Source organism: Acanthopagrus latus, chromosome 7 (genome assembly GCF_904848185.1).
Source record: "Acanthopagrus latus isolate v.2019 chromosome 7, fAcaLat1.1, whole genome shotgun sequence".
NCBI classification, from domain to species: domain Eukaryota; kingdom Metazoa; phylum Chordata; class Actinopteri; order Spariformes; family Sparidae; genus Acanthopagrus; species Acanthopagrus latus.
The window spans coordinates 28,005,912-28,075,277 of record NC_051045.1 but is presented as its reverse complement, the minus strand read 5'-3'; the positions used below and the strand labels follow the sequence as shown (position 1 = coordinate 28,075,277).

The window sequence follows — 69,366 nt, the reverse complement described above, 5'->3', positions numbered from 1 at the left end:
ACTGGTGTTTCCCTGGACCCCACCCATCATTAATCTACACATTCCACTTAATCCAGAAGGCTAATCAGACTGAGCTGCTCTGCTGCCGTATGGAGCAGGGCTTTGTTTCTTAGCAGGACTGTGACATGGCAGCTCTGATCTCCTGTGGAGCTCTTTACAATTCAATCATTTTGGGATCTTTTTTTAGGCAGGGGGTATTCCACTTTCCCTGAGCCAATAGGATCACTGCCCTCTGTTATTCTTTCTCTATTATCCCTTTTAGCTGCTATTGCTGCAGCTGCTGCTCTTCCTGAAGTCTACAGAAAATATTCTCCAGACAGCAGACACTCACATGCACACAGTCCAAACAAACTCCTAACACATAGTGGAAGCAGAAATGATCTTATTATCATTATTGCTACTATTACTCTTACTATAATTGTGATGCATTTTCATAAGATTTAAGTGTTAAAAGTGTGATTTGTAAGAAATGGTCAGGATTCAAACGTAGCTCCCGAACTGTAGAGAGAAGTATGACCAACTGCAGCTCACTCTACTTTTTGTTGTAGCTTTTGTTGTGGCTGTAGTGACTAGCTGCCATTAGCAAGTGGCTCACTTAGCCTTGGAGCTAAGTGATTAGCTCACACTGCACCGTGGGCAACAGGTCTCACCTCAACCCAGCTCAGTCTCCTCCCAGTGGACAAGGCTGGACACCAGACTGGGACTGAACACAGCCTCTGAGACTGGTAACAGCTTGAAGACAGAGGATACAGTATGGAGGTGATTTACTGCAGCTGACTAGGACGTCACGTGTGGGCCAGGGCAAGCTGGCTAACCTGCTTACTGAAGAAGATATTTCTGCTAGACAGTACACTGCTGTTTCTTCACATCCTGTTGATAGTGTTTTTTTTAACGTTTTAAACTAAAATACTGCCATATCTTATAAACTGCACCATTAAACAACCCCCAGATCATCCAATACCATAACACCACTTGACAACATTATATATATTCTATATATTCGGGGTGGAAAGGTTCATCAAAAAAATCTGTCCCGCTCGGGGTGCGTGTGTACTGTTCGGTTCATAGGCACGCGCTACTTCTTTTTCTCATTTACTAACAAGGCGAGGCGTGTACACTCCACTCACCAGTAAACAAGAAGAAGACGCGAAGCGGTGTAGCAGATGGTAATAGAGTACCTTTGGTTCATCGTTGGAGACGTTGGTGGGCATGGCTAGTGGAAAAGAGTCGGAGCTAGAAGATGCGCCAGCAGCACTATATAGGTCTGCTGTATGGGACCACTTTGCATTCAGAGTGACCTACGATGACGGCGGTATGAAAGTTGTTGACAAAAGTGTGACAGTGTGCAAGCATTTTGTCACGTGTTGTTTATGCCAACAGTAACGCAACTAACATGTCAGCTCATCTGTGAAGACATCATCCCAGTGAGACAACTGGCAGTGCAAGGAGGAAAGAGAGAGAGTAGACAGGACAACTTCTGCTCCCCGCAGCTTTTAAACAGCCCTACAGTGACAAGTCAGACGGGCCAGCATACATAACAAAAGGAATGGGGTAAGTGGGGTAAGATATGCAGTCTTTTACTGTGGTGGAGGGTGCGGGATTTTTTTGTATGATTAAAACACTTGAGCCACGATATAAAATAAAACCCCCTCCCGCAAACACTTCAGCAACACAGTAATTCCTGCCCTTTATGAAGAGACCCGACGAGGAGTTGTTCAAGAGTTGTCTGACATAGCATATACAGTGCTTACTAGTGATGGATGGACCTCCAGGGCTACTGAAAGTTTCCTGACTGTTCCTGACTATATACTGTATATACACACACACACACACACACACACACACACATATATATATACACTACCGTTCAAAAGTTTGGGGTCACCCAAACAATTTTGTGTTTTCCATGAAAAGTCACACTTATTCACCACCATACGTTGTGAAATGAATAGAAAATAGAGTCAAGACATTGACAAGGTTAGAAATAATGATTTGTATTTGAAATAAGATTTTACATCAAACTTTGCTTTCGTCAAAGAATCCTCCATTTGCAGCAATTACAGCATTGCAGGCCTTTGGCATTCTAGCTGTTAATTTGTTGAGGTAATCTGGAGAAATTGCACCCCACGCTTCCAGAAGCAGCTCCCACAAGTTGGATTGGTTGGATGGGCACTTCTTGCGTACCATACGGTCAAGCTGCTCCCACAACAGCTCAATGGGGTTCAGATCTGGTGACTGCGCTGGCCACTCCATCACCGATAGAATACGAGCTTCCTGCTTCTGCTCTAAATAGTTCTTGCACAATTTGGAGGTGTGTTTAGGGTCATTGTCCTGTTGTAGGATGAAATTGGCTCCAATCAAGCGCTGTCCACTGGGTATGGCATGGCGTTGCAAAATGGAGTGATAGCCTTCCTTATTCAGAATCCCTTTTACCCTGTACAAATCTCCCACCTTACCAGCACCAAAGCAACCCCAGACCATCACATTACCTCCACCATGCTTAACAGATGGCGTCAGGCATTCTTCCAGCATCTTTTCATTTGTTCTGCGTCTCACAAACATTCTTCTTTGTGATCCAAACACCTCAAACTTAGATTCGTCCGTCCACAACACTTTTTTCCAGTCTTCCTCTGTCCAATGTCTGTGTTCTTTTGCCCATCTTAATCTTTTTCTTTTATTGGCCAGTCTCAGATATGGCTTTTTCTTTGCCACTCTGCCCTGAAGCCCAGAATCCCGCAGCCGCCTCTTCACTGTAGATGTTGACACTGGTGTTTTGCGGGTACTATTTAATGAAGATGCCAGTTGGGGACCTGTGAGGCGTCTGTTTCTCAAACTAGAGACTCTTATGAACTTATCTTCTTGCACAGTTGTGCAACGCGGCCTCCCACTTCTTTTTCTACTCTGGTTAGAGCCTGTTTGTGCTGTCCTCTGAAGGGAGTAGTACACACCGTTGTAGGAAATCTTCAATTTCTTAGCAATTTCTCGCATGGAATAGCCTTCTTTTCGAAGAACAAGAATAGACTGTCGAGTTTCAGATGAAAGTTCTCTTTTTCTGGCCATTTTGAGCGTTTAATTGACCCCACAAATGTAATGCTCCAGAAACTCAATCTGCTCAAAGGAAGATCAGTTTTGTAGCTTCTGTAACGAGCTAAACTGTTTTCAGATGTGTGAACATGATTGCACAAGGGTTTTCTAATCATCAATTAGCCTTCTGAGCCAATGAGCAAACACATTTCACCATTAGAACACTGGAGTGATAGTGGCTGGAACTAGGCCTCTGTAGATACTGCACCAAAAACCAGACATTTGCAGCTAGAATAGTCATTTACCACATTAGCAATGTATAGAGTGTATTTCTTTAAAGTTAAGACTAGTTTAAAGTTATCTTCATTGAAAAGTACAGTGCTTTTCCTTCAAAAATAAGGACATTTCAATGTGACCCCAAACTTTTGAACGGTAGTGTATATATATATATATATATATATATATATATATATATATATATATATATATATATATATATATATAAAGGGCTTCAAAGGTCGGTCAGGTCACGTGCAATAATACTGTATAATATATACAAGTCTCTGAGTGAGCACGGGTTGCTTTTTGTTGTTGTGTCATCGATGTGACAAGAATCCTGCTTGCAACTTGATATGACGATTTCAGTGCATTTATTTTTGTTGTTCTTACCTCTGAATTTTAAGAAATGTCTCTTCAAAATTCCTATGTTTCGTCTCATAATGCCGTTTCAAATTGGAAATCTTCATCACCGCAATAGTCTCCTGGCATATTAAGCACATGTGTCTTGTGCTGGTTGGAAGGAGAATGCAGATTTTTCAGTCCATTCTTCTTTGAATTGCCGATTTTCACTGTCCACTTTTCTTTTAGCAGTGAACTTGAAACACGCCATTTCCATGCTCCTACAGCAGGCAAAACGTCACTATGTTAACTGCTCCAAAAACGAAAGTGAAAGTTAAAAATTGCGCTCTCAGCAGTGAGTGACACAGCTGTCTGTGTACCGTTGGCATGGAGACAAGTCCCGGTATAGACGTGTCAACCCAACTAAAACACATGGTGAAGGAATAATAGTTTGGGGGCCACAAATAGGAGGCTAGGGGCCGCCTATTGAGGACCTTTGGTGTAGGGCTATGAAGAAATCTCTTCAGTGAGATGTGGAACATCTTCAAGAAACTGAAACAAGTCCAGCTGCCTACAATAGAGCACTTCAGAATCCCAAAGGTAGGCTAATATCACCCCATCACCCCACCACTAAAGCTCACTGATTAAAATATTTTTTTTTTAACAATGTCAACCATACAGCAAGCATGAGGCAGGTTTTTGGGTGGTGATTGGATTAAAGAAACAGTTCACCCAAAATTGAAAATTCAGCCATGAGCTACCCCATGCTTATGTGATGTTGGGTGACGTTTGTAGTCTACAAGACATTTCTGGAGGCTTAAAAGCGAACCAGTGTAGCAGTGTTCTCATAAATAACTAAGTAGATAGGGACTTGTTCTAAAATGTAAAAAACTGAAAAGGGCATACAATGGCTGTGTCCCAATTCAGGGTCTGCATCCTTCGGAGGCCGCATTTGAAGGCCAATTACGCCTTGTGAAGGCTGTCCCAATTCAAAGGCTCCTCCAAATGCAGTCCACAAATGCAGCCTTCTTTTTGCTCTTCCTGGAGAACGCACTGCCACTATCCTTTGCGGTTATAAATTGCCCAAGATTCTCCACAAGCCTGAAGAGAAGAAATAAATGAATAAATACTGGCCACCTCATGTGGCACAGATCTCTAATTTAAATGTAAGTATTGGGTTTATACTTGTTTTTTATTCATTTGAACATTCAACGCCAGATATGTTAAATTTCAAGGGACCTTCAAACCTCAAAATGTTAGTTAAAATACATTGGTAATGCTCAGCTTGATGCCTTTGGAAATAAAGCCTTAAAAGCCTTCACTTTCAAACGTTAGACATTCAGAGGTTGACTTATATCTTATATCTTATTGTGACTGTGGAAATGTTAAAGACTATTTTTACTTCATATACATAAATGGACCAAGATGAACAGATTAAATCAGGCTGTGATCCCTGTTTCATGTCCAGACTGTAAAACTGCAATGTCTAGTTAAACATTTGAATTGAATAAAGAGCTAAGTGGGCGGTATACCACTTCACACCACATACTGGTGTATATTTTTCATTATGATATGAATTTTTAATATACCATCATACCGCTGTATTTGATTACGCAATGTACGGAAGGCTGCGCCGCACGACACTGTTTCAGACCGGACCGGACTATTTACCTTGCCTTTTTTGGTGTCATTATTTTCAGCACAACCTCACATGGGTGACTGTACAGTTATTTTTTTTACTGTGAAAACCACAAATATGTTTAATGAACCAATTGCATTAGTTACAATGCAAATATAAATTGTTGTTTGCTAAATTTGTGCATAAGTTTTTGAAATTTACAAAGTTATATGTAACTATTTACATTTAAATTCAGGCAATGCCTCAGGCTCAGACCTCCTCAGCTCATTCCTGCCTGTTCCTCATTCAGCAGTCTCCTCCTTGTTTTGACTCACAATACAAAAAAAACGACTACACTACACACTAAACACACCTCACCATAACATACTAACTATACTCTCCAAACACGCTATATGTCACAAATCTCTCAACTCTCAAAACTCGCCATTTCTGTCACTGTCTGTATCACCGCGGGCATCCCTCACACAACTCCCCCAGTTCCTCAGCAACCAAACTTGCTGCTTGCTGACAAAAAGCCCATTTTTACCATGTCTTCCTGCACCAGACACAAAGGAAACGTGACGGTAATGTTCGCGAAAGAGCGTGGCAGACATTATTTACCCTAAGTCTGGTTTTGGACCTGCAGGTGTTCCGTCGACTCGGGAGGTGGGGACGCACCCACATCGACAGATTCCGATTCCACTTTGTTGTCCTCTTGTATCCAGATCTCCTCAGACCAGAACAGACTTGGTCCAGACTCATTTAGTCTCATTAATCCACAACAGTCAGTTTAGATGCACAGAAAGGGACCGAACCGCCGGCAAAATACTGGTCCAGCTCGCGCCGCTGCAGGTGTAAATCCGCTTGTTTCTTAAGGTCTGTTGTGGAAGTCGTGGAAGTGAGCTCTGCAGTGATTGGCTCTGGTGGGCACGTGACTATGGTGGCTACGGTTAGCTATGCTAGTGGAACTGGTAAAGTATTCATTAAATAATTTATTAACGGTGTCATTGTAGTCCAAACAAATGCGACGTTGCACACCCTTGAACCACGCAGCAGCCATGTTGAAACTCTCAGGTCAGTCTGATCCTGATGTGCAGAGATATTTGACCCACACATACACACACAGACAGACAGAGATTCCTTGCTTTTATAGAGATATTAGAGCATAAATAGCTATTTACAGATTATTATTAACCAAAACAATTGTTATTACAAACAATATTAAGACAGTTACAAGTGATGTACAGTAACAAGCTGAGCAGGTGTCCCTGGCAGTGCTGCTGGGCTGGATGAGATGCCACAATAAAGACCCTGGTGTCAGTGGGACATCATCTGGGTCGGTACTCAGGGTGTTTGGGGGTCCAGTTTCCACTGTCCATCACATCGTCCATCCGTTGGTTTTGCAGTTCTGACTCAATCGACAACTGCTATGTCACTAAGATTGTTTTAAGAAAGAGGCAAGAATTATAATTTCACAATATGAATATAATCATAATAAACTATTACAACAAACAAAACTATTTTACCAAACACTTCGAATAGGAATAATGCCTTTAAAATTAAAATAAAACAATATGTAGTGATCAACAGTTTATATGTCAGCATTAACGTAATGTATTGGCATGTTAATTACCCCAAACAGTTAGCTAGCTAATAATGATAATAATGCTAACATTACTGTGGGTTCAATAACAGGATTACCTCCACGATCCTCTATCAACCCAAGATAAACCAGAGCCAAGGAGGATTAAAAAGGAAATCAGGAATTCCTGTAGCTCAAACATATTTGACAGTCAAACTTTACTCTTATTGTCACTTTCACAGACCTGAGCTGCGTAAATAGTGACGTACAGGTTAGGGTGGGAACATCTGGTGACGCAACCAGGAAATGCTCTGAAGGCTAGACCATCCCATTTAACAGCGGTTGACAATGGTAGACAATGGCCAAGCAAGTCTCTACGAAGGACCCGGCCTTTGCCTTCGCAAGCGCCATATAGTTTGTCTGGTGTAATCCAAATGTCTCAATATTCCATGACCCCACTGAGCAGCTACAGTGAGGACCTTGGTTCAAGAAAGGGAGTACATAATGTTTTTAATCTCAGGGCTACATCTGCTTCAGAATGCTGCATTGCTGTTTTGCTCAAAACTTGAAGACAACAAAACTTCACCCCACTTTCCATCAGCATCTGCAGTAGATTATGACAGAATTGTCATTTTTAGGTGAACTGGCTAACTCTAACCCTTTAACTTCATTATATATCAGTGTTAAATTATAAAAACAGTGTTCAATGATTTCCCATAGCAGTAAGCATAAAGAACCACTTTGGTCAAAGTAAAACCATCCTTGCTGTTTTAAACAACTTGACTGAGATGGTTACAGGTCTATAACTGTGGTCATTACAACAAAACACAATGCAGATTCATCTGATTCTATCCTTTGTCCTAGTATACCCTGTACTACAGTCTGCATTGTGCTCTCTGTAGATGTAAAGACATCTAGAATGGGTGTTAGTAGAATCCTGAAATGATTTTTGACATGAAACTGTCCCCCTCTAATTACTGTATAGGTTGTTGTTTGAGTGATGATCAAAGATAGACGGCAGTCTGGTGTTTCTGGACTGAAAAAACAAAATCTATGGGATCATCCAATGAGGATCGTGGGGATTAGTGACAACCGTGGGAAACAGCTTCTTCCATTTGGTGCCTGCGCCTGAAACAACAGTGATGGGACATGGGCGCTGTTAAACAAACCATTCTGCTATTATTAAATGAGCAGTACAGCTGCTTTGCAAATCAACAGTTAACAGACCATTACCTTCACTGGAAAATGTCCTCACTGCTTGTTTAACCAAATGTCAGTCACAAGAAGAGTCCAACTATATATCCACATAATGAAGCTAGGTATACAGCTACATGGACTCTGAGTTCCAGGCTAATAACTGATCACAACCTCATAATCTAATCTACTCTGAATAGAAATCTCCCTGTAGAGTCTAAGTGCCAAAGACTCTCTTATGAAACATCTTCTTTACATTCACTTTTCTCTCCCGAGTGAACTGTAGTTGTAAAATTTTGCATGTTTACTGCAAAGAAACATTTTCTATTTTGATAAATCCACTGTAAATGATGAAATCAGATGAAACAGAGTTTTCAGACAGCTGGTAAGTGTTTGCAGGTAAGATGCACTTGATGAACTGGCTGTACATCTCTCCCTCTTCATCTGTTTGCTGTTGGTTACTGTGTATTAGCTGTGGCTGCTTTGACCTAAAGTGTGTGACCAATTTTAATCAAGTTAATCTGGCTGCTCAAATTAAAATGAAAAACATGAATATTGCATTTGATTTTCTATGATGTCATATAAACTGACCTCTCAGCTGACTGACTTAGAGTGACCTCACCACCTCACAGTGGGGGTTAGCTAGGGAGCTAACCCCCACTGTGAGGACAACACTTTAGACATGTTATGTGATACAGTAGCTGCTACCCAAAGCCAACAGGATGGGAACACCAGGTCAGTTGTACCGGGCCGTGGGTCATGAGAGGGCCCTCTAACCCTTAAAATAATCTGAGACTATCAGCAGTCCTGCTTCTGCCTTTAGTCTTTGTGCTAACCTAAGATAAACATGTTTCAGGCGTCGCTCTTTGATTCTCAAACACAAAGAACAGACTGATCGGTCTCTTTTTACGGGTGCAACAAACAGGGGTTTCTGTGGACAAAGTTTTGAATGTTTACATACTGTTGTAGTCAATGTAGTCAGTCATAGGGGTGACTGACATTTCAAAATTTGTGGTCATATTGATATTATGAATAAATATTTGTTTACCATCTACCAAAACATGATGACAGAACATGAGGGGATTTTTTGTCAACAGGATTTATATACCTGGCAGTACAGAGAAACAACATGTAGGTCATTATGTAGGGAGATAAACTGTACATAGGTAATCAATAAAGGTCTGATATGATCGAATTTAGGCTAAAATTACCAATAAAATGTGAAGAATACAGTTTTAACAGCAGCTACACAGCTGCTAGCTGTAACTGCCATTAGCTAGTTATTTCACTTAATGAGTGTTGGTGTTAATCCTGACAAGCACTACAGAACAGGATGGAATCTGGCTAGCTGGTTAGCATGCTAGCTTCAGTACAGTATACTAACACATCATAACATTAGAAAAGTTATTCAAATTCTGTCAATAAATTTTAGTTAAAGGAATTCTATGCAACTTTTGCATGAGCCAATATACAGAGACAAAGCTAATATGAATTTTAGATGTATTTCAAAGCCATATGTTAGCATTCATGTTTGTAAACATTTGAGCAGAACAGGCTTGTATTGTTACTTATGGTGAGGTGAGAACAAAAACCCATCTGGAAGTCCAGTGGATTAGGGTTAGGGGTTAGGGTTAATATCAATAATATTGGACTAAATAACCAGTGTTGTCATAAAGAAAGTTGTATGGTGCACCTTTATAAAGGAAATTAACTAACAAATATACAACATATACTTTAAACACCTTTAAAAGGCTAGGTAAATATTTCCTTGATGTGTGAGGTACAGTTGGGAAAAATCTGGCCTCTGCACTCTCTCTCTCACACACACACACACACATACACACATGTACATATAGATATATATCTATATATACACATATTTAATCCAAACAGTCATAGTTTTATCATTTATTCCAAGAAATGTTGTCAAATATATTTACAGCCAAAACAAAAAACAAAAAAAACGATGCTTTCTCAAACATCTGATGGCTCCCGTCAGCATCATAATTTTACATAACATCTGAAACAAACATTTCTGTACACACAGGAAATATGCATTAAAAAATGAAAATTCAAGATAACACACACAATTGTTTGAGAACAGTGTGACTCTGTACGGTGTTTACAGTGAGGCAGTGAGACATTTTGCATAGTGTAAAGTGTTCTCAAGTGGAATCATTACTAGTCTGAAGAGAGCTAAATGAAATCGCATGTACAAAAATACAGTGACAGCAGGGCAGGTGGACCACAAGTTCTTGTATCTATGATTTAGTTGTAAGGATCCTCAGTTTTAGCAAAAGCATCAACCACAGCAATGGCATAGTCTTTTAACCATGTTAGGTCTAAAGCTAAAAGCAACATGTATGTTGAATCCGGCTGAGCAGGTCAGACATTTAACATCCCACAGGTTTATCTATGTGCTAAACTGGTCCTTTAGCGAGAAGTGAAAAATGAAAGATAATGCAGCCATTAAGAGAGAAGGTGACAGGTGTTTCCAGATGTAGTCACTCTAAAGGGAAAAGCTATGTGTCACTTGTAACAAGCAAAACAATACACAGGGGAGTCAGTCAGAGGTTGGTTCAAGATCAGAGAGACTAAGTCAGAGGTAAAAATCTATCCCACTGTCCCAAACTAACATAAGGTTGTTAATGAGAGGGTCAAGGTAGATAATACAGTTCAGAGTGCTGAGAATGAGGTAGAATCACACTACAAATCACCTCAACAGCTACTACTACTGCTGAGACACTGAACTGTACCCAAAGCTAAGCAGTGCTATGAAGCCAAAAGGAGGTTTTTGTCATTCCTCTGGTCTGTGCTGGGGGGTGACGGCGAGCAGAGCTGTCTAGGTCTGGAACAAACATACGTTTATAATGTACATTTTGTCAGGCTCACCATGTTATGCTTTAAGTTCTCTCTGTTTCCCTGTTTTTTTCTTCCATCATCCTGGAAATACTAGCTTCTTCAAAGTGCTAAGGATCAGTCATGTGGCCCAATATTTTTTGGTTAACCCCAGGATGCACATGTAGCTGTTTTCTTGAATCAGAGCACAAGCTAGACATTATTCTCTCACAACTCAGATGGTATTCTACAACCAAACAACCAACCACTGTCTGCAAGAGTTTGAAGCACTTCAATAAAGAGGGGAAGGAAAGAAGGGACAATTAGGGTACATAGCTCATGGCTGCTTTTGGGGATTATTTCCAGATGGAAAACCTCCAAAAGTCCTGTGAGAGTCTCTAAATCAGATACTCAAGGACATTCAGACACAGATGGCTCAGTACTGCTTAGGTGTCAGGCTGTTCCCATAGAATGACCCATGAAACACTTTTCAAATCACACCAATCAGAAACCTTAAAACTCAAAAGGTATAGAGCACAAACAATGGTCAGTAATATTTTATAGTAACCTCCATTAACTATCACTAAATCAACTGTAGTTTACAGTTTTTGACTGTTACCAAACAATGAAATGCTTTTAGAGTAGTATTCTCGCACCAGATGTTTAAATAAACCTTTACAACTACTTAATAAATGGCTGATAAAGCATTTCATTGTTTATTAACAGTGAAATAACTATTACATAAAGTTTAGTTAACCATTCCTTCACCACATGAGTTACCCATTGACTTGATATCCTGAACTGTATTTAAAGAGTTATTTCAACTTCTGTGGAATCCTTAAAATTCAGTACAAAGTCACCAAAACCCACCAAATAAACATGATTATTTCTTGCTCACACAATCATTTCACAAACATGTTAATACTAAGCTTTGCAGTGATGATAAACAGACATATGCAATTTTTCCAACAGGCATTATTTGGAGTGAACAGGAAAGCAATGCCCAATAAGACCAGTGATTGCCCTGCTGGATATAGTTTGGTTACAAATGTACAGTATTTTATGGAGTCGATGCAGGCCTGCTACTTCTCAGGTGAGCTTTCTGTAGTACACCTTCAAAACAACATAAAAAAACTGATAGTATTCACATTTATTCTGCCTCTGAATATGTCACAGATTTGTGAAATACTCTTTCAACCTTCTAAACACATGGGCGTTCATGTGAACAAAATCTTAGGATAATTACCATATCATGCGATTAATTTATGTGATTAATTTTAGTTAATGATTTGGGGCATTGCAGCTCCAGCGTTACAATTGCACTTTAGCTTTAAGTAGACGGGGGCCACAAAATGATCTCATTCTCACTTGACATTATTGCCTGCCATATTGTTTAAAAAGTGTGACAATAATGAAAGCAAAAGATTCCATTGGTCAATTGTGAATTTTGCCAAACAGAAAGCTGCATTAGAAAAAAAGTGGTTTCTGTCTTGGTGTCTGAGCTTTCACTTTAACCCGAGTAATCATTTCATTTAAAGATCCAATCGCACTTTTGTGTTTCATCTTTAAGGCACAAGGTTGGATGGTGCAGTGTGGGAGACAGAAACTGCTATTGTAACCTGTTGTTCATAGTTTTTCACATACTATAATCGGTTTAATGATGGGTAGCCCATGCTTTGACCTTCAAACACTGGTACAATCTGGTGCAGTAACCTGTGACACAGCCGAGTACATTACAAATGTTAAAGAAGAGCAGGCCTTTTCTAGAGCTGTTGGAAACAAAATCAAAACATATAAAACAACAAGTATTATAAACCATCCAGACACTGGTGTTATCCACCATATAAATGTCCTCAGCTCCAAGGTGACAGTGATTGTAACAGGATGGTGCTGGAGTGCTCTGTAGTCTGATCTGCATACTGTCACTGTCCCAGATTTTTTTAATCATCTGCTGATCCTTTACTTCCTGCTCAAATTATGATTGTGGATTCTTCACAGTTCAGTTTGTCGGAGTCCCTTTTTCCATTGGAGTCCACGTCCATATAGTAAACAAAGCTGCAGAGACACAAAGATTAAACAGGTCAGCAAGGAACAACAAGGAGACAAAGGCTCAATCCCAATACACCTTGTGCCCCTGCCACTTAGTCCTACCTCTCCATTTTGCACAATCATGCCTAGGGTTAGGGTGCTCCAATTCTTGTTGGGATAGAGACTGAGGGTTATAAGTACTCTCCTCAATGTATTATGGTCCTTTCTTTAGGTAAAAAAGACGCTTTAGTTTGCTAATATCTTGGTCGATAACTTTCTAGCTAGCCAATGTAATTGATGATTTGTTCGTTTGTAATTTGTTAGCATTTTGATATATTTCCGTCAACTGATGATGTATAATGGTCTTGAAGGGTCATCCCTTTTCATAAGGGGAGATTTCAACCACTACATCTCTAACTTGAGGGGAAAGGGGGCACTAGAAAATAAGGGGTATGGGGTAAAACGTGTAAAACACTGGAAATGTCTGGGAATATTATTTAAAAAATAATGTTTTATTTGTGTGGCCGTATGGAGTCACTGACTCTGTCACAGTGTTAAATATGCACCTCCTCCACATCTACCTGCAGCAGAAACACCACCTGTACTTCCTGCCAGTAGATGTGTCCAGCTTTACTTCAGTGCTGTGTGCTAATAATAGCCCAGTGGTTGCATGCAACAGCTTGGCCTAGCAGTGGTTTGTTCCTCTTCTCATAGGTTGCATAACCTCATAGCACATGGTATGAACACAAGTGGGTCAGCTTAGCAGGATGCATGCATGATGGACATGGTGAATAGGGTATGACATGCTGAATGGAGACATGGAACTTGCTTATGTCACAGCTGATGATGAGCACTTTTAACATATATTTACAATGAATTACAGAATACTGTTTATGTCCTATTGGAAAAAAATGTGCCCTAAATCCAAATACAAAATTAATTGAGACTGTCTAAGTAAACACGGAATCATTCAGAGTTCAGTCGTGAGTATTTCCATCAGTGGTTAATTATTGTTGTTGTTCATCTTCAAGCTTTGAACAAGCCAAAGGAATCCAGTCAATTCTGACTAAAACTCTGTTTTCCTATATATACATATTGTACATATTCTGACCCAAATCTGACCTTAAAAAACTGCTGTTGCTGATGAATTCACTGTGCGTTGCGGTGTCTTTCTGAACTCAATGGCATTTTTACAGGAGCTGTGCTGAGTGTCCTCTCTGAGGAAGCGCTGTACCTATGTGTGAACTCTCTGAACTTTAATGAGCATGGCTGACATACCTGAGTTTACACCCGAGCCTGGATACATTATGGAACTCCCTGACAGCTGACTACAACCACTGCGACACTGCTCTGTTGAAGGGTTCCTTTGAGACAGTCATTGGTTTAAGACGGTGCTAAGTATTCTTAAGGACCATTTGCATGATACATTTCAATTTTCTGATTACAGCAGTTTATAGCAGACATTTCAGACAAAATGAAATCTCAGAATGAACCCATTTTTTTCTTGATTATGGATAGAATGGCTCCAAATGTACTCAGGAAGTCTGGGAAATGCACCAATCCAAGCTGTACAACTGGAATGTGGTCACACTTGAGTCATCCAGTTCTGCCTGTGTCAGCAGTAATTTATCTACAGACATGCTGGTGGCTGTGACACAATTGAAAGACAATATGGTTGCTTTCTAGGGAAATTGTAGGGAACAATAGGGATACATAACAAAATTGTAATTAACACATGAGGGGGACGGTTGTAGAAGTTGTTGAAGCGCCAGTGGAACACAGACCATTAACTGGAGGGTGTGACTGGCTGTATTAATTTTTAACTGAAGTGTAACAAAGATTAATCTATTATAAGATTAGCTCTAATTGTTTGTTTGTTTGTTTTTTAAATTAGGTCTAATAAATACAGTAAATCCAGATTTTAAATAAAGCAGAGCTTTGTTGACCCACTAAAAATTAATCTCTGTGTAGAAAATATGTTTGTTTATGTAAACCAAATTTAAACATTGTTTAATCAATGTGGTGATGCTTCCCAAATTAAAAATAACAATTTTATAATAATAATTAATAATGAATATATATATATGAAATCGATGTGTGGACTGTTGTGAGGGCGGAAAACACTTTGCCACTCTGTATTTAAAATGTCACGTTCTTTGCTAGCTAGCTAAACAAATAGCTTAACTGCTGGTTACATCATACCGGTTTTCAGCTGCCTCATTCAAAAAAAGCCATGCCATGTTATAAGTTAAGTGTTAAGTGTGAGTTTTAAGATAATACTTGAATTGGAGTTTAAAGCTTTGGTGCAACAGAATTAAAGCAATTAAAGTGAATCCTTGTTGGTGTTTTGTCAGATGTGTCCAGTCTCAACTGCCGGTACCTGTCTTTGATTGATTGTTCTGTTGGGGACATTGCTGCTCAGGCAGCTCTTTGACTGACCTCAACATGTATCGCCCCCTTGAGAATTCACATTTCATCTCCACAGTCAGAGTATGGACAGATGTTCATTACATTTTCAATACATACTGGACCCAGTGTGCTTAAGTCCTACTGGTCCACATAATGCGTGCTCCACAGGCGTCAAAATATAAACATGTTTCAAGCTGTTCCAACAGCCATAGTCAAAGGCAGAGATTCATAAAAAGGGGCAAGATTAATTATTTAAGAGTAGGGAGTCCTTCCTTAGTCAGTCAGTAAAGAAGGTTAAAGGTACTATCAGTCTGATAATCAGACAAGCAAACTCAGTCCTTAAAGGATCCATTCACCCAAAAATGAAAAGTCTGTCATTATCTACTCACTCCTTTGCTGATGGATATTCAGGTGAAGTTTGTTAGTCACAAAACATTTCTGGAGCTTCACAGTCTCAGTCTCTAAGCGAGCGACATTAAGGAAACGAGCCAAGGTCAAGGTCCAGATGATCCTGGACTAACATTAGGCCTGCTGCCTATTCAGCCATCCTACCAGCCTTTTGCTGTTACACAACTCAAAAGCAGAATACCTCATAAAAAACCGGCAGGGACCGGTATCTTTGAGGAAGTGGTGGGGGCTGATTTCTTGTACGCCTTGGACACTGTGGCAGCTCTGTATGATAACCAGTTGGAGAAGCAGCGCTAGCGTTTTACAAGTTTTGGGTGGGAGGCATGCAACGCATTCCACTTGGCTGGCTTTCACAAAAACTGTTCATTATGTAAGTTTAGGTGTGTGCCTGTGAGTTCCTCGTCATGGAAAACTGACAGAGCATTTCCACTGACAACAAACAAACAAACAGTCCAGAACCTAAATAAGTTCTTGCTGATAGATAATGTAAATAGTTTAAATGTAAATAATTAATTAATTAATTAATTAATGATCTTAGCATGTACATATGTCATTTGTGCCAATATAGGTATTTGGTCTGGACTGGGATAATGGAAGTGCACAACTTAAGAAAATATATGACTAAGGTGTAATATAAAATAAGTACTCTGTCCAAATTCAGAATGCTTAAGAATTACTTAAGTACTTAAATACCACTAAGTCCTGAGAATAAAGACATTTGACCAATGAGGGTGCAATCTTGCCCTGAAATAAAGACGCACATGCATATTTCTTCTCTAGCATTTCAAAAACAATAGCTGGAAATGTGAGTAGGATAAATATTTTCCAAGACCAAGCTCCACACTGATTTAAGGTTTGTTCCACTGCTTGTTTGTTGTGACCATCTTCAGTCCTTCAGGTAATCCTGCCATCTTGAAGTTCTTATTTTTGTATTTTGTCACAAACAGCAATGACATAGCAAATCCAAAACTCATACAGTTATTTCTGGGAGAGCAGACCAATCTCTGCTTTTTGCAACAGATGCTGACCATGCCTCTTTTCATCTATTATTTACAAGTCAGAATGAAGCCTGTCAGCTTTAATAGAACTGGTCGAACAAGACTGAACTGTCAAGACAACAGTGGACACACAGAACTACCCAAGAGAATCTACTAATTGGCCAAAATATTACCAGGTACAGCTACTGAAGTGAGGCTGTGATGGATGGATGCTGTGATGGAGGCTATGAGGAGATTAACATGGTGCTAAGAGCTTACAGCCTTTCAGGTCCAACACAGCCACCATGAATGGGGACAGTGGAGTGGAAAAGACCTGGATCTGTGTTATTCCAGCATACTGTGGTATGGCAGGGTTCCCCGGGCTATACATGGAGCTGTGAGGTCCATGATAAATTGTTGATTTTTATGAGCAAATGGCATAACAAAAAGGAAGGGGGTCTGATTACTGAACTGGCTTGAGATTTTCTCTCCAGCTTTTCCTCCTCTCTCTAATTCTGAATAAACACAAGAACACAAAGAGTTGCTTCACCAGAATCATTTGTGTAGGAACTCGTTTTCTCGCTCTGGGCCTCGAGGGCCCTGAGGAAATATTTACAACCTTCTCAGCCACTGAATGCTTGTTTTTATGACCATGTTACATAAGAACGCCAATGTGCTCATCTCACCCACTCCCAAAACTTGTAAAGGTGGCCTCTCTCTGGCATTTTTTCAGCCCCTCCGTAATACCCCCCACTGACCAAGCCAATAAGGAACACACTGTACCCTGCCTTCAAACTGCTGTCCAAATGACTTAATTTCCTTAGAAGATCAGCATTCACGCAGACCCTGATGAGTATTCTGGTAAAATGGAAGAGAAAAACATCAGACCTGCTTGAAGGTTTAAGTATGTTTACTACAGTGGTTGGAGGCATACATGTGTGCAGTGCAAGGCCAACACCCTGAAAATGTCTCAACATGTAAAGAGCCTGTTCATGCTGTCATTGCAATCAATAAGGATTCCCAAAGCAAAAAGTGTTCACGTGGGCAGGGCTGGGGCTTATAGTGCTCTGGCCTGGTTTAGACAGAGGCGGCACATGGCTGGCAGGCAGTGAGAGGACAAAATGTTCCAGACGCAAGCCTTCATAAGCCCTCAACCTAGAGCAGCAGTCTCATTGTCCAGCAGAGGGGAGAAGGATGGAGGGGAATGACAGGGAGGATGGGTGAGATAGGTGGGGAAAACACACGGTTAAGATATGATGCTGACGATCCACATCTTATATAGATGCTCCGCTCCAGATCCATGTCATTACTTTATTTATAATGTATTATTCCCTAATGACGGCATGTTCCCCAACTCCATAACTGACTGCAGCTCACAGAATGAAATGTAGTGATGGTATGCAACCAAGGACATTTTCAAATGCTGTATGTAAGTGTCAGAGGTACTTCACTTGAGTTTGCATTTACTGCCTCTTTATACCGCCAATCCACAACATTTTGGAGAAAGAAATTGTACCTTTTTACTCCACTATATTTTTTTTATAACTTTGTTTGATATAATACTTTAACAATATAAAGAATTATTCAAATTAATTTTCAAATATTTCAATGCTGCGTCAGAACCACAGCAGTATTTAAATTTGTTTATTCCATTCTAATATATTGGTAGTTTATGGTTATCTTGATATGACACTATGTATGGTCTGGACATCGTTAAATCATGATATTGCATAAGTCTTTTCCTGGATTGAAAGGCTGTATTACAGTAAAACGATGTCATTTTCTGAATATACCAGACTGTTCTACTTCTGCTGTTCTATTACTTATCTTTACCCGCTCAGTCATTATATCAAAATTACAGATGAAATGTTGAATCAAAAATATAGTGATATTTGATTTTGTCAGCCAGTCCCAGCATTGATGCAGTGCTTTTGAGAAATCAAACATCTGTGTTAGAGTTCTCAACGGGCCTGAAAATTATGACCCGACCCAGCCCGCAGGTTTTTAAGCCCGAACCTGATGCAACCCGACATACTAGCATGAATTGTCTGCCTGAAACCAGCCTGAACCCGACCCTCCACGCTCCTGCATTGTTTTCCTCATACACTTGTTATATTAACTTTACCCAGCGGCGTCAGGCCTGTGTCTGCCCCTCCCCATGAAGCAGCAGCCAGATTTACTCTTCACCACACATGACCAGCGATGATTCACAACAATATATAATTTACAACCTGCACCTTTGTTTTATGAAACGTGTTTTATAAAAAAGGAAGCCCGAGGCCCGACCCGGCTCATTTGTGTATATTTTCAGCCGAACCCCGGCCCAAACCTGCTGGTCCGGTCGGGTTTGTCGGGCCGGGCTGACCTGTTGAGAACTCTAATCTGTATGTTGTTTGTTGTGATACAGCCAAAAAGTATTTCAATATTATTTTAAGGACAATTTGCGGAGGTCACATTTAGAGCTAAAACAATTGGTCATCGATTGATTCATCACACAGATTCCTGCGAAACAGTAGTCCATCAGAATAAACAGTTCCTCACTGATTATGTGTGAAATCTCATCAGTGATCAGAGCATCTTCACTGTGCTATCATCAGCTGTCCCCTAACTTAACCAACTCCTCATATAAATACACATCCCCCTCGCTGTTTACAGCCACTAATCCCTCTCTCCAACAGATGACAGGTTTTCCCATTGAACCAGTGCAGGGCCATGGGTCTGTTGCGTAACATACTATCCTATCATGCAATAGAACGAGGCCAATCTGCAGCAGCAGACTAGCACGCAATGGCGCCTTCACAGTACACTGCAGTCAGCTTGGCTGACAGCTGGGAGCCAAGAGGTGTTACTTCGCAGGGTGATGGGGCAGGGTCTCTGGGAGGGGCTTTACAGTATGGGTTAAACACGGAATGGTTGCAGGATTGGAGAGCTAATTGTCAAACAAATGATGGGCTTAGTCCTGGTCAATAGAGGGTTCAACTTCAAACAAATAGACGCACGGTTCGGGTCAGTGAACATCCATTCAGCGGCTGACTGATGTGCCACAAGAAATTTCCGCTCTAAATAGCAAAAAAAGACAATTAACATCTTACAGGGACACACACTTTTCTACACTGTCCCTGCAGCAAACGCGTATTGAGTATGCATGAATGTTTGGGGAGAGGGATTTTTTCTCTCCGATATCGAAAATACGTTTAGGGTGAGGTCAGGTCATGAATCTTTACTGAAAATTAAGTGATTCTCAAATTCAATGTGTCAACCTCTTGTTTGAGCATTTCCAAAAACTCAGTGAAGTGGGAGGTATATGTTCTGTTCTATGGGTTGACAATATTGACTCAAATCCTCTATTTCCAATCTGTATCTGCATCTGTATGTGATATCATTAATTTTTTAAGTGATTTATTCTCTTTTAAAAAATCAGAAAAGTAAGCAGATAATTGTAATCTGTAGTTCATAGGTCCTCACACAAAGGGTGATTAAAATATGAATTACATTAAAAAGAACCTAACTTCAGAAATACTTCCTCAGCTCTTTGTTGCTCTGGCCAGTTAATACTGGCCGATAACTGGCTATGGTTAAATACACAACAATTTAATCACAATGAGATTAAGACGGATAATATAAATACCAGACTGTGAATGTGTTTATGATCACTGTAAGTGTTACAGGTGTCACAACTCTTTAAATCAGGGGTGTCAAACTGATCCAGTAAAGGGCCATGTGGCTGCAGGTTTTCATTCCAACCAAGCAAGAACACGCCTGATTTGGATCAGCCAACCAATCAGCCAACCAAGCAAGAACACACCTGATTTGGATCAGGTGTGTTCTTGCTTGGTTGGAATGAAAACCTGCAGCCACATGGCCCTTTACTGGATCAGTTTGACACCCCTGCTTTAAATCAACAACATGATTTCAATTTCAGAAATTTCGTTTTTCCTACAAAGTTTTTCTTCAATTCTTGCAATTGAATAAGCATATGTTGCTTCCTTGTAGTGCTGGGCAGTATACTGGTTCACACTGAATACCAGTGTATATTTTCATTGATTATATGAATTTTTAATATACCACCATACCGGTGAATTTAATCACAAAATGTACGGAACGCTACGACACTGTTTCAGCCCGGACCCTTTTCAATGCACTTCTACACGGGCATGGTGCGATTGCGAGGCATGGTGAGGGTAAACAGTAGTGTTCTGGTGTTAAGTTACGGTGAAGATGGATAGGATAGCAGTTCATGGCTTCATCAGCAGATGTCAAGATGAGCAACTGGAGAGCTGCTGCAATCCGGGAGATGCTAGCATCTCCTCGGTCTCTAGCTGTCAGACTGTTGTTGTAGTGGCAAGCTACTAACAGTCGCTACTTTCAAATTAAAACCCCCCCGCTAGGAACCCAGTTCTAAACTCCAAAGGGGTGCAATGTAAAGCTCTTATTTTGAAGACAAATTCGACCTGCTTCCTGTTAGCTGTCTGTTTCTTGAGACAGCTATTGCGGGACACTCCATTGCATGCTTCCTTTGATAGCGGGGTTTAACATCAGTGTGTGTTTGACTGAGGAGGCGAGAATATGGGCCACGGGTCTAAAGTGTCACCACATTTCTTCCGATGCATATGTTGTATGTCACTGTTCGCGCCCAACTTCGTGCTTCACATCACATCACATGTTTATGCCTACCCCAGTGGCGGCTTATTGGGAAAGAAGGAATATTAAACCTCCCTTTTAGATAGACGGGGCGGCAGAGTGCAGCCTTTACCTTGCAGCAAATGTGCCGCCTTTTCGACTAAAAGGGGCTAGTAATTCCTCTCTCAACCATGATAAACATTTTTGGTCTTACCGCCCAGCACTACTTCATTGCATATATCACTGTTAGCACCAAGAGATGATAATGCTGGTGGTAACAGTGGTAACAATATAGAGACATTCACTAAAGGCCATGGCTCCTTTCAGGTGAAGGTCAGAAGAGAGAGGGGGAATTCTGGGATTCCCCTCTAGTTTTTTCAGCTAATAGGTTTAAGTGTGTTTAAACGTCTGTTTGAGGTGGGAGTAAACCGTCTCAACCAAAGTTCACCTCTCCATCTCATTTTGTCTGGCACTAAGACCTCTTTTGTTTGCTAGCTGGATAGTGGTTTGAGCCACTGTGCTGAAAATGTCCTTTCAGGTAAAAGAGGACCATGGGCATCAGGAAACAAAGATGCTTAATGCCTCAGAGAGAAATATCATCACATGAGCATCAGAGTGCACAGTAAACTTATTGCCCTTCCTATCAACGTCAATGCATGAAGCTTGGTCTACAGATCCAACATGCAAATCAACATGCAACACGCATGAGTCAGCAAGCAGCAGATAATGATACATTTGTCATGGCTTGTCAGGATATTCTCTGGTGGGAAATAAGCCAGGTCACTGTCGGTCATGAGGACAGAAATATCATCCTGTAATATCTGGTGCAACAGTTGGTAATTTGATGGGAACAGGAGTCAGAATTCAATGTTTTAACAAGAAATGCTATTAAGTGTCAGGTGTGATTATGAACCAGGTAAAATCAGGTACAAAACATGTCAAGTTAATGCCAAATTCTTGTTGATTAATCTTGACTGTTGATTCTCTCTCTTTCTCTGTCTCTCTCTCATACACAAAGACTACACATAATAAGACGAGCTGTCTGCCCTTGGGCCTGAGGTGTACCCTGCTTGGTTCCCACTGCCAATCTCAAAGTCATCATCCCTTCTGCTCATACACTAGCTGTGCTCTTACACCAGCCTCTCTAACCTGATGCCATCAACAAACCTTCTGTTACCTAACTTCACCTTTAATTTCTGTTCTGTGTTTGTTAGTCCATGATAGCATACATTTGTACAGGCACCATTAGTCAACTTGTGCACCTCAGTCCTCTTGTTAACTCTATAAATGGCTCAGTTATGTGTCTTGACGTCAGTGCTCTGCAATGGATACTTTCCCTTTGGTTAATCCTGTTTCCTTGACAGTGGCTTGGGAAGCCTTGGCAGAAATCAGGAGCAGCAGTAAGGCTTAAGAACTATATGGAGTTAAGGGACTAGGCCAACATGTCTCCTTGTGTTGCCTCATGTCTTGTCAATCACTTGTGGTTCCCATGGTCCAACAATCATCAGACTCATCAAGACAGAAAATGAAATATATTTTTCTTAATAGTTAAATAGTTAAAGAATATTTCAGTTCATTATAACTTAGACTGTATTTTGGAGGTTTTAGCTATTTTGTTCTAATCAGTAACATTAACACTGTACTTATGAAGTTCATAGATTAAATCTCAGAGTGCTGAGAGACTACTCATCAAGGATGGCCATTTTCTCCTTTAAGTAAGAACAAAGAACCTAAAGTTGAACCAAACTTTCATTGTGAGGGACCTGACACTCCAGGCATGAGGAATGAGGGATTTAACTAGAGCTAAAATGATTACTTGAGTAACTCAAATAATTCGATTGCTGAAAATGGTCGAAGCAAAATCTCTGTGTTATCACCTGTGTTATGTGGCCTGCTGCTTAGCTCAGGGATAATTTTTCCACACAGACAGTTATGATGAACACACACCACTATGTTCAGAATTGAGTTGAGCGCGATGGCGGAGAGCCAAGAAATCGTCCGAAAAATGTTGGGATCATTTCACACAAAAGTGATAACGAAGTGCAACAGCATGTCAACAATGATTCAACATCTGAACCGAAAGCATCCAGTTGTTAATACAGGCTCACCAAGCGTCGCCAACAAAAGCTAAAGTAAACATTGATGTTAGCTAATTTAACGTAGCCTACCATCGCTAATTAGAACGTATGTAGAGTCTGTACCCTGATGTCGGTATGACTAGATATCATGTCAAGATGTGGAAACTTATTTGTGTTACATGCAAGAGAGTAATAGCCTGCACCAAATAACTCCTTTCCACACACACACACTAATATACACACATCTCATCCCTCTCACTCTCCCTCACACACAATGAAACACACGCCAAGCCAATTGCTTGGTCTATTTAACAGGCCTGTCATTTTCGTTATGCATTACTTGGTATTGTTTTTTAATAATGCAAAATTATTTTTCATTAGATATCTCGATCTGTGGGATAATCGGTAGAATATGCGATTGAATGAACATTCAAGAGCTGCAGCCCTAGATTTAACAACAAAATTTTGGACAGAATAATTTTCTGTTTTATCCACTAAGAAAGTGGTTTCAACAATATGGATCATCTGACTGCTTGTGATTTTTGTCAGCTCAAAGTAAGATTACCTCTTTCAGTCATTGGTTCCCAAAGGCCAGTGCCCCCTTTCAGCCAGTAAGTGGTAAGTCCAGTGTCACAGAGGAGCCTGAGGGCTACAAGCCCCACTTATCACTACACACCTCTATGGTTTGATCCATGCATGTTCTTTGATTGCAGATGACTTACTTAAGAGAATATGCCCAAAGTTAGGAAAATAGTTAGTAATAAGTTATCAAGAGAGTGGAGCTTACCTGGAAAGGAAAGGGGTCCCTTCTTTGACTAGTTAGGTTCAAAAAGGAAAGGTTTTGGGAAGATGGTGGCTGTCACGCAGCACATGTGACTTGGTCCATCCGCACCTCGAGCTGTAAGGCGTCCGGCCGGTCCTGAGGGTTGACTGCGAGCATGTCCTGAAGGAGTTTCTTCACCCCCTCAGACATGGAGCTCCTGGCTCTCTGAGGAATATGGAGAACCATTTTGGGGTTCTCCAACAGAGCCTCCCCTACAGGTACAATCTCTGAGCCCTGGCGTATGTAGGTGCCCAGAAGTTCACGCTTGGACTCTGCATCGATGAAAGTGATCCGCTCGATCATTGCCCAGATGATGATTCCCAGGGCAAAGATGTCAGCCTTGGCTGTGTAGTGGCCCTCCCACACCTCAGGGGCCATGTAGAAGTCCGAGCCACATGCTGACGACAACCAGAACTTGTTTATATTGACGATGTTGTTCTGGTTGCTGCCTTTGCCTCCCGCTCCCAACACAGGGAGGTCTTCACTGTTCTTGGAGTTTAGGCCAGCACAAACTTTACTGAGACCAAAGTCAGCCACTTTGAGAACAGGTGAACCAGATTTCTGTGAGATAAGAATGTTGTCTGGCTTCAGATCACGATGGACGATGTTGTTCTTGTGCAGGAAAGCTACAGCACTCGTCAACTGGCGCATGAAGCTCCTGTTTGTCTGGGGGTCGGGCCTGCGGGACAAGATGTACTGGTTGAGGTCCCCTCCCTCGCAAAACTCCATGACAAACCAGAGATAGCACGGCTCCTCTGGGCAGCCGAGGATGCGCTCCCCTGCAACATGCAAATTGAAAATGAACACATACGTGAGATAGTGGCTGTAAAAATGCTAAAAATCACTCCATACTTCAAACACACAACAAAATGAATCATACACAAGTCAAGTACGCACAAGTACAGTGATACCTCCAGTGTCGTTGCAGCACAGAATTTGACATGCTTATTATTTTCTGACAGAGCTATGAAACTGAGACTTGCTCTTTATGTGTCTATTCATTTTTCAAAATTAAAAAAACAACTACAATTATAAGTTGTCGTGTCTGCATAGTATGTATAAGACTTAAGGATTTCCTCTTCAGTAAACATCTCAATTATCAGTGTTCTGTGAAGGCATACACAACATACTATCATGACCTGCTGTGTCACTTGAGTTTTCAATCCTCAAACCTTTACAAATTTCACTATGGCTGGGCAACATATAGATCAGGCCTGAAAATACTGTATGATACAGGCTCCCCCTGGGGGTACAGAGACCGAGGAGATGCTAGCTTCTCCTGGATCTCTGCGGCTATCCAGTTGTTCATCTTGATGTCCGCGGATGAACTGCTGTGATCGGCTGTTTCTTGGTTTTAAAACTCCCCAGCTGTGGGTCGCACAACAGCGCAGGTAATTGACACCTCTGCGCACCTCACGCAGAGGCCAGCACATTTCTGCCTCGTTTTTAAATAGCAGGCGAGGTGGAAAATCGGCAGACCAAAACAGACCCCCAATTTGCTGCCCTCTGTCTAAAACTGCGGACCGAGCCGCCAAAAGGACGGGCAAATTGGCGGCCTTGTGCTCTGTCTTAAAATGGCTTCTAAAAGAGAATGCAACGTCCTTACATATCTTCCAGAACACATCTGCTAGATGGAAGGTGAAAATGAGTTGTAGGGATTTTAGAAAAGTCGTTTTTATCGAATTCAAGGCTCCCCTCAGGCACGCACATGTTCACAGTTCATTCTCTGGTATACCTCCATGTCCCATCCATAACCCCCCATCCATACCCCCCATTACAGTAAAGTGATGTCCTTTTCTGAACTTACTAGCTTGTTCCACTTTTTTGACTACTTTCTAATACTTGTCTTTTCCCACTTAATCATCATATCAACATTACCCATGATTTCTATTTAGTTACCCTAAGAATGTTTTCACAATTGTTATTTTGTCGCCCACTCCAAGCATCTATGAAGTACTTTTGAGGATATTTCTTGTCATCAGAATCTATATTTTGTATCACAATAATTTTTGCATATTAAGGCAACATCGCCCAGCACTAATTTGCTTTGCTAATAAGCTTCCTCTATTCTGACACATCTCTTCTTGTGATCAATTTAGTTAGCAGATGATGCAGTAAAAATACACACACTAGCTAAATATATGGCCTTACAGCACCTCTGCTCTTTGAGCCCTGGAGGTGGTCTTTGTTCCAAATGAGAAGGATCACCTCGGCTCATAAACACTGAAGGAAAACCCTGATGGTAGGACTTAAATCATGGGCACACTGAAGCCAGACCAAATGAGCAATTGTTTGATTGATATGGATCCCTTACGTTTGGTTAGTGGGGATCGTAACATATGAGGTGAGTAACATATAACAATGTAAAAATAAAGCTGTCAGTGCTGGTCCAACATGACCTCAAACAAATCTTTGACATTTATCTGCTGACATTTGTTGTTTCTTATTAGCAATCATATATGCCAATATCAATATATATTACACTGTCTAATGACAGATTTGTTACATAAAACTACTGACAACTAGACCCATTTTACTGAAAATGTTAGCACTTCCTGAGTTAGCATCAACAGCATGAACCCTTGAGTTAGCAGTGAAATAGGTTTTCAAAATGTCCAGACTCCTTTTCTCTCTCACGCTGACCTGCCCTGAGGTTCCCTCTGCAGGTTTCTGTTTATGACTGATGAATATCTGGCTTTTCACTTTATGGCTTGGTTGAGTGGATGTAGACAAAAACTTAGAGGGCATAAACGTAGAAAACAAGTCCTCTGCATTTTTATCCAAATCCTACAGTCTGTATTATCACTTGATGACTGCAAAAGATGTCAGCTCAAAATTAATATTTCATTTACAGCAGCTATTAAAAGAAAAGAGATAAAGACTGCAAAATTTTACTGCACGGGTTAACATATATGTCTTTAAATGCAAAATTTCAAATTTTATAAGATATATGCCATAGTTGTTATCTATTTCTATTAGCCCTGCTGAACAATAACAAAGGGAGTCATAAGTAGGTCACACTGGATTGATGACAACAATGACACAAATAAAGGTAAATCAAAATGTAGCTTTCATAAAATAAATCTTCAGTATTTCACTAAAATATCCCACATTACACTGTAACATAATAGTTTCAAGTCTGGAATTTCAGTAAACAAGCAATGGATTAACACGGTGACATGTAGTACACTGTGTTCTTTTGTAAGCAGAGGGAAACACTGTGTACTCTCTGTGCCTGCTATAGGTAAGGTATAGCTACGTCACTGGCAGAGAGAGGGCTGCCAAAGGAGTGAATATTGCTTTTAATTCACAAAATCCTTTTACAGAGGATCAGCCTTCCATCATGCAGTGTTTATAGCACATTTCTTTAACATGATTTACGTCTTCCAAACCATATCATTAATGTGAATGATCTTAATATTTGAGGTCACCTAAATAAGTGCAACAAGCGCAGTAAACTACATGTTTTACTTTTGTATTAATCTGCAGCTGACTGTGATTTAGTAAAGCAGGGCCACAGTTTGAGTTATACATACAGCCATCAACTACACAAACAGTGCTGGGTTATATAAGCTAAAAACACATTTCACCACTATGCAGATGCCATTACTGTGCAACGTTTGACAACTGGGCTTTTAAAAGACGGGCTCATTAAGTTTGGTCGTGGAGGTTAAGCTGGCAAAATCGCCGTCACTTTCTGAACGTCTTATTAGGAATCATTTTACGGCGTGTTTTGGACTTTTTGGAGCTCATTTGATTCCCTTTCATGGAAACAGGCTATGTTCTATGTCTATGTCCTATGTCCTATGTCAGTAGTGGTACCACTTGTTAGGTGGACTGCTAACAGCTGCGGAAGGAACAACACAGGTCCTGTCTACCTTTGAGTGATGTCTCCACCAGCCGCAGGTACTGTTTGGACCTCTTGTTACCATGGCTCATCTTCTGGGCCAGGCCATTCCTCTGCATTACACACTCCTCCAGCTGGACCACATTCTGGTGCCGATTCTCCAGGCTCGTCAGGGCCCAGAACTCGGCCAGAGCTAGCTCTACGTTTTCCGGGGCGTCGCATTGGAGCCTCTTCACCGCCACCCTAGCCCCCGTTTTCCTGGCTATAGCTTCGTACACCACCCCGTAGCTTCCCCGGCCGACCTCTCGCAGCAGGCTGTACCGAGGAGACACCACGACGGCGGGCTCGTGTCGGTCATTGCGGAGGAAGCTAATGGAGAAGCAGTCGTCGTCCTCTTCCTCCTCCATGGGCTCCGTGTGGTTATTGTCCTCAACCGTGCGGGAACGGAGGATTCTGCCCAACGTTAGGTCCCGCTTCATCTTCCCGGCGGCCACGCTCCGCCTGCAGCCCCGCATACCACCGCTTACCTTTCTCCTCTTCTTCCCGTCGCAAATATCCATAACTTCTTTTTTGTTGAAAGTAAGCATGGAGGGAGGACGTGTTTATTGTTCATTACTTTAACTCGAAACTACTATAGTTTGACGTCCTGACGTCTACGTTGCTGCAGGTCGAACAGGTTTAGCGCCAGCCTGTCAGTTTGGTTACTTCGGAGTGTTGTTCAGTGACGACAAACAGGCTGTGAGGTGCTCTGCCACAGTCAGGTTGCCTAGCTGTAGTAAACGCAATGTTCCAGCTCCAGAGTACGCAAAGAACACAGAGAACAGAGAACAGGGGGCGGGCCCACTCTGCTGCTCCGCCACACGGTGATTGGTCAGAGAGGTGGAGAATACAGCGAGCATGCAGTGTCTGTTTTTGTTTTGAAATACATAGTAATAATAATAATAATAATAATAATAATAATAATAATAATAATAATAATATACTACACACATACACACTGACGCCTCTGCTTTTAAACGCTTTATTGAGCTAATACAAAGGGCTCATCTGTCCACAAGCATGAGAGGGGCGGGGCTTCAGCACGTGTATACAGGCATGGGCAGGAGCTCAGCATCAAGCTCAGATATACTACTGACAGTCAGGACCAGTGTTGTCACAGTTACCTTGAAAAAGTAATTCGATTAGTGATTATTACTGATAGCTCCTTTAAAAAGTAACTTAGTTACTTTACTGAATATTTCTTTTTAAAAATAACTTAGTGAGGTATCTGGAGGCCCACACATTCTGATCTACTTAGGTTAGATTTAATCGTGACTGATTTACACAGTTTGGATTCAATCATGACTTATTGGCTTCCAACTGTAAGGAGTTAGCAGACGATAAAGTACTTAGCTAAGTTGACCTGCATGCCAAATGGTGGAAGATGCCTAACACAGGTCAAACTTCTCTTTTAGTCTATTGGATAATCTGGCAAAGGGACCAATCAGAAGAAGTGGGTGTACTGGAGAGGGGACTCTAAAAAGGCCCTCACAGGAAGAACGAGGGGGTGGCACTTGGTAGGTCTTCTAAGATCGAAGGCTACGATTTCTGATAGGGCAGAGGGCAAAGCATTTTGGCATAGCTTTTTCCATAAATTTGATAATATCAGATAGTGGCCGATTCTGATCCGGATGCGTGGCTCAAGATTCTGTTTCAATAAAGACTGCTCTATCATTCCACCCAGCCTTGCCTCTGCAGAATTCTTTTATCATCAAACTACACGCCGACTCATTGGCGGAGGAAAGCCCAGAAACTACAGGTTGCGTTGTCGGCAGTATCACTTTTGACAACTTGGACACATGACAGGGGTCCAGAGACTGACTTTCAACCCAACTGGCCAACAAGGTGAGCATTTTCACGCTAGGGGTCAAACTCAGGCCTTGGACAGGCAGTGGCGCCCCAGAACATTTTCATAGAGGGGGCCAGATGGGGCCAGTGAAAATCTTAGGGTGGCACACAAAAATGGTCCTTCTTGTGATAACTCAGATTCAGCTCCAGTCTGTGGCTGTGTATTGCATTCCCCTTGACTCTTTTTCATCAAAAAGACAATATGCATCCAACACATTTACCTCAAGTTTGAGAAACACACAAACATTTCAGAACAACACAAAAATGTTGTTGTTTCTCCTTCTGCTTCTTTTGCTGACTTCCCATCAGACTTCAGCACATTAGCACCCCCACAGGTGGAACTTTAAATTACAGTTCAATTACAATGACTGAACTGGTGACCATCCGATGCAGACAGTGACAGGCAAGGCGCTGAGCTTACATTGTCATGCGGGGCATTGGTCTTCATTAGCTGCATGATTCAGTCTCAGAGAGTAGAAAAGAGTATGAAAAGCCTGGCCAGGTAGAAAATTTAAGTGATGAAGACCACAAAGAAAATTTAGAATGAGAGAGAGATCAAAATTATGATGCTCAGTGTTGTTAGTGCTTAGTTGTTGAGGTTGAGGTGAAAGCTGATTGTTCATCCATAGAAGTAAGTCTAAGTAATCTATATACATGCGCATTATTAGAATATAACATACACAATGCATAAGTATTGTAATTGATAATGTGATACATAACAGATATAATAATGTATAAATAAATTATAGGAATGTGTGGTGGGATGGTGGGAAGGTGGGATGTTCCATCTAACTTCTCAGTGATGTGATGCAATTAAGTGGATTGTACTTTTGCCCTGCAACTGAGAAGGTGACAGTTTGAGTCTCATAACTTTCACATTTTTTAAATGAGGAAAAGTGAGTGATAAAAAATAGTTATTTAGTAATACGGTTCCTTACCCTCTATTCTAAATTGAGTAGTATGCTTTGTAGGTGTTTTTCACCTTTAGATAAGGTTGTTCCTGTAAATTAGAACAAGGTCTCAAGAGACCTGCCTGGTAAACTGTGGACAAACTGAAATTAACAAATTTAGAACTGTACAGGATTTCATACAGAGGAATTATTAATTGGTGTTAATCAGCTGTATAACAAAGGAATAGAAATATTGGTGGTCTGGAGATTTACCTATCAATAAAATTATACATTATATGCATAAATAACACTATTGATCACATAAAAGAGAAAGAGAAGAAATGATAAGTGAAGATTAAGGGAATACTGTGTGGAGAAAATCCAAGAAAAGGAGCTTGTTCATGAAAAGTAGGCAAAAATGCACATATGTGATTTGTGTGTTAAATGAAATGCATCCTAGTTGAATGTGAATTGGAGGAATCCAATGGGGTGTTCTTTGTTGTTATCAAGCGGGGGATGAGTAATTACCTGGGGATGATGCTTGATTTGTTTCACGGTGGAGAAGTTCAAGGAATACGCTAAGTAGGCATTTGTGGACGTATGGACAATTGTTTATTTGGTTGACCGGTGTAGCTGGTCAAAGTATGAAATTGGCCTTTATGCACGGTAGCCCCCACATATTAGAGGGGGAAGCCCTGATGTGAAGTAAAGGAAAATAAGTTGAATTAGAGAAAAGTAATATCTTAAGGCCAAATATTTGTAAAAAGAAATTTGACGTAAAAGTTAAAACATAAACCGTTAAAGATCTGAAGACAGGAGACAGCAAAAAATGCATGATTGGAGTAGTGTGACAAACACCAAACTACAGTACTGACAGGATTGGGTATTTAAATGTATTGGGGAATTTTGGGTTATCCAAAAGCTGATTAGTTAGACATATATGTAGTAGAGCTCAGATATTTTCGTACAGGGAGTAAAAACAAAGCATACACATTGATTTTGCTCTAAAAACACTTCCTCGGTGCAGAGGGAGTAATTGAAATTAATAAGTGACAAAGTTGTCAAGAGTCTAGCAACATTTTTCATTTAAGGCGTGGTTTTTGATCTGAAATGCCTGTTTAAATGTTGGCAGATAAAGGGCTGATTTATGTTTGACAATGAGTCTATCCAATTTTCTTTGTCTCTCGGTGGTTGAGAGGAGTTCAGAGTGCGCGTGTCCGTGGAGCAGAGAGTGGGAAGCAGAGAACTGGGGCTGAGCAGCTGGTGTGTGAACTTGCAGAAGCAGAGACAGCGACAGCGACACTGCAAGTGTGTAGGTGCTCCCCCTCCCACACTTAAGATACAGATAACCAATATAACTGTTAAAAGCTTTAATGATTTGAAATAATCTGGAGCTGCATTAATGAAATGATAATGACTAAACTAACTAAACCTGTCTGTTTATATTTCTGGGATGATGATAAAGGAGTGACATTTTTTGCCTTACTCCATAGACTTCTTTCTATACACCGGGGACGCGAGAGTCCAAGAAAGAAGGCATAATATCTAAAGTCAGGACCTACCAAGGGACGGACAAGAGTCACCAGACACCTGTTACATCTGTTGGTGTCATTCGCCTGTGTGACCCACACTAAATCTTTCAGGCTATTGTGATTTTATCCACACACACACACACACACACACACACACAGACACAACCCTTTGAGACAATCCTATGAAGACAGAAACACACACAGACACAATCCCACGCAAACACACACGCTCATACACTCACGTACATTAAACGCTACAACAGTTACATACACACAAAGTGTTTTTGCACATACTTGGGGAGTACAAATTAGAGAAGAATTACAAGTGAACCTTGGCAACTGACTGACACACTATACTATATGATAGGGTGTTAATAGTGACTTTATTATTTGAGTTTATAATCTGACTTAACCTTGAATTTAGTATCTGATGTCTGAATTGGTTTATAATTGTTGAAGAACATAAACAATGGGGAGATTGGCGCAGACATCAGAAACAATTTGTCGGTTCTCCATGGGAACTGGTGGACCTTTAGGTTTCTATTTTCTTGTATCCTCACAGACAGTCAAGTTGAGAAAAGTAACAGTGTTTTCAGGGCGATATATTACTGGTTTTCTCTGAGGTTGGCAAAATATATTCCATTTTCCATTTGGGAATAGTTGTGGTGGCACAGTGGTTAAAAAAAAACAAACACATTTTTAATTGATTAATTTGATTTAGGTGACCCCCTTGGATGGAGTAAATAATCTTTTCTTTAACATTGTTTTAAATGGTATGAAGGTCAGTTGAGCACAAGCTCTCTTTTCCAACGATGCCCTGAGCATAAAATATATGAATACGCATACACAATATGGTCATTAATCACGATTACCATCAGACTGCAGAACATTGAACAACAGACAATTTTGAAATGTCTAAAGAGTTAAGATGGTTTAGCTCAAGAGCAGACTATAAGCCATTCCATTTCTGAGGGGCACTTTCTTGAGAGGCAGTCTTTCCCAATACAATTCTTATAGTGGGAATGTCTAAAATTAAGGACTCTAGTGAATGAGTGACAAAATTACAATCGCTAAATGAGATAATATTGTTGAGATAGTCAGAAAAAACATGCAGCAGGGCCTTTAAATAAGATGATGTTCCCTCCTTATGGATAATGATCATCATCCAACTTTGTCATGAAGGACACAGTGATGAGTTCTAAACCCATCACCTATGATACAACCAAGTGCAGAATGATACCCTGCCTCAAAGTATTTCAAAGTTGAGAAAACAGCATACATGTAGAGGACATCAGCATAATAAAGAGCAGTAAAAACTAACTTCAACAAGCTGTTTTCTACATTTCAAGGTAAAGCAAGCTCGGTTGTGATAAATCAGTGGTCATTTACTCTTTAGTTTTTAGTCAGTTCAGTAGTATGACTTTAAAAGATAGCTTATCATCTATCCAGAAACTCAGATAGCTGTGACTGGACGCCCTTTCATAAGGAGTCCTATTCAGTGTAGAGATACTGTTTACAAGAGAAGAGGCATACAGAGCAAGGTACCTTGGAGTTGTTTGGAAACTAGGGATAGAAAGGAAATGGGGAACATGCTTGTGGAGGAATTGAGTACTTTGGTGTGCTGCCTGACTGGGTTCAGGTGAATGGGTGAGTCGCCAATCAAAACAAACTCTGCTCAGCTCAACGTGCATAATTGTGGGACCAGAAGGAGCAGCTATGAAAACAAACAAGGATGAGTACCTTGGCAAAGAGTACGACATCGAAGGGGCATCCCATGTGTGACTCTGAGGATGGCCAAAGATTATGAACACAAACATGTGGGAGAAATGATGACAGAGTCACACGATGACACTCTTGTTCCAACAAAAGAAAACTCTGCCATTTGGGGATAGTACAGACCAGAGAATCATAAACATGATGATCTCTGCCCAAGGACTGGGACAATCACAGACAGTACAACTGACACACAAATCAATGTTAAGTGTCGACTCAGATGTGAATCGCCCGTAAAGGTAATGTTGCTACAGGTTCCAGAATGTTTGCAGTTACAGCGCAGATGTTCCTGATCTGCATGCCTTGGTGGCCCAGATTCCTCCAAAAGCTATGCACTTTACAGTATCAAATTTGTGTTGAGGTTTGTGTGTTTTGTGTTTAGGCAGTGTTCACCTTACAGTTGAATCCCAGGGATTGTTTGGTTTCACATACAGGAAAAACATCACACATCATGCATTGTCTAATTTCATAGTGGAAATTAAGAGAAAAAATACGAACTAAAGAAGTTCTTACAGGTCCAGATCATACTAAGATATTGAAGGGAACTAAAACACTAATAGTAAAAAAGGAAAATAAAACAAAATAAATCAGTAAAAATGTTCAGGTTGTAAAATATACATGAGGGGTTAAATATAAGTAATCGGATAAATAAAATAAATACAGTAAGGGGTTAATAAATAAATGCAGCAAGCTGAGCTGCACTCAGGGGGGCATAAACTGAAGATCAGGGTCTGAGTTTTTTTATATACAAGGTCTCCAAAGTGAGCTGTGGCTCACTAAGCAGCTGGCTAAACCGGTTTACTATTTGGGTGAATGAGCTTTTATTTTTCAAAAACAGGTTCCCAAGTCAGGCTGCAAGTGCAAATTATACAATTGATTCAATAGAAGCATAATAAAGAGGGTCACGATAGATTTGTCAATATGGAAGTGACTCAATTTCATAAACAAAAGAACATAAGGGGAAAAGACCCCTACCTCCTGTTCACTATACTATACTACTACATATATATATATATATATATATATATATATATATATATATATATATATATATATATATATATATATATATATATATATATATGTGAGTATCCATACAGTATAATGTGCAAAATTGTTGTGGTTTGTTGTAATCCTGTGATAATTGCAAATGAACCAAGGAATGAGCAATAATCTTGATACTTTAATTAGGTTTTAATCTTTATGTATACTTTTTATTAACAGTTGAAAATAGGACCTTTGACAGGTTTGGAGTTTAATGGCCGATTGGCATATGGTCATTAAATTAGAAGGTAAATGGTAATTGGTAATTGTAAATTGAAAAGGAGTTTCCCTGCCTGGATGGGCTTGAAGGCGTGGATTCTCCTGTAGCTCAGCGGGTAGAGCAGGTCGACTAGTGATCGGAAGGTCACTGGTTCAAATCCCAGCTCCGGGCAGGGCTGAGCTGCATGTCGAAGTGTCCTTGAGCGAGACACTGAACCCCACATTGCTCACTAGTGAGGGCCCTGTGATGAGCTGGCGACTTATCCAGGGAGACAAGGCTGGGATTGGCTCCAGCAGCAACACCCCGCAATATGAGGTATCTGGAGGGCAAAGCATTCTGATCTACTTAGGTTAGATTCAATCATGACTGATTTACTCAGTTTGGATTCAGTCACGACTTATTGATTGAGTGAAGGTCCAGGGGTTGGCTTCCAACTGTAAGGAGTCAAACATTAGATGATAAAGTGCTTAGCTAAGCTGACCTGCATGCCAAATGGTGGAAGATGCCTAACACAGGTCACAGTCTATTGGATAATTTGGCAAAGGAACCAATCTGAAGAAGTGGGTGTACTGGAGAAGGGACTCTAAAAAGGCCCTCACAGGAAGAACGAGGGGGTGGCATTTGGTAAGTCTCCTAGGATCGAAGGCTAGGAGTTCTGATAGGGCAGAGGGCAAAGCATTTTGGCATAGCTTTTTCCACAAATTTGATAATATCAGAAAGCGGCCGCTTCTGATCCGGACGCATGGCTCAAGATTCTGTTTCAATAAAGACTGCTCTATCATTCCACACAGCCTTGCTGCCGCAGAATTCTTTTATCATCAAACTACACGCCGACTCATTGGAGGAGGAAAGCCTTGAAACTACATTAGATTGCAAGTTACTTTATTAGTTACATTCAGCAGGCAGCCTACTTTGTCGCCAGCACAGTGTGTACAACTAACCTTAATATATTCTTTAGCTGACACCAACTCAAAATAATGACTGTATTTCCAGCTCGAAAATGAGCATCTCGCTTCTCCCTTCATTGTTGTTTATGTGTAGCTGCGGTGTGACACGTGAGTTGTCCTGAAGCTGAAAACATGACTTTTATGTAACATCACTCCCTGAGGCAAGGAGAAAGCAAACACATATATTCTTACAAAGGAAAACGACAAAAATAAGAGTTACACACAGTGACTTGAATAAGTAACTTTAACCTGACTACTGGTTTGGAAATATTAACGCGTTAGTTTACTCCTTACTGAAAAAAGTGGTCAGATTAGAGTAACGTGTTACTAAGTTACTTAATAACGCATTCTGACCACTTGCATCACTGGACAGGACACACGGGTGTCCAGGACCAGCTCTCCTGTCTGTCTGTCTAGAGTCTGTCAGGGTTCCCTCCTTTGTTACTCTGTCTGAGGATTTCCTCAATATTTTCACCCTCAAGATTTTTAAATATACAGTACATGAAGATATCAAATAATTAGCTTGACAAATTGATGATTGCATAGCTTATGTGGGAAATATGCACTTTTAAGTGATCTCTCAATATAATATATTATAAAGGGCAGTATAACATTTTGGAATGAAATTCAAATTGTAATGATTATAATGTTTACAATAATAATGCTGAAAAAATACAAACTCAGAAATATATTTTTTCCTTAATCGACTGAACAAGCAGTTCTCAGAGCAAAATAAGGTCCCTCTATCTCTCCAACAGGCAGGCAAAAGACCTTTCTTAGCACTGGCTAAAACAAAATGATTGAAATCAAATTAACATGTACACATGCAATGAATAAACTAATTCTCGGGCAAAGATCTATGTTTGTTTATCAGATTTCTCATAATCAGATAATTGCCTTTTTCCAGATGAAAGATATCAGATTATGCTATTCTCTCTCTCTCTCTCTCTCTCTCTCTCTCTCTCTCTCTCTCTCTCTCTCTCTCTCTATCTATCTATCTATCTATCTATCTCTCTCTCTCTCTCTGCAGTGTTGCACTCTTGCACTGTCAGCATGTTCAAATCAAATGTTTTAAAAAATGTCATCAAAAGTAATGATAATTACAATAATTGCATTATACTGTATTAGTCCTTAACCTACCTGTACACAAATTCTTGTTTATTCACCCAGCAATACAAAACAATGGTATTAGGTGAAAGGTGGCAATAATACACTTTATGTGAAAATATCTGAACAACTTCCACCACAGTCCATTAAATATCTTTACAAGAGGTAAAAGCTCCAAACAATCACAAAACTAAAGGAAATACCTTAAAGAATAATCCAACATGAAACAATTTTTCAAAAATATATATTTATCATGTCATCTGATAACTATGCCACAAAACTGTATGTATTCTAACTCTCTATCTGTAGAACAGTTTTACAGATCGAGAGTCAAATGTGTACAACTCCAGAATGACTATCATGTGTAATAAAAGGATCTGACACTTGTGACAATACTGCTGAAATCTGTTGAAAATTCATTAAGTTGTGATAATTTAATTGAAGATTGACAGAGACTGCAACATCTGACTCAGAAAGGAAAAAAATCTCATTTAAAAACAAAGTAGATACAGTATCTACTAGTTAACTGAACATATTTCAAGACAATTAACTCTGGATAACTGGATAAAACCTTCCTGGAAATAAATATAAAATGTCAGTAATATCTGATTCTGACATTTATATCCAGACGGTCACTATCTGTAGCTTTTAACTTGGGTTAACAACAATCGTTATTGAGTAGGCTTTTGAACAATGCAGGACAAATGTTGCAGACAGCCTGGACCTGGCACTTTCTGTAAATGGGATGTGTGTTGTTGTAACCTCTTACCCCGCAGCATGGAGTGAGTAGCAGGCTCCGTCCACACATTGCTGCAGCTAGTGTTGTGTCGGTCGCACGAACAAATCTTTTCAGTGAACGAAGTGAACGGGATCACTTCATGGACTGATTCATTCCTTTCTCACTTCAGTTGAGCTCAGCTGCGAGCATGCTGGTCAGGAGTGGAACTGCCACGACTCACTCAGAGAACTGTCAGGACGTGATTCTCGTTTGCACTGTGATTCGTTCATGATTCGCAAACCTACAGCACACAGAGAACTGACGCTGAGGACGTTCTGATTCTCGTTCACGTACTGTACTGAAAATGGCGCTGTGTCACTCACCCAGGGCAGAGGAGATGATTCACATTCAGTAACTGTACTGCTAAAATTAGCGCCGTGTTGCTAACATCCGTGTAGCATCATCTTAAGTGATTTTACTGCACAGTAAACGTGATTCTCAGCAGCTGCCTTTGTGAACGTGATTCACGTTCACGCTGATTCAGTGACAGCGCGAATGCGATTCACATCCTCAGCAGGTCGTTTGCAAACGAGGGATGCCAGGAGGTGAATCACGTTCGCCTGTGATTCGTTCATGATTTGCGAACCTACTGCAGGCAGAGAACTGACGCTGAGGACGTGATTCTCATTCACTTACTGTGCTGAAAGTGGCGCTGTGTCTATCACTCATGATTCTCATGATTCACGTTCAGTAACCGTACTGCTAAAATTAGCACTGTGATGCTAACATCCGTGTAGCATCATGTTAAGTGATTTTACTGTGCACAGAGGACACTTTCACTGTGTAATAATTTTAGTGCATGTATACCACTCAGAGCAGCACTGCGTCTACCGCGAGTGATTGCGCACCGTCCCTCAGTAAGTGAACGTGAACCTCAGGGCGGAATTATTAACTGAATGACGGATCGTTTGGCTGCTTATCAGTTCAGGGAGTTGGAGAGCAGTGAACGATTCGGTGAACGACTCTTTTGAACGAATCATTTTAATGAACGGATTCTAGAGATTCAGTACAGTAAAAAGAACTGCCGTTCCCATCACTAGCTGCAGCTGCTAGCTCCTCTGGTTGGGAGTGTGGGGGGGACTAAATCTTTAAAGATGTAAATAGCACATTATTGTGCGATTATAATGAGCACCGCTTACTGTACATTGTGCTTTCAATAAATGCTACTGCATTGTTCAAAAATCATTCTGGGGGGACATCTTTACCCCCCATAGGCGGATTTCCGCCTATGCCCAGAACACTGTTTAAGCTAGAGAGTTATAAACAAAATAAACAAAGTGAAACAGTATACAGTTTGTTGTGTTGTTTTTGTTAATTGAGTTTATTAGGTCATGAAAACAAATTAGTTTGATTATTTAGTTTGTTTAGGCATGAACAAGCCTAAAACCTTTAAATGCTGGATCAGATTTTTTGTTACATGTTAACTTTTGGTACATCCTTATACTGTACATATTTGAGTTCCAATCTTGTGTTTTAAGTTTTGGCGGTCAGCATATGAGTTACAGTATGTGTCTGAATGTCTTAACTCCAATTCATGCATATAAGAATACATTGATATTGTTTGTAGTCATTCGGGACATGTCTGTTATCAGTCCTGCTGCTGCTGCCTGCAGACTGACTCATTAATGCCATAGGCTATCTATTTGATAAATGGCTGATCTAAGCATTATTAAAGTTGTTATACAATCAAGCACTTGATGAGTGAGTGAACACTGATTGTTATTATCATTGTTATCCACCCACAACTTTGTAGACACTCTCTCCTTATGGAAGCTGTCTTCTGATAGTATACACATTTCTCAGACAAGTCCTAACACTGCAGCCAGTATTTTGGCTATGGCTCAAGGGTAGAGCCAGCATATTGTTATCAGAAGGTCGCTGGTTTCATTCCCCTGGTCCATGAACATCTTTCTCTTCGGTAAAAATGTCTTACCCAAAACTACACTCTAAAAAACAATTCACGGGGTTAGTAAGTATAGCTCAAAAACTAGAGCTATTTCTGCATAAAAAAACAAGTTTGTTACGTGTAAACATTATAATGAGTTGATAACTTAATTTAATAAGTTGGTCTACATGAAAATAAATAAAATAGTCTTAACTCAATAATACATGTATTTTGAACAGATATTTCTGCCTAAACTTAACACAGAAGTGTAATCAGTTAATACAACTTAAAAATCTGTGTCCCTGTTTGTTAAAAGCTGAGTACAAGGCTGACCAGCCCGGACATGTTTAACGCGGGCACACCATCCGGTGCTCCTTTTGAAAGACGCGATTGAGCAGAGCAGAGTTGGAAAACGCGGTTTGCAAACGGCTTGGTGAGTAAAATTTTGACTGGTTTTATGAACAATAGCTTATAACTGCATTAGCAGACAGTACAAGAAATCGTTTTACACAACACTAGAGGGTGAGCAGTGGTAATGTGTAAGCTAGCACAGTAATGATTCGGTCTAACATTAGTATTTATTAAGTTTTGTTTTACGGTGGCAGGTTTTAATTGGCACTGGTTTTCACTAGTTTAACTTTGTTTCTTTCAAATTTATTCAAAATCTGTAGTAGTGTTGAAGGTTTCAGCAGCGGTAACTTCATGGGTAGGCTGTTGTAGGTGACCGAGCACACTTTCGGTTTGTTAGTCGGCCATAGCAGCAGCAAGTGCAGTCTAAAAACCACAAGTGTGCAATTGCCCACTGCCCATTTCTTTGCGGTAGTTTGCGTGCATTTTTCTCTGATTTTTCATCTGGAATAGTCAAAAACAGTTAAATAAAATTTACTGTACTTAAGTGGCACAAGTTGTAGGCACTACAGCCTTCTGAATGACCTAAGTTCAAGTAATTTAGTTTGTAAAATGAAGTGGACCTGTAAAATTTGCAAATTTGAAACACCAAGAAAGACAGATCTGTTAAAGCATTATAGACTTAGACATGGTCATGGTGGAGAATCTCTCCCTTGTCTTTATTGGGAATGCTATTGCTCATTTAAAACATGGGGCAGCCTGCGAACCCACCTGTCAAGAAGTCACTCCACCTGTGAGACAGTGACATTGTCCACTGTACTGTCATTTAAATGTCCATGTTACCCCTTAAACTCAGTGTCCACAGAAAAAGAATACTTTGAGCATATTGGCCGTCATTTAAAAAAACAGGAAACTGTGTGTTGTGTTTTTGACAACTGTCCTTTCAAAACAAACATTTATGGAACATTTGCTTCTCATAGGAGCAGGAAACACACTCCTCACACTGTTGATGACTTCAAGCCTGAGCTTTTGAAGAGGTATGTCAATCCCCTAAAAGCAGGGGATGATCCTATGGATGAGGGTGATACTGAGGGTGCAGTGAGTGAAGATACTGAAGATAATGAAATAAATGAATTGCCTAATTTAATAGAAAAACATGTAGCCCACCTGCTGCTTAGATTGGAAAGCATATTCAATGTTCCACAACGGTGTATTGATGAGTTAGCTGAAGAACTACACTTCATTTCTTCATCAGCTTCAGGTCCTTTTTTAAAAGACATTGTACAGTCATGCTTAAAGAAGCATAATTGTGAGGCTGATGATGTGGTCATCTCAGAGATGGTGACAGACCTATGTGAGTGCAACCCAATTACATCAGCCCTAAGGAGTAATGGTCCTCTTTCCACCTCCTACAAAAGAAGAGAGTGTTTCAAGGAGCATTTTTCTGTGGTAGAGCCCGTAGAATATATGCTCAGTGCCAAGGAGCAGAGAAGTTTACAGTATGTTCCTATTTTGAAGTCCTTGCATGAGGTTTTGGCAAAAAAAGAAATCCTGGATTGGCTCACACACACCTGTGAAACAGATAGCAGTTCTGAAAGTCGATACAATTCATTTCAGGATGGCACACATTTTAAAAACAATACATTGCTGTCAGAAAATCATCCAGCTATTTCTCTCATTCTGTATGTGGATGATTTTGAAGTGTGTAATCCACTTGGCACTTCAAGAAAAAAACACAAAATTACTGCTGTGTATTGGGTTTTAGCAAATGTGCCACCACTGCTCAGATCATCACTGACATCAATATATCTTGCAGTTCTCTGCAAGGCTGATGATATCAAAAAGTTTGGCTATAGTGCTGTGTTAGAACCATTGTTAAAAGATCTTGCCAGCCTCGAAGAAGAGGGACTTTATATTCCTTCCTTAGGCATTCGAGTTAAAGGCACTGTCTATTGTGTTGTTGCAGATAACCTTGGCGCACACTCAATCGGAGGATTTGTGGAGAGTTTCTCAGGAACACACATCTGCAGGTTCTGCCTTGGAGAACGATCCCAGTTCCAAGTAAGTGAAGTTAGAACTGGTGCATTTTATCCTAGGACAGTACATGAGCACAGGGGTCATGTTCAGACAGCACATACAAGTGGGTCTCATTGTTATGGAGTAAAGAGACAGTGCCCACTGACTGAAAAACTAAAACATTTTGATGTTTTATCTGGCTACCCACCCGATTTACTCCATGACCTCTTCGAAGGTATTGTACCTTTTGAGCTAGCACTGTGCCTAAATGCCTTGATCAAAAGAAAATATTTCACACTTGATGAACTTAATAAATTGATCAAGGAGTTCCCATACAGATGGGCAGATAAATCTGATGCACCACAAGCAGTTCCATTGACTTTTGCTGCAAGAAAGTCTGTTGGTGGGAATGCCCATGAAAACTGGGCGTTGCTTCGCCTCCTTCCCCTGATAATTGGAGCAAGAATACCAGAGAGTGAACCCTCGTGGCTAGTCCTTCTGAACCTTAAGGACATAGTTGAACTTGCCCTTTCTCCTGCTCATACAGACTTAACTATTTGCTACCTTGAAAGCAAGATTTCTGAGCATCGACAAAGATTCATGGAAACTTTCCCTCAGGAAAGGCTCATTCCAAAACATCATTTTCTAGAGCATTACCCACAGCTGATAAAGGCTTTTGGTCCACTTGTGTCGTTGTGGACAATGCGGTTTGAAGCCAAACACAGCTTTTTTAAGCGTGTGGTCAGGCATACCCACAGCTTCCGAAACATTCTGTTGTCTCTTGCAGTAAAGCATCAGTTAATGGTTGCACACCATCTACATGGTGGTGCAGTTGTTCTACCATCTCTCCAGGCAAAAAAACTGTCAATGGTGGATTTGACTGTGCTGAGAGAAGACGTAAAAAAAGCACTGCAAATAAAATTCCCCAGTGCGCCGTTTATCCAGATGGCAACCACAGTGTGTTGTAGTGGCACCAGTTACTCCACTGGAATGATCTTGGCCCACGGTTCAACAGGTTGTCTTCCAGATTTTGTGGAGTTGATCCAGATTGCTGTTGTAAATGGGAAGGTTGGGTTCATTGTTAAATGTTTAAATGCATGGTATATTGAACATCTTAGAAGCTTTGAACTCGAAAACACAGGAAGTGTTAAGGTGATTGAGCCAAATGAGTTGTCTGACATCTTCCCGTTGGCAGCATACACTGTGGCTGGGAAGCGTATGGTTACCCAGAAGCGCTACATTTATGTTGATATGTAGTGGTTATTAACACCATCTCTGAAATTCTGGAAAATGCACAATAAGAAATGGTATTCTGTTATCCTGCAATTTTTTGATCTTTGTAGTTTTGCCTTATTACATTATATTTGAATGCAAAATCTTAAGAGGATGAAAAAAGGCCCTTGTTATTTGCCATAGAAATAAAGGATTCAAACATTTAGTCAAACTAAAAGAGGATACAGTATATGGATGCTCAGATTTGCAATTTTGACAAAAAGAAGAAATACAATGTATACAATGTGTAATGTAAAAGCTAATGATTAGAGATATAATAACCAGTGTAATTCCTTGAATGTATTCTGTAAATCAAACTAAAATTATGTCTTTTTTTCTTACAGATACTCCGATGTCTCATCCAACCAAACTTAGGATCATTCTTCAGGACCATGACATTGACTTACCTCATGGCATCCCTGGGACTGTGGGTGAACTTGAGTCCATTGTTAGAGAGACATTTGGGCTTCAAGAGAACTTAACTTTGCATTACAAGGATGCTGATTTTGGAGAGGAATATTTTAGTCTTACCTCAACAAGTGACATCAAGGACAAAGACACTATAAAGGTGGTTAACATTGTTGAACCTCCCACATTTACTTTGAACTTAACTGAAGTGAACACTTGCGTTGAAAGTGAATCAGAAATCTCCATCCATAGTGCAGCAACAGAACTCTCAGACAGTACTTCGGTGACCACTGTTCAAAGCAGTTGCTCTACGAGATCCCAGGATACACTGATTCTATCATCACCTGAACATGGGATTCAGCGATCAGAGCGGTGGCCAACTGAATTTCCTGTACCTCGCTTTGCCTATGACACAGAGCTGATGCTCACCTCAGGAAATGAGGCTTACAAGAAGGATGGAATTCCACTCAACTTCACCTCAATCCTTCCTGACATCCTCGAAAGACTCGCTGAAAGCATCTTTCAATATGTTGCCTATCCATCAAGCTCACAGTTTGCAGATGTTGCTGAGGCATTGATTCTGAAGCATCCTTGCCTCAAAGAAGCAGGATCATACAATGGATGTTATGGATGGCAACAGCGGCTGAAATACAAAATGGGGAACTACAGAACCAAACTCAGGGGGCTTGGATGCCCTGAACTTGATGTCAACTCTCTCAGAAAGAAGAGACCACATGACAAAGCATCTGCAAAGAACGTCAACAAGCAGAAAAAGTCAGAAGTTAACTATTTACCCCCTCATCCACAAGGAGAAACAGAGGAAAGTTTGGAAGGTGAAAGACTGGAGATCCTTCATGAAGTGAGGAAGAAGAAGAACTGGCAGATCATCGATGAAAAAAATGGCAAAAACATTCTCCATTCGCAGGCAAGAAGTTGTCAATCAGGAACCATCAGTCAGTGACCTGAAAGAAAGATGGCCTGCTCTTTTTAATGCAGCTCAGGTAAATATTTTTTCCTAAGACACAGTATATGTTATTTTGTAGTAAACTGTATAAGTTAAGATGTTGTGCCTATTTGTGCCTTTTTTTAAAATTCAGATAAACCAAGAATTCAGGCGGATCACCACTGTCAGCCTGGAGACAACATTCATGGGAAAGCTGGACCACTACTCCTCAAAAATATTGTCCCTGCTGTCCTCAAGAGGGGGCGCAGCAAAAATGAAGATTCATAACTTACAGAACATCCTCCTAGAGGTATGAATAAATTAAATGAAGTTACTTACATCGTGATGTTAGATTTTTGAACATAATTGTACAAGTGACCAGAAATGCAATTTAACATCAATTAAATCTAGTTATTGTCTTCTAGATGTATTAAAAGATAGATGATTATACCTCTAATAAGGGAATATAATGTCAGATGATTTTTTATGGCTTAGTCAAAGGAAAAAATATAATTTTAAACTAAACAGGTGTGATGGTATACATTAGGCCTCACAAACCTCATCATTCTGTAATGTCAAGTAATTATCAAAAACACATCTTCCTGTTCAACATTCTTTTTTTTTATTTACAGGACAATTCTGTGGAGGCAAAGAGGGAGGTTGCTATCCGTGGTTTAATGGTGTACCTTAGGGAAAAGGAGGAGGAGCTCTTTAAAGAGGAGGTAAATCAGACACCACCATACTTTGAGTTCACAGAGACAGAGTGTGTTTATTACAGAGCTGCGCATGAACAGAGCAGGGCAGCTACTTCCCCCTATTGCACTCACAGTGGTGCAATAGCACCATCTATGGACATAAATGTGAATTTTTTAGTAGATAACTGTGGTGCTGTGTCTGTGTAATGTGTTCTACAATTAAACAAAAAATAGTGGGGGTGTGTTTACATAAAAGAACTGTGTGTGTCTATGTGGCATTTTCCCACTACAAACCCTTAAAACATTTATATTGATTTTGACCTACAGGATAGGGACGGGGATATTACGGGCGAACTGATGAAGATAGTGACAACACGAGGTGGCATACCTGCAGCCCATGCAAAGATCGTCCTGGAGGGAACAGAGGTCCTAACGGATGTGGATATTCCCAGAGCCTGTGCCTTGCTAATGGGGCTGATATACGCACTCAACCTCCGCTACCCAAAAGAACTGAAAAATACTTTTGAAGTGTTTCAAAAGATATTCCTCGAGTTGGATGATCTGAAAGCAAGTCCTAAGGTAATGTTGCTAAAAAATAAACTGCTGTGCTAAAAAAAGGGAGGAGTTAAAGAAACATTTAAGCTGTCCTCAAATTAAAGAGGAAATGTTTGCACTGTTGTTTGCAATGTGTTGTTTACTGTATAATAGGTGTACTGTTGAGAGTTTATTAACTACAACTAGTTCAAAGTAATATACTTTTATACCAAAAAACTCAAATCAGTCTCAAGAGCATGACTGTCAAAATTTTCAGTCTGAGACAGTTTAACAGGGCTATTTTATGTTGTAAGTTATCTAATTTATTTTATTAAGACTACATTTTTGTGTACAGTTAAAATGTCAATATACACTCAGTCCTGTTACTGTAACTGAGATGCTGACTGATGTTTGAATAAACAGTTAAATCATAAAACTGGAATTTCAATATGTGATTTATTCTGACTTAGATAAGTTATTGTACAAAAAAAATTAAGGTAATGATTTGCATTGACATTTCTTAGTAGAATGAAAGGAAAGAAATAAGCTAGAATTACTAAAAGGAGTAATTTTAACACAATTAAAATTAAGTTGGTTCAACTTAAATAAGGCCTTGTCCTTGTAGAGGACAAGGCAAATCAAGTTGCTTGTACTAAAGTAATTGAGTTTGTCTAACTAAAGAAGTCTTGTCGCATGTACTTAATACTAGCTAAGTTGAAATAACTTAAAAATATCCATGCAAATTGTTACATCAATTTTTTACGTTGAGCCAGCACATCATTTGTTAGAGTGTAGTCAACCCTCTATTTAGATGCTTTTGAGTTGTTGTTTTTTTGTTGTTTATCTATTTATCTATTTTTAAATTCATTCCATTATATGATGAAACTTAATGTATCTACTCCATGGATAGATAGAGACACTTAAATATATTTATTGACTGATAAATAGTCAATGAACTAATGAATAATAACTAATAATAACTAATGAACAATCTGCCAATCTCTTTCAAAAGTTTCAGATTCAGATTCAGGCTCAGTCAATGAACATGCACAATGAACACGTAAACATTCATATACGGTTTTGTCAAAATCCAGCTATTCAGGGATTCACAGACCATGCCTCAAGGGCCAGTTGTTCAAAGGATTGGATCAAATCTTGAAATTGGGTTGTTCAAAAGGGAAATAAGGATTCTGAAATCGGATTAGATCACGGAATCCAATCCTAGTTTTGATCCAGATCAAACCTTCAGTTTGTGTTGTTCTAAACGTTTCAATAGGATTTGGATAACTTTGATCCAAAAAAACAGGATTATCCTGATCCCAACATGAGGTAGGATTTCAAGGTGGATTTCAGGAAGAAAATGTAGTAAAAATTTAAAATTGGTCAAATAATATATTTTTATCATTTAGTGTATAAACTTTTACTTATATTTTGCACTTTTGCGCTTGTTTAACTGTTACAGTGATAAAGTAGATAAAGTAGACACAGGCTACCAATTAAGCCTTTCAGTATAGTAAAGTAAAAATAAAATAAAAATGATCTTGTCCCCATGAAACAATCCACCCGAACAGATTTTAATCACAAACAAAAATAATATATTCAATTTTTCTGTCATTCATCACTGCATATTAATTTCAAAAAAACAATCATCAGAGATGAACCTGTCAAACAGTCAGTTCCTTCCATTCCTGACAGAGTGCCAGAGGTTGATCTGGTTCTTCAGCAGGCTCAGGCGCATAAACATCATCACAGAGAGGGACATTGCGCATGGTAGCGATGTTGTGCAGGACAATACACTCAAGTATTATGTTGCATGCTCCCTGTGGTTCCACTCTCAAGCAGTTAAGCAAAGTGTCTCTTCAGAACTTCATTTAAACACTCAATTGCGCATCTTGTTTTGTAATGAGCAGTGTTGAAGCATGCCTGCGCAGGTGTGATTGCTGCAAGAAGGGAGTCATCAGCCATGTCAGGAGTGGATAGGCATGGTCTCCTAATATTATGCCATCCGGTCGGTTGGTTTAAAGCACTGGTAATCTGGATTTGGTAATCTTGAAAACTGTGTATCTGGATCAGGGTGATCCAATCCAATGTTGCTTTGAAAAACCGGCATAAAATTAAGATGGGTTACCTGATCCTGAATAGCAAAAAATGGGATTTCCAATCTGGATAATTTTCATCCAGATTAAATGTTTCGAACAACTGGCCCCAAATTACATTGGGGGCATTTATCAGACACTTTTATTCAAAGCGACTGACAGTAATTCATACATACATGCATCAGGAGCACTTTGGGGTTCAGTATCTTGTTCAAGAACACTTGCCAGACCAGGGGAGTTGAACCAGTGACATCCTGATAACAAAACGCTGGCTCTACCCCTGAGCCATAGCCACCCCAAATTCTGGCTGCAGTGTTATTTTCCTCTGAAGACAGCTTGTTTTTTCAGTTAAGGAAAAAACTTTATATTTCTGAGTCTGTATTTTTACATCATTATTATTGTAAAAGTTATAATCCTTAAAGTTTGAATTTCTTCTCCAAAACGACATACTGCCCTTTATGATATATTATATTGAGAGATCACTTAAAAGTGCATACTTCCCACATAAGCTATGTAATCATCAATTTGTCAAGCCAATCTTTATATATGTATGCAAAACCCTCAGACAGAACGACAAAGAAGGGAACCCTGTGTTATGGCAGACACACGCTAGACAGACAGACATGTAAAGGTTGTTGTGTGTAAGATAAGATTTTAAAAAAAATAAATCGCAGCATATGAAAATCATAATAGCAATAAAATACAAATCCAGATATATGTAGATGGCAAAACATAGGTAAAGATTATGAATCCAGAAGAATTAACATTCTGTGTAAAAGCATGAAACCATCCGTGATACAGCCTCGCTGCCTCATCCTTGGTGGTCATTTGGCAGGATGTGGAAAGGGGAACATGTGCAGTTGTGAGCACGATAGCGCTTCTTGATCATAGAGCACCTGGTGACCTGGAGTAGCCTTCTCCCCAGACACTCCATGAGGGCCAATGCATATGCTGTTTGAAGGAAACAAATGTTTAGATGAGTCAGTGACTCCTGTAATAAATCAAATTTAGGGACTGACTGAGTCTGTAGAAAAAGTGAATTATGCAGTTCAAAAGGTGAACATAGAACATTCCAAAACCTTATTCTTTCTTGTATTGTGTTGAGTGTTTTATTGTGTTCATCCCATTTTTATCAAGGTTGTTTGGCTGGAGTGTGAGACTGCATTTCCCTCCTAATTCTCTCACCATAACAGAATATTTGCCTTCTGTTCATCCCAAGGAAGGAGAACCCAGTGTGCTTTGGTGTGAAGTGCAGGATGAGTATGAAATGCCCTCAGAGAGAAAGATTGATGCTGTGGGGGAACTACCAACATCAAGATACATACTTCTACCAATATGCTTTCTGGTCGCCCACTTGGTAACCTATAGCATGGGATATAATGCTTTGATTATGATAAGACAATTTACTTCTAGCAATAAATAATATGCAGCAAGATTTTTTTTTTGTGCGTGCATTTGTCTGTTCCTGTGTGTCTTTACCTGGTAATTTCTGTCTGTGTGCAGTTCATTTCAGTTGTAGGAACACATGTCCTTTGTCTCTGCCTATCAAAGCGGTCCTGTTCCTAAAATTAATTACTCCTTTCATCCCTAAGCTGACTGTTTTCTGTGGAGGCACCTTGCAGCCTCATCACATCTTCACCTGGCATGGAGGATGATGTTGCCTTGCCATAAAACTTTCAGAAGGACGCTTCACAGAAGATTCCCCTTTTGCTATTTACAACTCATTTGTCTTTCCCGCCGCCCCCGAGACAGACACATTCTCCTTTCTCTCAGGTCAATCGAGGCTCAGCACTCGGGAATCCAGGATCTGAGCATCTGGAGGAAGACAGAGAACTGTTGTGTGACAAAGATGTGTTAGAATTGAAAGTCTTTGCAATTGTAAATTAGGTAACGATGGCTGCTGGTCGATGTCTCTCTCCCTTTGAAGATACATTCTCCAGTGAGACATCAATTTGGAGGCCTTACCTTGTGTCTTTCTCCTCCCTTGTCAACCCATTTTGTTTATGACTGTTATTGTAGAGCTGTGGCATTCCAATCTACAACGGGTTCTGTACTCATCAGATTTCCAACAAGTTTTAAATAACCATCAAATCAGAATCTCATCTTCTTATGTAAACAAATTAAGAAATAGCAGATAGCACAAAGAAAAAGCGTTCATAAAACTGATGTTTTCCACATTTCTCTAGTATAAAGTTTAGCTAAGATGACGTTTTATTGTTTAATGTGTCTGGTGTGAGGTGGAATCACAGCATCTCCTGATGATGAGTCCTGGTATGATTGGAACAGACTTTCAAGAAATCTTTTATTTGATTCTTTTTGGTTATTTACCAGTAAATGTCTCTGACATTTTTTTGTTAACAAGTATCAAGCTAGAAGTAGAAGAAATATGTATAAATCCTCAGTTCTACTGTATATTCAAGTGTGTTTTTATGTTTCAATCAAGTTCTTATTCCTTTTGAATGATAAGTGATTTCAGTCATGTCATATTCTTTTATGTAGACAAAGTCCACCAATTAAGCCATGGAGAAATTCTGGGAAAGGTGAAACACGATCTCGAAACATTAAAACAATAATTTAGTTTTATCAAATTGCATGAGTTTAGACTTATAATGTTGTCTAAGGTGTGAACACTGTCACCCCACCCCTTTGGGTCTACCTGCCAGCTGGGATAATAAAACTGAGAGACATGCTCTCTCTCGTTCTCTTCCTTTAACTCTCCTCTTCTTTTCAAATCATTATTTATTATTATTATCATTATTTTAAATCACTTTCCCTTTAATTTTTTCACTCTCTTCTTTTTAAATTGTGATCCTTCACTTTTAATTTTTGCAACACACTCTAAGACAAGCGATGTCCACAGAAATCAACTTTGTATTTTTCTCAATTTTATAATTTGTGGTGTTGAATCACTTCTTTTAAGTGCTTCCACTTTAGTGGAAGTACAAAGTTCTCTTTTTTGTCATTTCAAGTATTACCGCCTGATTCAAAGGAAGTGAGTTCAATTTAATTCATCTTGCACTGAGTGACGACAGAAGTTCCGCCAGGCCAGCATTTTGTCTCCCAGTTATTTTAGTCAAGAAGTTGAATTCATTTACAAGTCAGAGCTTAACAACCACCACTAGAAGCAACGAAGAGGAAAAGCTTTATTAAGACCATTATCATTGATGAAGATGTTGCAGTAATCGCGACCTCCCTCAGGTGGTGCCCCATTTATAAGTATAATCACCAGTGATTAATTAAATTTATTAAAGTCTCCTACACAGTGTATAATATAAATTTTCATCAGATATGTAGGTTTATATATACACTGTAAAAAGCAATGTATAGAATTTACCCAATAAATTTGAGGTAACAATTTCCATCTACTTTTTTTGGGTAGATTTAATTCCACAGTGTCAGTAGAAAATAACTGAAATAAAAAGCTATGAAATACTAAAATAAATTGGGTTATATTTACCTCACATTTCAACAACTACTTACTCATTAAAATTGGGTAAAATGAACTCTTGATTGCTGAGTAGGTATTACCTATGTATTATAAGTACTATATATCTAAGTATTACTATTCAAAATTAATTCATATGAGTCACTAAGAATTACTTATTCAGAGAAGGTAAAATTTACCCCTAATAATTACTATTCAAAAATAATTATTATCAGTTAGTAACCATTACTCACACCATTCCACCACCCAAAAATGACATTCACATGATGATCATCACAATGTTTTTAATCAATTATCAAAAACACAGAATAAAGCCTCACAGTGCTTTTCAAGGTATAAACATGTTTCAAATCTCACTGAAGTAACAACTTCATGTTTCTTGATGACAAATGCATCTTCCCACATCCAGCTTGATCAAAAAGAAAAAGTGACAAGATCAGAGGATAGAAGAGAAGTGGAAATGAATGAAGAAGTATCAGGAGAGCAGATCTCCAAGGGATGTCCAGTAACAACAAGATTTTCTTGTATCCAAACTCGTGCCTCTTTAGCTTTACAACTTAACACCAAATCTGCAGTACAAGTACATTTATACAACAACCACAATACAATACAACAACAAACAACAAATAACTAAACTGCCTCAAATACAGACAACACTTTCAAGAGGTGACTTATATTATATTTTAAAAGTCAAAAGCCCACACATAAAGTCTGCCATGTTCCTGTGCATATACTCTATCAAACATTTAGATGAGAATAGAACAGGTGAACACCAACATATTTAAAACAAACTGAGGGTATTGACAAAGCCAGCCACTTTCTATTGGTGTTCCTTCTCTGTCAATCTGGGGAAATCAGGCAGCAAGGGAGTGGGCTGAGGCTGCACAACATACAACTTGTGTGTGTGTGCGTGTGTGTTAGTGTGTGTGTGTGTGTGGTAGGGAGGAGAGCAGCAGTGAAGAAAACTAAAATCACACTCCATCACAACTCTGTGTACAGATCCTCTTGGAACAAGAAGGGGAATGTCTATTGCATGAGCTTACTTTTGAGGCTGTGGACCTTCTTCTGTAGTTTCGCTGCGTCAAGCTCCAAAAAAAGTTTTTGAAATGTTTCAAACGTGTTCTTCAGCTGCTGTGGATATTCGAGGTTGAGGGCATATATCAGTCCCATCAGCAGAACACATGCCTTCGTTCGACTTCCACATTCTTCCATCACGGTGTTTCCCTCAATCACAATAGACACATCTGATGGATCCTCCTCAGCCATGACACTGTGCTGCACAATCACCTTCATTGTTTTGTCTGTATGGTCCTCACATTCCTACATGTTAAAAAGAAAGAAAGAAAAAGCATACACATTTTAATGTACATGTGTTATTGAAGATGATGTTCTAATACTTTTCAGTTTATCTTGCAGAGTAAAGGAGAGAAGAGGTGAGTGGACAGAAGACGAAAGGAGAAGGGGAAAAGAGGAGGTACTAGAAGAGAGCCGAGTAGAGCTGAGAAGGAGAGGGGAGAGCAGAGGAAACTTTCACAGCCACAGTGAGCCGCATACTCCGAAGCCGCGGGTCGCCGACCGCTGCACTAGACTCACTCAGAGTGACAGGAAAATATTACTATTTCCTCAGGCCATTAGACTCCTGAACCAGATTATTAACATGCCCTAAAACAAAACATAATGATTGTTCACGAGTCCCAAAACACGAGTCCGAGTCGAGTCTGAAGTCTTTTGAGCACGAGTCCAAGTTAAGTCTGAAGTCTCTGTGTGAGACTCGAGTCCGAGTCGCAAACTCGAGTCTCCATCTCTGCCAGGATGCTAACTGTTACCCATTTGAGTGAGAGTAGGGGCCCAGGTTGAATGTTGTGTTTCCAAACTGCAACGAAAAAACCCCCAGACTCTAACTGTAATAACAGAGACTTACCGTGCGTGCACACGGCGCGAGGCAAGTTTTTCGCACGATAAGATTAAAGTCAAAGTGAAGACGCGAATGGAATAAACACGCATATTTTGGCCACTCGCCGAAGTTCAAAATATTGAACTCGAGCACAAAAAAATATTCCAGCGGGCAAACTCGCGCGAGGCGAATATTTTAGTCGCGTCTGGTGTAAACGCACACCTGCCGGTAATGCTGACCATATTGTCTATAAACGGACCGCTGCATAGACCGACTCTAGCTGTGCTAGCGGAGTAAACAAACAACTACATGTGTGAGTAATTTCAGACGTTGGCGACATGTTGGTGTGTGAAAGAGGTAAAACAATACAACAGGTCCATAGCTTACCTTCCTTTTTGCAGTCCGGTCCGTGAGCGCAGCGGCGGATGGCGGCGAGCAGTGGCAATGAGAGGAAGTTAACGGTCCAAGTCCCGCTCAGTTTAGCGCATGCGCAGTTCGGAACACGGGACTCAGCTTCTGGGTATATTTTACCCTATTTACTCTCTATGCAATAGTTTTTACTCTTAACAAAGAGGTAGTAAGTGTATAATTTACCCGTTACTTTATAATTCCTTGGCTGACAACAATAATCAAGTACATTTGATACGATTTACATAGATAATATTTACCGCTCCCCAAAATCGCTCCTTACAGTGTAGATATATGCTTCTGCCATTTTCTGTCAAATCATCTTTACTCACTTCTTCAAAGGCTCTCTCAAGTTCCCTCTCAAATACATCTTCATGCTCCTTTTTACATAATGAGTCAAGGCCAGTGTTCCTACAGATATTGCGGTGTACACCTGTGAGGGGGTTACGTCTGCAGTTGTGAAGGGGTCACTGGAAGAGTTAAAGAGAAACTCAACACATTTTCTTTGTTATATCCACTAAATGAGTCAGCTGTAACACCTGAACACTATAACATGTAATGGTTGAAAAAGTTGGCTAAAAGTAATGACTTAGTTATTATTACGGCCCGAGCAATTGTAATTGAAAGAGAAAGAATTATTATTCTGTGGTTTAACTTCTGTTTTGGAAACCTGAACATACCCCACAAAAAAGTCTGGGGGACTGACACCGTAACTCCAACAGGAAGTCGGCTATTTTGATGTGTGGCGGCATTTTCCCCAAATTTATGCCAACTTTGAAAACTATCTTGTCCTAGAGCTTAAACACCACAGTCTTCAGACTCACTCAGTGTCATCTTCATGCCTGGAAGATGAAAAGTTATGGAAATCTTTCGGCTACGTCATACATGGTGGGCGTGATGGTGGAAACCATTTTTTTCCTTCGCCCTGAAGCATCAAGTCTTTATAACTTCAAATATTGAAATATTTCCAATCCTCGCACTGTAATGACATCCTCCAATGCATTTAACACAGACTTCACAGTCATCAGTATCATCCTCAGACCTTGAAGATGAAAACCTGTTAAAAGCTTTTGCCTACGTCATACCTCCTGGCTATGGTAGTGCGGTCAATTTAAATCCTTCGCCATAAAGCATCAAGTCCTCGTAACTTCAACATACCAAATCTCTCAGGAATGTAGAGGGAGTCGCCCTGAATATATCTGTGCATCAAAACTGTGTCGTCATCATAGCCCCACCCACTGGACACAGGAAGTCAGACAAGACTGTGGTGTTTAATCTCTAGGACAAGATAGTTTTCAAAGGAGGCATAAAATGTCGTTTCACATCAAAGTGGACAACTTCCTGTTGCACTGACAGTATGGGTCCAAGAGGGTTTTTTGTGCGTCTGCTCATGACAAATATGCATACCGAATTTTGTTCCTGTATCTGCAAGTAGGAGGCGAGGCATTACATTACAATGGTTTTTTTTGTCTGACTTTGTGTGTCCAGTGGGTGGCGCTATGATGATGACACAGTTTTGATACACAGATATATTGAGGGCGACCCCCTCTACATTCCTGAGAGATTTGGTGTAGAAGGGTAATTGCATGTTGAAGTTACAAGGAATTGATGCTTTATGGCGAAGGATTTAAATTGACTTGACACCATGGCCAGCAGGTATGACGTAGGCAAAAGCTTTTAACAGGTTTTCATCTTCAAGTTCTGAGGATGATACTGACTGACTGTGAAGTCTGTTGTGTTAAATCTGTTCGAGGATGTCATTACGGTGTGAGGATTGGAAATATTTCAAAATGGCGACCACAATCAAAATGACCGACTTAGAATTGATGCTGAGACGTATTCGGGGTGACACCATCTACATGTACGTGCAATTTGGTGTAGATGGGAAATTGTATGTTGAAGTTATTAAGACTTGATGCTACAGGGCGAAGGAAAAAAATGGTTTCCACCGTCACACCCACCAGGTGTGACGTATGTTAGGATTTACACATTTACATTATACCCCTTCATGCCCCACCGACCATTTAGTATGTTCACCTATGACCCCTGCCTACTAAATACTAACACTGCCATTCACCAGTAGGGTCTCTATGCTGCCCATGACTCCCCCTAACAAACACACTGCTGATGAACATAAACGCACATCATTCATTGTTCAATAAATTATGACGTCTGCCACACTGAGAAACATAAACAAAGGCAGATATGGAGGACAGGCAGATGAGGCCAGGGACATCTTGTTTTCTTCAACAGGAAGAACCAGGAATCATGGTTCGTGTGCCATGAAACTGAGACCAGTTTGTGCACCACCAATGGGAGGGCTAAAGTCAAAACCACGGTTTCTCCCCACCTTTTTTACTTGATTGTCCAACAATAGTATTCATCCTATCTATATGACTGACCAATGACAATTCAACACATACATTGTAACAGCAATACAGTATATAATGTATTACATGCTGAATCTGCATCTTTTTCTGGGCGATTGGTTGCAGCTAACAGCTTTGCTACTTAGGGCTCTGCTGCCTGTGATTTTTCAAACAGAGAAAGTCCTTGATCAAGTTTTTTGCTTTTGTTTAATGATACAATTCTTCTTATTAAATAGTTAACAGTACGTTGTAGTCTGTCTTCTCTATTAGTCTGTCTACTTTCACCTCTCAAACAAACACACATGCCTGACACGTAGCTGAAAGATTTCCATAACTTTTCATCTTCCATGCATGAAGATGACACTGAGTGAGTCTGAAGACTGTGGTGTTTAAGCTCGAGGACAAGATAGTTTTCAAAGTAGGCATGAATTTGGGAAAAATGCCACCACACATCAAAATGGCAGACTTGCTGTTGGAGTGACGGTGTCAGTCCCCCAAACTTTTCTGTGCGTCTGCTCATGATGAATCTGTGTAATGAATTTCGTTCATCTAGGCGCATGTGGAAGGCAGGCATGAACAATAGGGGGCGCTACAGAGCCTGCAGGCCACGCCCATGACCAATGACTGCTCGGGCCCTAAATAAGTAATGAATGAGTTTTAAATTTACTGTACCCTTTCTTGTACAAATTCATGTCCTATTACAGAGGCAAAATCTATACCCTACAAAAGTCTATAAAAGCCCTCCAGGGATCTATGTGTGTACGTGATTGGATAACGTGTATTTTGCATGGATGCGAGTGCAGGTGTTCCTTGAGATTTTGGCTTGCTCTGAAATGTCCAGATTCTACCACTCCTGAGTGGCAGAGCAAATGTAAACATAACAAAAAAGAAAATGAAAGTCACTGGCGTTGATCAGGAGTGTAATGTAATAGACTTGTGAGCCTTAGAGGTACCCGTAGGTGAGTGATGTTATAAGGAAGTAAAACAAGAAGTGTGGCTAGGAATGCTATTCAGTGTTACGGCTGTAAGTTGAACAGACGAACAGTAAAGTTATGTTGACACATAAAGTTGGTTGTCAAGCCTCATCTATATAACATGGTGTCAGAAGTGAAAGCAGAGGAAGATTGACGGTATGGCGCAGTTTCAACCACCAATGAGTTTGTGTCTTCAAGGCAATAACCCTAACCCTACCTTACAAATGGCACATGTTCTTCACATGAACCCAGAAGCAGTCAGAGTTCATTGATTCATATGAAATGGATTTAAAAAAATAAGGCCAAGGACTGTGAATTTGGACAGTTGCACGACTCACTGGTACGTGACAGAATTGTTTGTGGTATTACTGACGACCAAGTGAGAGGGAGACTGTTAAGAGAAGCAGATCGGACCCCAGAAAAAGCCATTGATATATGTCGTGCAAGTGAAATAACAACCAGCCAAGTTAAAGCACCGACAGAAGAAGTAGAAATTAACAGAGTACGGACTGACAGACAAAAAGGTAAATTGAAAGCTAACACAGAACAAAATGAGTCAAGTTGCAGCAGATGTGGTTTCAAACATGGAACTAAAAAATGTCCAGCTATTGGCCAAACATGTAAAGCATGCAACAAGAAAAATCACTTTGCCAAGATGTGCAGATCACAGAGTCAGCAGCACCAACAGAGAAAGAATGTACATGCAGTAGAACAAAGTGAGGAAGAAATTACATGTTTATTGGCACAGTTAGAAAGGAGCATGAGAAACGCATGACAAAATACAGACAAAAGACAAAAGAGATTAAATACATCAGGCACACACTCAGTGCCAGTGGACTGAGACCAGATGAGGAAAAGATGAGAACTGTTGAGGTTCAATGAGATGATTCAGTACCTTGCAAAGCTCATTCCGAACCTGTCAGACATCAGTGCACCTTTAAGAAAGCTGCTTGAAGGTGGCACAGAGTGGCACTGGGAAGAAACACAAAAGAGTTTTGGGCATCTTAAATAGCTGGTCCCCCACGCTCCAACCCTGAAGTTGTATGATGTTAACAAACCACTGACGCTGTCAGTCGATGCCAGCTCAGAAATCGGTGCAGTCATACTGCAGGATAGACAACCGGTAGCTTACAGGTTGTCACACTGCGGTGAGGTATGTCTTGTCTTGGGTTTTTGTCTTGTCAGTTTCCTGTTTTATTTTGAAAAATAACTCTCCTCACATTTCAGGTCACTTGCCCTTCCTTGTGTGTCACCTGTCTGACGTCATCCCTGATTCCTGATTGTTTCCACCTGTGATCCCCTCCCCCATGTGTATATAGTCTCTGTCTTTGTTGCTAGAGTATTTCGTTCATCCTCATCGTGTACTCCAAGCCCTTCCACAGCCTTGACCCCTTCCTTGTCTTGAAACCAAAGTTAAATATTGTCAGATTTATTTTGTGTAAATTGTTTTCCTCCGAAGAAGGGTGATTTTGAGTTGTATTGTTTTGGTTAGTGTTTTTGGTTCTCTGAGAAAGTTAAGTTTATAGCCTTTTGTTTTCCTCCTTTTGGAGCGCCTTTTGTTTTGTAAAGTTTATTGTTTAGAATAGAGAAGATAATTTCATAGCCTGAGTGCTTTCCTCGTTTGAGTGATTTTGTGTTGATTCATTTTATAGCCGGAAGAATTTCAGTGTAGTGTAGCCTTTTTCTTTCCTCCTGCTGGAGCGCCCTTAGTTCTTGTTCCCTTGTTGTGTGTTTTTGTTTTGTCTCAGCCATCCAGTATTTCATAGCCTGTTTATTCATTGTTCTGTCAATATCAGAAAATAAAGCCTGTCATTATACCTGCCTTCCTGCATCTGAGTCCTCACTTTCTGTTCAAGTCTGACACAGGTCAAGGGTGCAGATTTAAAAAGAGCTACTTTCCAAATTCCACCACTATGTGTATGGTAAAAGCATTCAGGTTGAGAGTGACCACAAGCCGCTAGAGAGTATTTTCAAAAAACCCTTGCACCAAGCTCCCATGAGACTTCAGAGGATGCTGCTTAGGCTGCAAAGTCTTAAAGTCACCTGTCGACCGGGCATGGAATGGCATATAGCAGATGCACTGAGTTGAGCATTCCTCAAAGAGAAAAATGAAGAGCTGCTGGAGAAAGAGTTAGAGGTAAACATGATCACACATCATCTACCCATGTCAGAGGAAAAACAGCACAAGTTCAGGGCAGCTACAGCGGAGCACCCTGAAATGCAGTTACTTAAAGAAATTACATTAAGAGGTTGGCTGGATGAAAAAAGTGCAGTACCAACAGAAATTCAGCCCTACTGGACATTTAGAGATGAAATCACACACAAATCTTGGCTAATGTTCAAAGCTCATAGTTCCACATCAGCTGAGACAAGATATGCTTAACAAGATCCATGAATCACTCTTAGGAATTATTAAGAGTGAAGAAAGAGCCAGAGATGTTTTGTATTGGCTACACATGTCCACACACATTGGGGAGATGGTGTCTCAATGTCTCTCTTGTACTTAGAACCGCAACAGCAACCAAAGAGAGCTGCTACTCTCACAACCTGTACCAGACAGACCATGGGAGAAAGTAGGGACTGATCTCTTTCACTTCAGAGGATCTGTGTCATAGTCGCACTGAAATCAGTGTTTGCAAGGCATGGTATTCTTGATGTTGTCATCTCTGATAATTGTCCTCAGTATGCCAGTGTTGAGTTCAAAGACTTTGCAGCAAAGTGGGAATTCAAGCACAATACGTCCAGTTCTGGTCTTGCACAGTCAAACAGTCAAGCAGAAAGGACAGAACAGACAATTAAAAATTAAAAGGTTAATGGTGACCCCTACATTTCACTGCTGGAGCAAAGCAACACACCGCTGGAAGGAGTAGGATTATCACCAGCCCAGCTGCTAATGGGACGGCGGCTGAAAGGGAAACTGCCAACTTCAGTATCGCTCCTTACTCCAGAGGGTGTTGTCCGAGTACACAGTCAGCTGATAGAAAAGCAAGAGAAACAAAAAATGTATTTTGACAGACAAACCAAGACACTGTCAGACCTGCAGGCAGGAGAAAATGTCAGGGTGCAAAAAAGAGGGACCCGGCAGTCAGCAGTAGTCTTGCACAAACATGAACAACCGCAATCTTTTGTGGTTTCTGAGAAAACCTTTCATGTCACAGATACACAGGACCCCAACTTGAGCACAGACCCAGGAATGAAACCCTAGCTGTTTTTAGGCAGAGCACCAAGCTGCCAATTTGCCCGTCCTTTTTGTGGCTTGGTCCGTGGTTTTAGACAGAGGTCGGCAAATTGGGGGTCTGTTTTGGTCCGCCGATTTTCTGCCTTGGAGGGTACACTTATTTCCGCCTCGCCTGCTATCTAAAAATGAGGCAGAAATGTGCCGGCCTGCGCGTGAAATGGGTGTCTATGACCTGCGCTGTTGTGTGACCCACAGCTGGAGAGTTTTAAAAACAAGAAACAGCTGATCACAGCAGTCAGTCCATCACTTTATCTGCGGACATCAAGATGAGCAACTGGACAGCCGCTGAGATCCAGGAGATGCAGCATCTCCTCGGTCTCTGCAGCTAGCTGCAAGCTAAAAACGGTCACTACTTTCAAATTAAAAGCCCCCCCCATGAACCCAGTTATAAACTCTGCTTCACTATATCTGACAGGGCTTTGAATGTACATTAGAGAAAAGAGATGGGAACCTCTGGTGTACACATCACCTAAGTTTCTGAGAAATTCTGTTATATTTGTAGTTGTCAACACAGCAGTTGAGTCTAAATAGCTTACTATATAAATGAGCCTCTGCTGCTGTCATGGAGAGGTCAGTCTGAGGTGCAAAACAGAACAGTGGCCAATTCAAAAAATGTAATTGTTAGAAGTCACCTACAAGTGACTCAGAAGTATCTAGCTGTCATTTCTTTCAGTCCTGTTGTATCAAGCCTCCACCTACCATTCTAGAATTTGAAGCTCTGTGGTTGGAAGATTCTTGCTGAAATGCACCTTTGGAGTTACCTACCTCACAGTTCTAATGCACACATGCTTGAACCATTTTTTTTCAAAGAACTTGATGTTTTGTAGTTATTTTCCTTCTGTACTGAAGATTTTACCAGGAGAGTTTCATTGAAATGCTTGTAGTAGATGTAACAGCAGAAAATATAGCCTTAAACAATTTTGACCTTTTAATGTTCTAACATATAGCATGGAGTTTTTAATCAAGCATGAATCAGAAGACATCTCAAAGTTTATCAACAAAGATAATATGCTGTGGGAACCTGCAGCCTGTTTTCAAATGATTATTAGGGCCCGAGAAGGGAACCTGCGAGGTCACTATTGTTTTTTGAATGATTATTAGGGCCTGAGCAGGGGACCTGCAAGGATCCTATTGTTTTTCAAATGATTATTAGGGCCTGAGCAGGTAGACCTGCGAGGTCCCTATTGTTTTTCTAAGGATGATTATTAGGGCCCGAGCAGGGAACCTGCAAGGACCCTATTGTATTGCAAATGATTCTTCTGAACATACCCCAAAACTCACCAAACTTGGCATGTAAGTCACACCTGCCGAAGATTTTTATAATCCTTTGACGTCCTGAATTTCCACCACTAGGTGGCGCTGTTATTAAGGAAAGTGCATTTTGGCTAATAACTCCCATATACTTATACTCCCATATGTCTCACATTCAAAAACTTTATATCCACACGTTCAGTGAATTGTGCTGAGTCTCACGGTATAGGCCATGCCCATTTTCCCTACTTTTTTGAACTCCTCCCAGCCAATTTCAGTGATTTGCACGAAACTTGGCACACAGCCCCTGAGGCCCTGTGCAAAATTTTAGGCGTTGACCACAAGGTGGCGCTCTTTAAAATGATGTATTTTATATCTCCAAAAAGGTTCATCGGATTAACATGAAACTTAGTACATTTATTGTCAGTACCCTCCTGAGGACATTTGACGAAGGGTTTACCGATCTGCCACTAGGTGGCGCTCTGGTGGCCGTCTAATTTAATATTTGGCACTGTGCCTGCACCATAACACTTATGGAATTGAAATTCATAGAGGTGCGTGTGTGACTCACACACCACAAATGACCAGCAGGTGGCGCTATTTTCACTGCAAAAGAGTTTTTTGCTCATAAATCCCACTGAATATGTTGCACTTTATTAAACCTCATCCCTATGTGTTCCCTGCATTCAACTGAATTGTTTGGTGTAGGCCACGCCCACTTTTGCGCTAACTTTTTATTCGCAAAATCACGACAAAGGAAAAATGACTTTTTCAAAACTCCTCCTAGACAATTTGACCGATTTGCACCAAACTGTGCATGTAGCATCTATGGACCCTCCTGACAAAAAGTTATCAAAAGAGTTTTGATAGTCCATAAAATGCACAAAATATAAAAGAACAAATTCCAGCATATTGCATTGAAAACAGACAATCTTGCATATCTTTACAAAGAGCTGTCTGATTATGACATACATGTTCATAATGGTGCAGTATGGCCTAATGATGGTCTGTGTAAAATTTGGTGTAAATTGGCCAATAGGTGGCATTCTGGTCTAAGTCTAATTAGTGTGAAACAAAAGTAAATGGGAAAATCTTCAAATCCTCTTCAAAACTCATCGACTTTCAACCTCTACTTGTGCTTCATACTTTGAGCTACAGATACCATTCCACCTTTTAAAGAGTCAGAAGATGTTCAACTTTTGGGCACGTATTCAGCTTTTTAAAATCTTGTACGGTTTTGAAATTATCACAGGTTTAATTTTAAGGATTTTTAGGCGGTCTTCTGATTTTATAATGGGCGTGTATTGTGTGAACTAGAGTGCATGACATCATCACTAGAGTGGAGAGCAGCTAAAAAAAAAAAAAATTCCCAATAGCCATTACATTTCTTTAAAAAAATGGCAGGAGTTTGGGAGGCGTTTTCCCATTCATTCTTATGGGGACATTTTCTACTTTGCCTCTGCTACTGCTCCAGCATATGTGCAGCCACAGAAACTGTGAGAAAGCTCTACAGGTAAAGGTGCAACAGCACCCTCTACTGGTGCAAAGACAACTAGCAGTGAAGTCAGGACACGCTCAGTCACACTGAAATGCAGCAGACTAGTCAGTGAGCAGACCGTGTGAAGCTGCATGGACTTTCTGTGTGTTTCTCTAATGATTTGTGCATTCTTCAGGAAATGTAAGTGGTTTCTGCTTGTAGTTATGGATAATTTGATCACTATTGCTCAGTTTGTGTTATTTTACATGGAAATATTTTGTGTGAGTTTGAGTTAGCTCAGTAGCCCGTGTCTCAGTAGTAGTTAGCTGCTTGCTCTGCAGCTACATTTGGATTGTCAGGACTTAATGATGAATATTACATTTGTAATGCCAATTTTACAACTCAGTCTATTTGTTTTGATTGTGACCACGCTTAATAGAGTTTAAAGGTTGAATTATTTACTGTGGTTAACAGTCAGTATATCAAGCTATCATGCTGTTTAGCAGTCTATAGCAGTGGTTCTCAACCGGTGGGGTGGTGCCGACACTCTCGCGGGGGGCTGCGAGTAGGCTACAGGATGGGAAGAAAAAAAAAATCTGAAAGAAAAATAAGGTAATCACAAAAATTCCCCCCATGTCGAAATGCAAGTGGTTGGACTATTATAACACACAAACAAATCAATCTCCTGGCAACTTTATTTGTCAAAAGTGACTAGCAACAAATCTAGTGACTTTTACTGGTGTTATTGGAGACTTTTGTGGTGTTTGGAGACTGACTTGAAAGCACGAATCGCTCTGCAGTCACTGTGCTCAACGAGCAGCGGGTGCTGCTGTGAGTCTCTCCCCCGTCCAAAAGCACTCACAGGCAGTCAGTCTGTCAGTAGCCTCACGCAGCAGTCCAAGCCTGCAGTCAGAGCAGAGAGAAGACACACACCACTCCACGTCCAGGCTGCAAATAAATCGCGTATGCGCATGGCGGCTGCCGTTCCCACCCTGGCTTACAGAGTGGGGCGTAAATGTACCGTGTATTACCAAATAATAGCCGGGTTTCAATCAACCGCAGGGTCCCCTTTAAAAACTGGGTGCAGGTGTATATTTTGATAAATAACCGCCAGTTCCAAATAAATGCTGAGTCTAAATTATTTATTTACTTATTTTTAATCAAGGAAGAAAACATGACTACTGACACTGCATGAATGAAAAATCAAACTAGGCTTCAGCATCTGTCCGAGGAGGACAGCAACAGGACCAGGCTGCCTGGTGGAGGGAGGAAGAAGGCTAGTGAGGAGTTTGAGATAAACATGCGGGGGTGAGTTATCAGCAAACGGGCACGCCACAAGAGAGTGTCCTGCAAAATGATCAGGGCGTTGGAGAAACAAATGTAAGCTATGCCACCGGCAGTGACAGCAGAGATGAGGAGTTTGCTGCGAGTGCTGGTTGGATAAATCATTTCCTCCGCTGCAACACCTTCATTTGCAGAAGACAAATATTGCCCAGAAGGATGCCAGAGAATTTACAGAGAAGCTGGCAAAGTTTGTGACATTTTCATCCCGGATTTTTGTGAGGAAGGAATTAAACGCCTGGTCCCAAATTGCCGCCTGGTCTGTTAAAGGGATATTCCGGTGTAAGTTTAATCCATGTTCTAACACACCTTGACACCCAGTACTACCCCCCTCGAGAGATAAAGTTTGCGGACCACTAGCTTACGTAGTTTAAGCATCCTCAGAAACGACCACACAACAACAATACACTGCAGTAAATGGGTCCAAGTATAAATCGCCATCAAAAAGCCACAAATAATGCTCAGAACAGCACCAAACTTAAGCAACATTAGAAACAGGGTCCCAGCACATATTTCAAGGCATCAAACATTTGATATCGTTGACAGCTTTGTCGGAAAAGATAAATAAAACTCACCACCCGAGAAGCCTCCTTGTTGTGGGGAAGCCCTGTGAGTGGATTACCGAGTGCAGTAGATGTCCCGCAGTAATGATATTCACTTAGCTGCGGAACTCTAATGCTCACTCTAACTCACTGCAATCTACATAAAGAAGAAATAATGAGAGGAGTACAGTGTTTGACCCTATAGACCAGGGGTTCTCAACCTTTTGCAAGCTGGGCCCCCCCAAAGCTGGTTCATTGCAGTTGGAGGGGCCCGTCGTCAGGGGCCCGCAAAGGAAGAAGGAAAAAAATGGGGAAAAACAACAGCTGTCCAGAATTGCCACAGGCCCTGTTTTTGTGAATGAAATAGCTGGGGGCGGGTTGGTAAGATAATGCTGTGCTAATGCTTGTGATGCCTGTCAGTCATAATGAGTCGCTTCTAATTGCCTCTCCGCTGTGTCTGCAGCTGAGCACTGTGATGTGTGTCTTTCTTCCCGGGCCGGGAAAGTTATCCTACCATACGATACCAAATAATAGCCGGGGTGTTTATTTGTTTCAATCACTTAAAGCAGGGGTCTCAAGCTCGCGGCCCGCGGGCCAACTGCGGCCCGCAGGACGATAGTTTGTGGCCCCCGCCTTCATATGAAAGTTTAATGTTAGTGCGGCCCACGGGTTTGATATGAATGCTGTCCTGATTTATGCTTCTCCGTATCCGTCGGTACGCCACGACGCAGAGCCTTCTGCATCGTGGCGTACCCTCTCCGACCCTCTCTCCGTCAGCTTACGAGCACCTCCCCAAACAACAGAGAGCTCACGGAGACCGCATCGCTCTGATTGGTCCGCTAGAGTTACCTCATTTCCGGAATCCCGATTTGCCGGCCGTATTCCTTCCACAACAATAACGTCGCCACTCGTCTCCTCTTTAGTTCTCGTCTCAGTATTTACAATAAAACAATCCGTTGTTCAATGTCGATCAGTTCCAGTTCCAACAAATGTCTTCTCTGTGTCTCCATTGTTCGTTGTTTGTGGAGGAACGAGGCCGGGCCGTAAATAAACTAGTTTATAATTGTAACGGAAAGAAACGTATCGCCCTCTATTGTTAGCGCTAGCTCCATGCTAGCCACGAGCCGAACTTTTCGAACTTTATTAAACTTTTAATTTATTTAATTTAATGTTAAACTATATTCAGCATTGTTGGGCACCACAAACACTTCGTGTTTCCATGGTTTCTGACCTTCAACCAATCACGAACTGTGCCGTGCTCGACGTCATGTGCAAGCGCAGGACCCCGAGCCGATCTGGCGCCGGCGGAAATAACACACTGCAGAAATTACGTTCTCCGTGCATCGGCTAAACACTGAAACTGAAACTTCAACGCGACAGTGACACCCAGTGGAATTATATATATTACACAGCCCAAAACATGTCTTTGTCAAAGCCTGTAGTGAAGAGAAAGGTTGGTGATGAGCACAGACAATTTCAGGAAAAGTGGGAAATGCAATATTTCTTTGTTGAGCACAGGGGCACCCCAACGTGTCTTATTTGCACAGAGAAAGTTGCGGTGCACAAGGAATACAATTTGAAACGTCATTACACAACTAGACATGCTGAGGAGTATGCAAAATACCAGGGAGATGAGAGAGCCAACCGGGTTGCCAATCATAAAACATGTCTACTGAGGCAACAAGATTTCTTTAAGAAAGCAACCAAAGAGAATAACGCAGCAGTCGAAGCTAGCTACGTGGTTAGTGAGATGATTGCTAAAGCAGGAAAGCCATTCACAGAAGGTGAATTTGTCAAAAAGTGCATATTACAGGCTGCAAGTATTGTCTGTCCAGAAAAGAAAGGTCAGTTTAGCAACATCAGCCTTTCTGCCAACACCGTGGCAGAGCGCATTTCTGACCTGTCAAGTGACATTTATGATCAACTGTGTGAGAAAGCAAAATGTTTCAGTGTATACTCAATCGCTCTTGATGAGACCACCGACATCACCGACACTGCCCAGCTCGCAATGTATGTCCGTGGTGTTGATGACAATTTTGAAGTGATGGAGGAGTTGCTCACAGTAATTCCAATGCATGGCCAGACCACCGCTCAGGAGATATTTCACCAGCTGTGTGATGTCATTGAGAATACCGGTTTGCCATGGAAGAGGTTTGTTGGAATAACAACCGATGGAGCGCCATCAATGACAGGGAGGAAAAATGGACTAGTGGCACTTGTTCAAAAAAAACTGGAAGAGGAGGGTGTGGAGGAGGCCATAGCTCTGCACTGCATTATCCATCAGCCGGCCCTTTGCAGCAGATGCCTGAAGTTTGACAATGTGATGTCTGTCGTTGTGAAATGCATCAACCAAATCAGATCCAGGGGCTTAAAGCACACAAGGTTCCGTGCTTTTTTAGAGGAAATGGAGTCAGAATATGGGGATGTGCTCTACTTCACCGAGGTACGTTGGCTCAGCAGGGGAAACATGTTGAAGAGATTTTTTGAGTTGAGAGCAGAAGTGAAAGCCTTCATGGAGAAGGATGGGGTGGCTGTTCCTGCGCAAAGTGATCCCAAATGGCTCATGGACTTAGCTTTTCTTGTTGATATCACACATGAGCTTAATGTACTGAACAAGAAGTTACAAGGCCAGGGGCAACTTGTCAGTGCTGCCTATGACAACGTGAGAGCATTCTCCACAAAACTTGTGTTATGGAAAGCCCAGCTCTCTCAGACAAACCTTTGCCATTTCCCAGCATGCAAGGCACTCATGGATGCAGGCACACCATTCAGTGGTGAGAAGTATGTTGATGTCATTTTGAAGCTACAGGAGGAATTTGATCACAGATTTGCAGACTTCAAGACGCACAGAGCCACATTTCAAATTTTTGCGGACCCCTTCTCCTTTGATGTGCAAGATGCCCCTCCTGTGCTTCAAATGGAGCTCATTGACCTGCAGTGCAACTCTGAACTCAAAGCCAAGTTCAGGGAGGTGAGTGGAAAAGCAGACAAGCTTGGGCAATTTTTGAGAGAATTGACCCCCAGCTTCCCTGAGCTTTCCCGAATGTTCAAGCAGACCATGTGCCTTTTTGGGAGCACATACTTGTGCGAAAAGCTCTTTTCCACCTTGAACTTCAATAAGTCCAAGTACAGGACCAGACTTACTGATGAGCATCTTCAAGCCCTACTGAGGGTCTCAACTGCTTCCTCCCTCAAGCCAAATGTGGCTCAGCTATGCGAGAGGAAGCGCTGCCAGGTCTCTTGCAGCAAGAAGTAGGCAAGAGAAGCCATGTTCAGGACAGTTCATGTTCAATGTTCCATTGTTGTTCAGAAAGTTAAAGGTTAAAGAACTGTTAATACAGACATTTGAATCTGAATAGTAATAATTAGATTTCTCTACTAAGCAACTATATGTTTCTTAAGTCTTCTATATCTGCTGTATTATATATATATATATTAAAAATGACACCATATATTAAAATTTTAATATGACATAAATTTTTTCTTCATGTCATAAGACATGACATTTTACGAATACGACATTTTATTTATTTATTACTGATTTATTTATTTATTTTCTTATTAATTCTTAATTTGTTTATTTATTTTTTTCATCTTATTTTGTGTTAAAAAATAAAGACATTTAAGAACATTGGAATGTTTTTATCAGAGCTTTTCTTGTGGAAAACCTGATGCGGCCCAGCCTCAACCAGACTCTGCCTCCAGTGGCCCCCAGGTAAATTGAGTTTGAGACCCCTGACAATTTTTAACCTCTCCTTTTCCTTCATGCTTTGAGCTACAGGCACCATTCCAACTTCTAAAGAGTAAGAAGAACTTTGAACTGTTGGGCATGTATACAGTTTTAAAAAATCTTTTACGGTATTGAAATCATAAGTTTTAGTTTTAAGGATTTTTAGGCCGTCTTCTGATATTATAATGGGTGTGTTGTGTGCGTGAGCTAGAGGGTGTGACATCATCATTAGAGTGTAGAGCAGCCGGAGGAACTGGA

The 69,366-nt window shown here is 40.6% G+C and overlaps 2 protein-coding genes and 1 long non-coding RNA gene across 4 annotated transcripts; 1 reads left to right on the top strand and 2 right to left on the bottom strand.

Annotated features, from left to right (window-relative positions):
- Window positions 1–9,929: 9,929 nt before the first annotated feature.
- stk35 (serine/threonine kinase 35) lies at window positions 9,930–28,892 on the bottom strand. The gene is made up of 3 exons (XM_037104822.1): window positions 28,096–28,892; window positions 24,182–24,996; window positions 9,930–12,929 (listed from the first exon to the last, which is right to left on the bottom strand). Exons 1-2 carry the CDS (start codon window positions 28,649–28,651, stop codon window positions 24,254–24,256), a joined length of 1,299 nt encoding a protein of 432 aa, XP_036960717.1. The 5' UTR covers window positions 28,652–28,892; the 3' UTR covers window positions 9,930–12,929; window positions 24,182–24,253.
- Window positions 28,893–40,443: 11,551 nt separating this feature from the next.
- LOC119022990 lies at window positions 40,444–47,104 on the top strand. Of its 2 annotated transcripts, XM_037104547.1 has the most exons (7): window positions 40,460–40,560; window positions 41,456–41,512; window positions 42,442–42,536; window positions 44,108–45,172; window positions 45,269–45,424; window positions 45,747–45,836; window positions 46,137–47,104. In XM_037104547.1, the coding sequence occupies exon 4, from the start codon at window positions 44,116–44,118 to the stop codon at window positions 45,130–45,132; it is 1,017 nt and encodes a 338-aa protein (XP_036960442.1). In that variant the 5' UTR covers window positions 40,460–40,560; window positions 41,456–41,512; window positions 42,442–42,536; window positions 44,108–44,115; the 3' UTR covers window positions 45,133–45,172; window positions 45,269–45,424; window positions 45,747–45,836; window positions 46,137–47,104. The 2 variants fall into 2 exon arrangements, with proteins under 2 accessions (XP_036960443.1, XP_036960442.1); XM_037104548.1 differs by lacking the exon at window positions 41,456–41,512 and having other exon boundaries at window positions 40,444–40,560.
- Window positions 47,105–52,151: 5,047 nt separating this feature from the next.
- On the bottom strand, window positions 52,152–54,781 carry LOC119023038. The gene is made up of 2 exons (XR_005076148.1): window positions 54,166–54,781; window positions 52,152–53,204 (listed from the first exon to the last, which is right to left on the bottom strand). It is a non-coding gene; the product is annotated as an uncharacterized LOC119023038 (long non-coding RNA).
- Window positions 54,782–69,366: the final 14,585 nt, after the last annotated feature.

Excerpts from the sequence above, each read along its gene's own strand:
- stk35 (XM_037104822.1), bottom strand. The coding sequence starts at position 28,651 with ATGCTTACTTTCAACAAAAAAGAAGTTATGGATATTTGCGACGGGAAG. Across the intron at positions 24,997-28,095 it reads GGTGGAGACATCACTCAAAG|GGGAGCGCATCCTCGGCTGC; the intron begins GTAGACAGGACC and ends TGCATGTTGCAG.
- LOC119022990 (XM_037104548.1), top strand. The coding sequence starts at position 44,116 with ATGTCTCATCCAACCAAACTTAGGATCATTCTTCAGGACCATGACATT.